The following is a 69,361-nucleotide window of genomic DNA, read 5'->3' as shown; positions in this document are numbered from 1 at the left end:
CACCATCTTAAACGGGTTCAAGTCAATATAGATTAATCAACTAATTTCGATGAAATTGTAAATAAATTTTATTTACTATTTTGTTACATAGGTCATTCATTGTGTTTTTTATGTCTGTTGAAAGAAAGTTGTGCTAGCATTTATTTAATTTAAGAACATTTATAAATAAGTTCATGTAGTGCAATATGTTTTTTTCCTAACAAATAATTTACACAGTTAAGTTAGAAGTTAGAAAATCTGTGTGTAAGATGTTGTCAACTTTATGTATATTTAAGTGTATTATTGTTTTGAAATAAACAGATATATATATATATTTAGAGTAGTTGTAGTTTGTTGAAAAAACAACTCGACTAGTTTCACTTGCACAGATTGTTATATGTTAATGACAAGTAGCTGTTTGTAAAAGATCAAAATTTTCATTCTGCCATATATGTTACTGTGACAGAGGGTCATACATTCTGATTGGTACATTAATTTTGACTGGCACATACATTATGACTGGTACATACATTCTGACTGGCACATACCTTCTGACTGGTACATACATTCCAACTGGTACAAACATTATGACTGGTTAACATGAATTTCTTGCAGAAAATCATATTGTTATTTTCACTTTGAACATAAGTGCTTTAAACAATGAATTAATTTTGATTATTCCACAAAACAACTTGCATTCATAAAATATGTCAGACTTTTATCAAGTTTTATGCAAGAATTTTTTTCTTTTTTGTTATAGTCTTTTATTGTTGGGATTGTTTGAAAACTATATCCTTAGCAGTACATCATCACTGATCAAGATATTCACCTGAAACTTGGTACACATGTTACCAGTGAACCTTCATGTATAATGCATGTGTGTAACAAGGCCAATAACTCTGGCTTTAATATTTGTTGAGTTCCCTTGATTGGCATAAAAACTGATGAGAGTATTGGCGTCCATATTGTTATGCTCGTATTAAAATGAACTACTGAATCCATTACCAATGCCATGGTATATTGAAACACAAAATAGGTGTTAAAGCTCTTGCATCAAGCAGTTCAACAGTTGTCACATATTCTAGAGGACAATTTTTCACCTAATGTGTTTACCAGCTACATGAGAACATTCATATCACTATGTCAAACCATTATACAAGAATACTTATCGCAAACAAATGTTTAACATTTACTCGGGACTTTGATCTCCCAAGCCATTAGAGGTTATTTAACATCACTGACAAACTACCACTGTTTCCTGTTAGCGGACATTGTGCTTTCATCATAACAGCAAGCTTTAATCTACTGACTGACAAAATCAATCTACAATGTGAGTTTCAAGATCACACTTGTACGTTGAGCGTCAAATTCTGGAGCAGGGGCCCCTTCCAGTCAAGGATCTTTGTCCTAACTCCAATATTCTTAAATCGGTATAAACATCACAAATGGCAACAAGTTTGTTGTTGTTTTCCTTCCTAAATTTTTTAGCTCAATTTAATATACCTGTTTCTAAGAAATGGATGTATTATAGTTTTACCTGCAGCGTTTGGACGGATGGTAGGGGATGGTTGCGTCCAGTATGTTGTCTGCTCATAACTTAAGAAGCCTTTGATCAATCATCACCAAATTTCCACCAAATCTGGACAGAATGTGTATTGGCATAATATTAAGGACAAGTTCGATAACCAGCCATATCACTCTATTCACTCGAGAGTTATTGCCCTTTCATTATAGAAAATACCTCAAATCAGTATTGTCTGATCAATAATTTTTGAAGCCTTTGTCCAACCATAAACAAATTTAGTCAGAATGTGTATGGGCATAATATATCGGACAAGTTTGATAACCAGCCATATCGCTTCGGTCACTTAAGAGTTATTCAGGCTTTCAGGTGACCAATAACAAAAAAGAAGGGATAAAAGTAAGAGGGTTTTTTTGAAAAAGTAGGGTAAAATAGGGATATTTAGAGCAAAAAGTAGGGATAGTGGGGCTCTTAACTTTCATTTTTGTATGCAAATAAATGACTACTAAACCTATTCATCAATTGTGATGTACATGTAGTTATCTTTGCTTAAAAACCAATGCTTTAAGAGGAATTCAGCCAAAGGATGAAAAGATGAACCTGGAATGGGTGTCTCTGACTAATGATCATGCACCATTCATCCTCATCATAGCACTGGAGACCTTCTGCATCAAACTAATCTTACAAAAATACTATAAATGGCTTCTTAATATCAAAGCGTGAACGCGCTGAAAGGCTATCTACCGGCAAATATGTGAGAGTTGCAAATTTTATTTGAACAAGGGGAATGGGTGAATGGCACATGGAGAAAAGTAAAAACTGTTTTGAGGACCAAGAGCGCGTGTGTCCACATTGGGCGAGGAAACAAACATCTGTATCCATTTTATGGCGTCTGGTGTAATTTTGTTTATGTAAAAGTCACTTCAATCGTCGTACATTGTAGTACCCCATCCCCATGTATTTGAGGTTACAATGCATGCCCCTTTCAGTCGTTTCTAAAGGTGTTTCGTTGCTTGATTAGATACCATACGAAAGGAAAGTATAATACATCATATATATCATTTCCTTTATTGAAACAATGTGTGCTGTCGTTATATATAAAAAAAAATGATAAGAGCAGGAAATGAAGAAGTTACCGATTGGTTATTTTTAACTCCTTCCAGCAATTAGTTATGGAGCAGATTCAAAAATAACTATCAAGACCTTCGACCACTTAGTGTTGACTTTATCTTGATAGTACATAGCTGGTACATATGCTATGTTGACCATAGCATGGCCTTGGCTTTGAATGTATTTTTACCGGAAGATGCACATCGCAAGTCAATTTTGTGGTGAAAATTAATGTTTAGATATTAACTGTCGGTAGTTTATGTGCAAAGAACTGGCTTAATCTTACCAGAATGAAAAACAGTAGATATCCAAAGCAATGCTTACAAGATGCTTAAAACTGAAGATGAGGCTAATAAATCAACATGGGCAACACATATATGACATTGTTCAAAACTAATACTAAAAGATTTGGCAATACAAAGTCTGCAAAGTCTTATAAATGAGTCTACAAGATTGATTTATTACAGGCATTTTAAAAATTTGTTTTATTTTAAGAAATATTTATCTTTGAAATTGTCTAAGAAAATTTTATCAAACTTCCATTGTTTTTGTCACAAATCCGCAATTGAAGAAGGCAGACATGTATCAAAATATAGATAGAAACTAGATTTTGCCCTGTATGTAATACTTGGACCAATTTTTTTTTCAAGATAATACATCTGAAAAAACTAATTTTATAATTATATAACAGTAAGACACCCAAATTGCGGAAAATTTATAATTTAAGTATAAACAAAAATGGTTTTAGTAGGGATAAAATACTGGTAAAGTCAAGAAAAAAATAAAAAACTGACAACAAAACTGTTTTAAATATTACATGATATCCGACAATAAACAAATATTGACTTGAATACCAGAGGCTTAGCATAAAAGTACTTTAGTTTAAAATCAGGCAAGCTTTTTGAGTTCAAGGTCACTGTGACTATGAACTTTTATCTCATCATCAGTAAGGGTCAACTGCTTGTCATTAACAACCTCCCTACTAAGTTTGAGGACTGTAAGCCCAAACAGTTCTTTAGTTATCAATCAGACAAACTTATTGTATTCATGGTCATCACTGTGACCTTTGACATCAAAATCAACAAGAAGCATCTGCTAGTAAAGGTCAACCCCCCTACCAAGTTTTAGGACCATAGTAATCTAGTTATCAATCAGAAAAGCCTTTTGTGTTCAATCTCTCCACGGACGTGACCTTTGACCTAATGACCTCAAATCAATAAGGACCATGTCCTAATGACCAATATTCCTACCAAGTTTGATGACTGTAGGCCCAAGTGTACTCTATTTATCAACGGAAAAGGCTAAGTACTAAGCCAATGGGGTGATCCAGAATTACGTGGACTTCTTACAAAGTCATATTTTCTATATTTTTTGTCCAAATCATTTTTAAATTCATGAAGATCTTATTCAAAGTATTCTGCATAGACGGTATGAAATTTAGGTCTGTAAAATTAATGAGTGTTGAAAAATTACGGGTTCTAAAATAACAGGAATGCCCGGTTGGCGCACTGTCTAAAATGAACGTTTACAAACTTTTTATGTATCTCTTACAACATGCTTTTCTTCCATGTTTATCTATGAAATTCCGCCAAATTACGTCACATATTACGCCGACTTCATACAAATATACTGTTCAAATTTCTGACGTCATTTCCGTTTAAAAGTCGTTATATTCTGACTTGATTACAAGCACAGTCTGGGATACAACATAGTGTCATCAGACTTTGTTGAAGCACGAGACGATGAAGTTTTGGGTTGAATTGGGGAAAACGCGGACACAGATTATGATAATGATGGCCGAGGTGGAAATGAAGCAACATGTGCCATTCATAAGTATTTAACTGGCATTAACGTTTAAGAGAAGGATCATATTCAACAGACGACGGATCATATTCAATAGAGGACGATAAGGGAAGAGGACAGAAAAAGACAAAGTGCACGACTTTAGTGAGGTCGGTGAAGAACGTCATCAGAGTGGATCGCCATTTGACAATGTTATAGCAAGCATCGTCGGGGCAGGGTACAGAAGTGCAAAGGGTTTTAAGAGACGATTTAGGCGTGCGAAAAGTTTGTGCAAGATGGGTCCCTCGATCATTATGCGAGGACGAGAAAAAAAAGTATGCGTTATTCAAAAACATTCCTGCGAAAATTTGCAAGGAAAGGTGAACAATTAATGAACCGGATTGCTTTGAAAAGGCATTATTATTTTTTTAATTAATTGTTATTAATTTTGTAATTCAGCGAAAATTTTATGTTTTGCTCTGAAAATTGCAGGAATTATATAGGAGGTGTTATATGTATTGAATGTGAAGTTTCTATGTTCTATGTGAAATGATATTTGAATTATTAAAAAAGTACATAAATCTGGATCAACCCTCGTATTTTGAAGGTATATCTTCCGGCAAACCAGAGATGCATTTTACAATTTTCTCTGAATTGGAGAGTAAGTAACCACTTGGTGTATATAGAACTTGTATATCTAGCAGGACAGTAACAAGTAATCAAAAGTATCACTGACAATGTTTACTAGTATCTCAACTTTTCTCAAAAATATACATTTCCAATTATTAGTTTACAGTGAGTTCATTTAAATACCTTAAATGTATAAGAAACATTTCCCCAAAACAAGATTACTTAATGTAAACTATTAATAAAATAAAACAAATAGCAAGTTAGTGCTTCATTTTCTTTTGCTTGGATGTTTTAGGATGAGACACATAACCATCGTCATCATCGTCCATCATCACTGGATCGCTATACATTGTAGGCATAGGTGGTGTCATCATTTTTGGACGTCGGCTAGTTTTGTCTGGTTCATCTTGCATCAGACCAATCTTCTTGTTAAAATGAATGTCAGTATTTTCATTATCCTCCTCTTCATCTTCAAAAAGTCCAAATTTCTTCCCTTTTTTCACTGTTAAACTTGTCTTTGCTGTTTCCAGGTTGTGTTCATCATCATCAACTTCTGGCATGTCATAGCCAACCATGTGTTTGTAAATGTCCTTACTTCGGAATTGTGTCGCATCAATAAAGTATTTCCCACCTTTGATGATATGATTGACAAACAGTCCACCAACGAATGGCAACTTAACATCCTCTGCCCTGAACTCAACCTCTTTTCTTCGAAGAAAGAAGGATTTTCTTGCAAATGTGAATATTTTGGTATCTTCGTTGAAATAAATGTCTGTCACATACTTCTTTGCCACAAGGTGGAGCAAAACTGGCGTACAAAATATAATTGTACTTATTGTACCTAACACGCCAGCTTTCATCATCATGTCTTCTTGAGCTGCAGCAATTACAAACGGCTGGGCAAAAACTGCAACAAGACTTGTTGTAAGAGACACAGCCTTTATTCTTGTGACATTCTGAGTCAAAGGTCCAGTATAAACTAGCATTCCTTTCTTAGAATCGTAGAAAGGCAAACCGCTTTCTGGATCTTTCAAGTTATCGGAATCACTATGTTTCCATCTTCCCTGCTGAGTGATTCCATTGCTGTTGATATGGTTTCCCAGGATACAGGACACTGACTGTGGGTTGAATAGTTTGCTGTAGCGGCCAACGTGTTGGCTCAATTTGCTGACGACAGTCATGATCTGAAATAAACATAGAAGCAATTATTAAGACACTGACTGATGAATCTTGTGTTTGTATGTATGTTAAATCTGTTTAAATGATATTAACAGGATGCTCCTTTTTGGCAGTCCCTCAAGTCACACTTTATGTACCAGTCAGTTGTAACCACGGCCCCCAGGTCCGGGGGTATACCCTGCAGTGCCGGGTGTGTTGGTTTTGTATTCACGGCAAAAGTAGCGGGGAATGGGCCTTACCTAGCGTCCCTGGGGTGAGGGGAGATTTTACCAGCAGTTCAGCCCCCCCCCCCCCCCCCCCCCCGCAGGGCGGAGGTTTAACACGGGCTTGGCTGGACCAAGCAAAGGTAGGTAAGATTCTTAATCATGCCTTAAGGAATCACACTTTTCAGATTTAAGTGAGAACCTTTCAACCATGAATGTATCTGATTATGCATTATGATCAAGAAAATGTCAAGAGCCTTGCAAATACAGCTGTTTGTTGAATAGAAGATGAAAGCTCAAATTAGTTTAGGAAAAAGGATTTTTTACACATGCTACAGATTGTTCTATTCAACAGAACTGTTTTGTGTCCTTTCATGTATGAGTCAACAAATGTCTTTTCCAATCAGGATGGGTGCAAGATGTTTTATTACCATTTTCATGATCGGTCACACCCATTTAGTTTTGCATGTCATCTGGTTCTGCTATTCATGCTCATTGAGAAAGCATCGTTGAATCAACTGATAATATTTTATAATATTATAAGCTTTAATAGCATAGATTTAATAACATAATTTCATAAGCTGTTTAACCAGGTAAATTTTCCCATCCTGGCTACAGGTGTCAGAGGTTTCCACTGTCTATTTATGTATTTCCTTTAATTTGAACATTCAACACCCAGAACAATGCTCTTCTGATATAATATCATAACGTTTCCTCTTTAATACACATGTTCTTCCATTAGAAAAAACAACAACATAAAACTGCTCAGTGGTCGCTGTTGAAGTGGCTAGCGTCAGTCAAGACATATCATTCACCAGTTATTCACAAATATAATATGCTTCCTTTTTTTGCTTCTAAAGCTCAAAGACAATATTATTTGTACTCCTTAAAATATACCACTGACAGAAAATGAACAAAATTTGAAACGGATAACGTCTATATCCGATTACTGTTCAGTTGTGTACACATAATTAAACGTCCTAACAACCGTCAAACAATTGACCATAAATGTAATGCCAAAACGACATAGATGTCTTACACAATTACTAGACAAAAATTGCAAGTAAAAATTTACCTTGAATAGTTTTAAAATGCAAATGGAACAAAAATAGTAGTTGACATTCAGAGGGCCATTTTTCCAGGGAGAGTTTCTGAACTGCACCGCTAGTAATAAGTGCAATCGTCTATTCGTGAGACGGTATTACAACGGGACGTCGGTAAGGCTCTGTCCCTAGTCCAAATTATTGAACGTGCACGGATTTTATTACGATTTTTATATGACAGTCCTTCACAGCTTTCAGTCACACCGGTTTACCTTTGATAAATAACACTAGAAACTAGTACCCACTTAAGTATTTACAAGGTTTTTCAGTGTTCAGCTTTAAAATTTCTATTGTTGTTTTACACGTGCTCCTCATTGTTGATTGTTGCAATAATGTACTTGTAATGTTGTCAGTGTAATGTATATAACAGGCCCAAAACGGGATGGTTTAATATAGCTTTATGACATTCATACTCATACGCATACGATCTTGAATCTAATCAATAACTGAACTATCAACGTGCAACTGTTAGCCAGAGACGGGCTTATCATACCCAAAGGCGGGTTTATCAATACTGAGCTCTGATTGGCCACTACATCCCTCCTTTACATGGATTTGATTTTACCTGGGAGTAAGATTACAGGGAGAGGAAACCAAGCTATACAGCAAGATTATTGGTCCCAGATTTTACTTATATGAAAAAAGATCAATAAATCATATAGACATATTTTCATGAATTATTCATTAAACATTGTATTATTTCTTTTTAACAGAAACTATCATTTTCTTAAATATCATTGCAATAATCAATTCACTTGCAACCATGTATTAAAATAAACAAGATTATTGTCTGTCTATAAATTAACCTCTGACCCTTTTTCCTCACAAATTTAGAAAATGTCAGGTAATAAACTGTCTAATAGCACGCACATTATAGATCATTAAGAACAAGCATTACGTTCGAATGTTAGATAATCCGGCTTGTCCTTATAACATTAAGATGATATCATGTAAATGGTTTGACCGGGAAGAGATTTCCCAGCAAATGTCTGTTTAATTATCATGATGTGGTTGTAAATCAGTTTCGGGTCTCTGCAATGTTCTGGTCCATCGGACGCTCCCAGAATTTTGAAGTTACGCCAAAAAAAATACCTGTGTTTCCGGTGACATGGCGAAAAAAATAGGGTCGATCGGTCGGGATTTTTTTTTACAGTTTCCATATCATGCAATTTTCTGTTGAATCATAACAATTGTTATATCTAAGCGTTTCATAATTTACAAAAAGTCACAGAAAAACACCTTCGACTACCGTATTTTCCCGCCAATTTTGCCCATGAAATCTGGTGGTTTTTGTATACAATACTCGTTTATAAGTCGCGATCGGTTTTTAGAAAACAAATCCAGCACTTCAATTTCTACAGATCTGCGATAATGTTCTACCCAAACAGTCAATTATCAACTAATTTGTTAATTTGCATGAGGAAAATTGCCGATTTTCTTGTCAACGGTGAGCTCCTTAAACTAGGCCTTTAAGTGGAGGTAGGTTAAAAATAGAATAAGTAAACGCGGATATGGATTTATTTTACTTATCTTATTTTCGTACAATCAAAGTTTCATTCATATTTATAGTGAATTCAAACATTTCGGTCATTGTTATAAGATTCCCAGACGACGATTATTGATTATTATTTTTTCGATCGTATGGTATTTTCTTAACAAATGTGTCGTTAACTTTCGAAGGTTTATAATTGGATTTCAGTTGATGGGACTTATTTTTAATAAGGCGAAATAAATAACCATTGATAATTGCGGATAAATTAATGTAACGATTAGTGAAATGTGTATTGGAACCTGGCAAGTAGCCTGCATTAGATGGAGCAAAGCTTAATCGTAAGAAGCCTGCATGATATACGCAATGCCTAATCGTAAAAAGAAAGTTTTATTTTGGACATAAATAAATAACACCGCGAGCTATAATCCTAAATATTTTCATTTTAAAGACTGCAAAATATGTCTCTTGTGATTAACCAGGTGTTTGGACCGTAAACATGCGTTTGCCAATTTGAAGATATCGGACAGGGTTCGCCGCCCTCCGCCATTTTGTATTCCTGTTGACATAGCGTCTCGGTAATACATAATAAGGAATGAAAGTTTATTCTCCGGGTACATAGAAAGACAAAGAACGAAAATAATGACGATATATTTAAAAAAATATTATCATTTTTTACGATAGATATTTTTTTTTACTTTTATGTCTAAAAAAGAGATTAGGGTCGGCGAGGAAAAAATAGGGTCGGTCGGGTCAACGGAAACACAGGTATTTTATTTTTTTGGCCTTAATTTTTATTACTCCACGGAATTAGTTAACACACTTCACGAATTTAGTTTATTAGCATTTTGCATGGGAATTTTTTTTTATTGTTATTAACACTCTATTATTATCTAGAAACTCATTTATACTATGCAGGCATTAAAAACACAACATACAATTAACACTCCTTCAATCACGATAACGTATCGGCATCTGATGACGTCTGTTTGGTCGACGTTGTTTGTTTTCGTTGTTTTGCTGCTCACGCGGCCCTGGACGCTGTTTATGTTGTTGGCTGTGTGTGGGCGGTACAGGTACCAACTTAAAGTGTGCGGCGTCGCGTGTCATCTCACGGCCATCATAGCGTACTGTGACCATAGATCCCTTTCGTCTGACGACGTATCCCCATTTATGACTGAATGACATTGTTAATTTATTTTGTTTGGGTTGTTTAACAAGGACCGGATCGCCTGGCTGTAATGTACACGGTTTTGCCTTCCGTTTCTCATCGGCATACTTTTTGTTATTTTGCTTTGATTTAGTGTCCCTTTTGCGTATATATATATATCATTTCTCGGCACAGTAAATGTTGGAAGCTTTGTCTTTATTTTGCGATTGAACATTATTTCAAATGGCGAAAGTCCTGTGTTTGGATGTGGGGTTGATCTGTAATTCATTAGAAAATAGTAAGCTCAGATTTAAAGTTCTTTCCAGACGCTGTTGCAGTTTTCATTGTTTTTACTAGTGGCTTCATAAATGCATCTACCAATCCGTTGGCTTGTGGGGCTAGTGGGGTTACCTTCCGGTGTTCGAACCCGATACTGTTTGCAAATTGTATAAATTCGTGGCTATTGAACGGCGCCCCGTTGTCGGATTTTAACACACTTGAAATTGAGAACATTCCAAAAATTCTTTCAAGGTGCGATATGACATTTTGTGCAGTCAGCTTGATAACTTCTCAACTAATGGGTATCTACTGTAGTCACAGATAACTACCATAAAATATTCTCGCTTAAACCAATCACAATATATCAGCGAAACCTGCAGTCCTAAGTGTATTGCTTTTACGGGGAATCAAACCATTGACCCTGTTCCGTCTGTATCGCAATGATCCAGGCTTACCAAGAGGCCAAAAAGAAACCCCACGGATGTCCGAACCTAGAAACTAGAAGCTGTAGCGCAATGCTTCACTTTAATTCTCCTAGCGTCCAATAGTTCAGAACCCGCCCTCAACAGTACAAAAAGATACTTTAAAGCTTCCCTATATATTAACGTGATGTTCTCCCATCAGCGTCGAGACACGAACTAACTATTTCGTTTGTTTGTTTATTTGAGTTTATCAAGGTCTGCCCGCGCCCATTTGCTGCATTATGGCTTGACCCCGCCGTGACGCCATCACGACTTAAATTGTGATTAAATGCCATAAGTGACATGAGATAGAAGTGACAGCAATTCGCAGTCAAATCCAGACATTGGAAGACTTGAAGAAACAGAGTGAGATACAAGAGATCCGGGTGCGATACCCTATCTCTTTGCGAAGAGACCTCTTGGTTCTTTAACGTGCTCGGTGTAAAGCACCAATACACGGGAAACAACTTTCCTGAGGTGAACCAGTACTGAGTACACCACTTTTCCAAGACCTACCCTTTAAATGCCAAGCACCAGGCAAGGGAGCTACTTGTACCAGCTTTTAACGTCTTTCGGTATGACGCGGCCAGGGATCGAACCCACGACCTCCCGCTCCGGAGGCGGACGTCTTAATCACAAGGCCACGGAGACGGTCCTACTAACTATATCTATGCATTTCGCTTGTTATATACCCTAACATCATGTGACCAGAATGGAATGGTCCATTTTAACATACTCTATAGGCGAAACCATTATATATAACTAATGTTACAGAGTAGGGGTGTCAAGTTTATCAAACTTACGAAAAAGTAAAAAACTATTAAGAATACAACTCATTCGTATTAATTAATCATTTACTAGCTAAATTTAGACATTCAATACTAAAACCATAACATTAGTATTAAATACACAAAATCATCATAAAAAAGTCATAGCGATAAAGCGAAAAACAAATACTCTATAAAATTCACTAAAACAGAAATTATTATTTTCCGGGCTCCGGAATACATTATTCCATGAACATTGGTGATGGTGAATGAGGTGGAGGTGGTAGTGATAAAGGTTGAAATGATGATGGTGATTAAGGCTAAGTGATGATGGTAATGGTGGTGTAGGTGATGATGGCGATGGTGATGGTGATTGAGGTGGAGGTGGTGGTGATGGAGGTGGAGGTAATGGTTCAGATGGAGGTGACGATGGTGATGGTGATGGTAATTGATATGCAGTTTGAAATGGTTTAGGTGAAGTAGATGAAGGTGATGGTGATGGAGGTTTTTGGTTATGGAGGTGCAGGTGAGGGTGGAGGTGATTATGTTGATGTGATTGAGGTGAAGGTGATGATGCTGATGGTGGTGGAGGTGATGGTGGTTTGATGTGATGATGATGGTGATTGAGGTGGAGGTGGTGGTTATGGTGGTGGAGGTGATAGTGGAGGTTAAGGTGATAATGGTGATGGTGATGGGGATTGATGTGCAATTGAAAATGGTTGAGGTGATGGCGGTGGACGTGATGGTGATGGAGGTGGACTTGGTAGTTATGCTGGTGGAGGTGATGGTGGAGGTGGAAGTGATGATGCTGACGTTGGTGGTGTTGTTGATGTTGATTGAGGTGGAGGTGGTGGTGAACGTTGAGGTGATGATGGTGATGCTGATTGATGTGCAGTTGGAAATGGTGGAGGTGATGGAGTAGGGGATGCTGGTAGTGATGGTGATTCAGGTGGGGTTTATGATGGTGGTGCTGATGGAGGTGATGGTTTAGGCGGAGGAGGTGGAGTTGATGTTGGTGATAGTGAAAAGGTTGAAGTAATGGAGGTGGTGGTGATGGAGATGGAGGTGATGATGTTAGTTGTGGTGATGGGGATGTGATTGAGGTGGTGGTGAATGTGATGGAGGTGGAGGTTATGATGGTGGTGGTGGTGGTGGAAGTGATGGTGATGTAGGTGATGATAGTGGTGCTGATTGAGGTAGAGGTGATGGTTGAGGTCTAGGTGTTGATGGTGATGTTGATGGTAATTGGTGTGCAGCTCGAAATGGTTGAGGTTATGGAGGTGGAGGTAATGGTGATGGAGGTGGTGGTGGAGGTGGAGGTGATGATGGTGATGTGCAGTTGGAAAAAGGTTTAGGTGATGGACGTGATGGTGATGGAGGTAGAGGTGATGATAGTGGTGGTGATGATGATGTTGATTGAGGTGGAGGTGATGGTGATGGAGTTGATGGTGATGGAGGTGGTGGTTATGGATGTGGAGTTTATGGTGGAGGTGGAAGTGATGATGGTGATGGTGATGGTGGTGGAGGTGATGATGGTGGTGGTGTTGGTGATTGAGGTGGTGGTGATTGAGGTGGAGGTGATGGTAGAGGTGGAGGCGATGATTGTGATGGTGATGGTGATTGAGGTGGTGGTGATGGAGGTTGAGGTAATGATTGAGTGAGTTGGAGGTGACGATGGTAATGGTGATGGTGATTGATATGCAGTTGGAAAAGGTTGAGGTGATGGAGGTGATGGTGATGGAAGTGGTTGTGATGGAGGTGGGGGTAGAGATGATGATGGTGGTGATGATGCTGATGGTGATTAAGTAGGAGGTGATGGTGATTGAGGTGGTGATAATTGAGGTGGTGGTGTTGGTGTGAAGGTGATGATGCTGCTGCTGGTGGTGATGGTGATGGTGATTGATGTGCTGTAGGAAATGGTTGAGGTGATGGTGATTTAGTTGGTGGTGATGGAGGTGGAGGTCATTGTGGAAGTGGAAGTGATGATGGTGATGGTGATCGATATACAGTTGGCAATTGTGATTGAGGTGGAGGTGATGTGTTGGTGATGGAGGTTGCGGTGTTAGTGATGGTGGAGCTGATGATGTTGGTTGTGGTGATGGTGGTGGGTATTGAGGTGTAGGTGATGGTGATGGAGGTAGTGATGCTGGTGGTGATTGTATTTAGGTGGAGGTGTTGATAGTGGTGTTGATGGGGGTGGAGGTAATGGTGCTGTCGTTGTTGATGGTGATGGTGATTGAGGTGGAGGTGCTGATGATAGAGGTGGAGATGATGATGGTGATTGAGGATAAGTGATGATTGTAATGGTAGTGTAAGTGATGATGGTGATGGTGATGGTGATTGAGGTGTTGTTGATGGAGTTGGAGGTAATGGTTGAGTAAGGTGGAGGTGACGATGGTGTTGGTGATGGTAATTGATATGCAGTTGGAAATGGTTGAGGTGATGTAGATTGAGGTGATTGTGATGGAGGTGTTGGTGATGGAGTTGAAGGTGATGATGGTTATGATGGTGATTGTGATGAAGGTGGAGGTGATGGTGATGGAGGTGGTGTTGATGGAGATGGAGTTGATGATGGAGGTGAAGGTGATAATGCTGCTGGTGATGATTGTGTTGGCAATTGAGGTGGAGGGGGTGGTGGAGTTGACAGTGATGAAGGTGATGGTAATAGTTATTGATTTGCAGTTGGAAATGGTGATTGAGGTGGAGGTGATGATGGTGATAGTGATGAAGGTGGTGGTGATTGGGATGGAGGTGATGGTGGAGGTGATAATGCTGGTGTTGTTGTTTTGGTGATGGTGATTAAGGTGGAGATGGTGATGGTGTTGATGGTGCTACTGATGATGGTGGTTGTGATCAATGTGGTGGTAGTGATGTTGAAAGTGATTGAGTGTGAGGTGATGGAAGTGATGGTGATGGAGGTAGTGATGGTGGAGGCAGAGGTAATGATGTTGGTGGTGGTGATGGGGATTGTATATAAGGTGGAGGTGATGGAGGTGGAGGTGGTGATGGGGATGGTGATTGAGGTGGAGTTAATGGAGGTGGAAGTGATGGTGGAGGTGATGATGTTGATGTGATTGAAGTGAAGGTGATGATGCTGATGGTGGTGGAGGTGATGGTGGTTTGATGTGATGATGATGGTGATTAAGGTGGAGGTGGTGGTGATGGTGGTGGAGGTGATGGTGGAGGTTGAGGTGATGATGGTGATGGGAATTGATTTGCAATTGGAAATGGTTGAGGTGATGGCGGTGGACGTGATGGTGATGGAGGCGGACTTGGTAGTTATGCTGGTGGAGGTGATGGTGGAGGTGGAGGTGATGATGCTGACGTTGGTGGTGGTGTTGATGTTGATTGAGGTGGAGGTGGTGGCGAACGTTGAGGTGACGATGGTGATGCTGATTGATGTCCAGTTTGAAATGGTGGAGGTGATGGAGGTGGGGATTCTGGTAGTGATGGTGATTTATGAGGGGTTTCTGATGGTGGTGCTGATGGAGGTGATGGTTGAGGTGATGGAGGTGGAGTTGATGCTGGTGATAGTGATTGAGGTGGTGGTGATGGGAGGTGGAGGTGGTGCTGATGGAGGTGAATCATGGTTGAGGCAGAGGTGATGGAGGTGGAGTTGATGTTGGTGATAGTGCAAAGGTTGAGGTGATGGAGGTGGAGGTGGTGGTGATGGAGATGGAGGTGATGATGTTGGTGGTGGTGATGGGGATGTGATTGAGGTGGTGGTGGAGGTGATGGAGGTGGAGTTTATGATGGTGGTGGTGGTGGAAGTGATGGTGATGTAGGTGATGTTAGTGATGCTGATTGAGGTAGAGGTGATGGTTGAGGTGAAGGTGTTGATGGTGATGTTGATGGTAATTGGTTTGCAGTTCGAAATGGTTGAGGTTGTGGAGGTAATGGTGATGGAGGTGGTGGTGGAGGTGGAGGTGATGGTGATAACGCTACTGGTGGTGATGGTGATGGTGATTGAGGTGGATGTGATGATGGTGATGGTAATGGTGTTTGATATGCAGTTGGAAATTGTGATTGAGGTTGAGGTGATGATGGTGATGAATCACGGAGGTGGTGGTTATATGGATGGAGGTGATGATAGAGTTGGAGGTGATGATGCTGGTTGTTTAGATGGTGATGGTGATTGAGGTGGAGATGGTAATGTTGGTGATGATGATGGTGGTGGTGATTAAGGTGGTGGTGGTTATGGTGATAGTGATTGAGGTTGAGGTGTTGGATGCGGAGGTTATGGTAATAGAGGTAGTGGTGATAGAGGTGGACGTGGTTGAGGTGGAGATGATGATGCTGGTGATGTTGAAGGTGATTGAGGTGGAGGTGATGGTGATGGAGGTGGTGGTGATGGAGGTGGTGGTGTAGGTGTAGGTAATGGTGATGGAGGTGGTGGTGGAGCTGGAGGTGATGATGGTGATAGACGTGCAGTTGGAAAAGGTTTAGGTGATAGACGTTGAGGTGATGGTGGTGGAGCTGGAGGTGATGGTGGTGGTGATGATGATGTTGATTAAGGTGGAGGTGATGGTGATTGAGGTGGTGGTGGTGGACGTGATAATGCTGGTGGTGGTGATGGTGGAGGTGGAGGTATTGATGCTGGTGGAGGTGATGGTGAAGGTTTAGGTGATGATGCTGGTGGTGTTGATGGTGATGGTGATTGATGTGGTGTTGATGATGATGGTGTTGATGGAGGTGGAGCAGATGGAGGTGGAGGTCATGATGGTGATGGTGCTGGAGGTGATGATTGAGGATGGTGGTGATGAATTTGGAGGTGTTGATGGTGATGGTGATTTTGATTGTTGTCCAGTTGGAAACGGTGGAGGTGAAGCTGGTGTTGATGGTCATGGTGATGGATGTGATGGTGGAGGTGATGATGCTGGCAATGGTGATGGGGATGGGGATTGAGGTGGAGCTGGAACTGGAGGTGATGATGGTGACGGTGATTGAGGTGGAGGAGATGATGGTGGTGGTGATGGAGGTGATGGTTGAGGTGGAGGTGATCGTGCTTGTGATGATGGGGATAGTGTTTGAGTTTGAGGTGATGGAGGTTCAGGTGTTGATGTTGATGTTGATTGAGGTGAGGGAGATGGTGGTGGAAGTGATGGTGGTGGAGGTGACGATGGTGAAAGTGATTGTCATTGAGGTGGAGGTGACGGTGGAGGTGATGATGGTGATGGTGATTGATGTGCAGTTGGAAAGGGTGATTGAGGTGGAGATGATGATGGTGATGGTGATGGACGTGGACATGGTTGTTATGCTGGTGGAGGTGATGGTGGAGATGGAGGTGATGATTCTGGTGGTGACGATGGTGATTGAGGTGGAGGTGGTGGTGATAGAGGTAATGATGGTGTTGTTGGTGATAGTGATTGAGGTTGAGGTGATGATGATGATGTTGACGGTGCTACTGATGATGGTGGTTTTGATGAATGTGATGGTAGTGATGGTGAAAGTGATTAAGTTAGAGGTGATGGAGTGGAGGTGGATGCGATAGTGATGAAGGTTGTGGTGACGGAGGTGGCAGTGATTGTGGACGTGGAGAAAATGATGCTGGTGGTGTTGATGGTGATGATGATTGAGGTGAAGTAATGGTGATGGAGGTGGTGGTGATGAGTTGAAGGTGGATGTGATGATGCTGGTGGTGGTCATTGAAGTAGAGGTGGAGGTGGTGTTGAACGTTGAGGTGATGATGGTGATGGTGATTGATGTGCAGTTGGAAATGGTTAAGGTGATGGAGGTGGGGATGCTGGTTGTGATGGTGATTAAGGTGGAGTTTATGATGGTGGTGGTGATGGAGGTGATGGTTGAGGTGGAGGTGATGGAGGTGGAGTTGATGTTGATGATAGTGATGGAAGTGGTGGTGATGGAGGTGGAGGTGATGTTGGTGGTGGTGATGGGTATGGTGATTGAGGTGGTGGTGAAGATGATGATGGTGGAGGTGATGATGGTGATGGTGATGGTGATTGAGATTGAGGTGATGGTGGTGGTGTTGCTTGTGGTGTTTATTGAGGTGGAGTTGGTGGGATGGAGGCGGAGGTTATGGTGGAGGTGATGATGCTGGTTGTGGTGATGGGGATGGTGATTGAGGTGTAGGTCATGGGGAAGGAGGTGATGGTGGAGGTGATGATGGTGATGGTGATTGAGGTGGAGGGAGATGGTGATGCAGGTGCTTGTGGTGGTGTAGGTGATGATGGTGATAGTGATTGATGTGCAGTTGGAAATCGTGATTGAGGTGGAGGTGTAGATGGGGATGGTGATGGTGATGGAGGTGGTGGTGATGGTTAAGGTTGCGGTGATAATGCTGGTTGTGATGATGGTGATTGAGATTGAGGTGGTGGTGATGGAGGTGGAGGTAATAGTGAAGGTGGCTGTGATGATGGTGGTGGTGATGGTGATTGTTGTGGAGTTGCAGTTGAAAATGGTGGTGATGGTGGGGGTGGAGGTAATGGAGATGGTGATGGGGGCATTGATGGCGTTGGTGATTGATGTAGAGGTTGAGTTGGAAGTCCTGGTGATGGTGGAGATGGAAGTGATGGAGGTGGAGATGATGGTGGAGGTGGAGATGATGGAACTGGTGGTGGTTATTGAGTGAAGGTGGTGGTGATGGAGGTGGACGTGAAGGTGTAGGTGATGATGGTGATGGTGATGGTAATTGATGTGCAGTTGGAAATGGTGGAGGTCATAATGGTTATGGTGATGGAGATGGTGGTGATGAGGTGTAGCTAATTGTGGAGGTGGAGGTGATGATGGTGGTGGTGGTGATGGTGATGGAGGTTGTGGTAATGGAGGTGGAGGTGATGGCGGATGTGGAGGTGATTATTCTGGTAGTTGTGATGGTGATGGTGAATGAGGTGATGGTGGAGGTGGAGGTGATGATGGTGATGGTGATTGATGTGCAGTTAGAAATGGTGATTGAGGGGTAGGTGATGATGGTGATGGTGATGTATAGGCAGGTGTTCGTGATAAAGGTGGAGGTGATGATGGAGGTGGAGGTGATGATGCTGTTGGTGGTGATGATGATTGAGGTGGAGGTGATGATGATTGAGGTGGGGCTGATGGTGGTGGTGGTGGTGATGGAGGTAGAGGATGATGGTGGAGGTGGAGGTTATGATACTGGTGGTGGTGATGGGGATGGTGATTGAGGTTGAGGTGGAGATGATTGAGGCTGAGGTGATGATGGTTATAGTGGTGTAGGTGATGATGGTGATAGTGATTGAGGTGGAGGTGATGTTGATGAAGGGGGAGATAATGGTGGAGACAGGGGTGATGATGGTAATGGTGATGGTGATTGATATGCAGTTGGAAATGGTTGAGGTGATGGAGATGGAGGTGCTGGTGATGAAGGTGAAGGTGATGGTGAAGGTGATGATGCTGGGGGTGGTGATGTTTATGGTGAATGAGGTTGAAGTGGAGGTGATGGTGATGGTGATTGAGGTGAAGGTGGTGGTGATGGAGGTGGAGATAATGGTGGAGGTTGAGGTGACGATGGTGATGGTGATGGTGATTGATATGCAGTTGGAAATGGTAGTTGTGATGGAAGTGGAGGTGATGGTTACGTTGGTGGTGATGATGAATGTGGACGTGGTGGTGGAGGTGGAGGTGATGATGCTGGTAGTGGTGATGGTGATTGAGGTGGAGTTGGAGGTGATGGTGGAGGTGATAATGCTGGCGGTGGTGATGGTGATTGAGGTGGAGGTGGTGGTGATGGTGAAAGTGATTTGGGTTGAGGTGATGGTGACGGAGGTGGAGGTGATGGTGGAGGTGGAGGTGATGTTGGTGGTTGTGGTGATGGTTGTGGTGATTAAAGTGGAAGTGATGATGCTGATTGTGGTGATTGAGGTGATAGTGGTGGAGGTGATGGTGAAAGTTGAGACGACGATGATGATGATGGTGATTTGTGTGCAGTTGAAAATTGTGGAGGTGATGGATGTGATGATGCTGTTGGTGATAGTGATTAAGGTGGAGGTGGTGATGATGATGTTGCTGAGGATGGAGGTGGTGATGCTGGTGTTGATGGTGATTGAGGTGGAGGTGATGATGGTGATGTGATGGAGGTGGAGGTTATGGTGAAGGTGATGGGTCATGATTGTGGTTGTCATGGTGATGAGTGCGGTGGAGGTGGTGGTAATGATTGTGGTGGTCATGATGATGAGCACGATGGAGGTGGTGGTCATGACTGTTTTGGTTAGATGGGGATGAGCACGGTGGAGATAGGGGTCATGATTGTGGTGGTCATGATGGTGATGAGCAAGGTTGAGGTGGTGGTCATGATTGTGGTGGCCATGATGGTGATAAGCACAGTGATTGTGGTGATGGTCATGTTGTTGATAAGCACGGTGGTGATTGTGATGGTCATGATGGTCGTGGTCATAATGGTTGTGAACACGGTGGATGTGGTATTGGTCATGATGGCGATGCGCACGATGGTGGTGATGGTCATGATGGTGATAAGCACGGTGTTGATGGTGGTGATCATGATGGTGATGACAAAAAAAAGTAAAAAACGGAAATAGGTATCTGAGATACTAGTTACCATTTCCTACCTGCGTTTAAATAGACAAAGTGAGTCTGTGGCCAAACAATTGCTTCATTACCCATGATGCATGTTTGAAGGTGAACTCATTAGAGTTTGCAAGCCTGACTGGTGGTTTAAGTACATGATGTTGATTGCAGACATCCCTTCGATACTGATCGGACTATGCGGCTGATGCACCCAATACTTGCTTCAGTATATCTTTTCGTGTATCTTGATCATTAGTTTGGCGTTATGCCCATAAAATACCAGTGTGGCCCCGTAGAAATGTTCCGAGAGGCCCAGTACTACTCCTCGCTAGGACCTCTACAGTAGATAACCCGCCTGGGAGGGCTCTTAAGGGTGCTGGCAGAGTAATGGTGTGTAACTTCTCCTTTGTCAAGTGTTTAACCTGATCTAAGCCAGTCACAAGTGTGGTTGAAAAAACAGGGAGTGACCACTTTCATGGCAAAACAGTTCTTTATAAAACAAGAGCTGTATTAATTAATTATTAAGTCTAATGAGTGGAGGGTATAGAAGTTATTAATAAATATCCCAATCTGCCCTAAAACATTAGCCTAAATTCCAGAGTCAATCAGGGGCAATATTTTGTATAAAGGATAATATGGAGTTATCTAACCCCATAACGTCACGGCCCTGAACAAGTGTGTGAAGTACTAAGTAAATTGAATGAAGGGTAATGAAGTTATAAGTGAAAATCTCAACTTGCCCTAAAACTTGAACCGGACGCCGACGCTGTGGCGGGTAGTAAAGACCTTATTCCTCGAATAGTCTAGCTGAAAACTATTCTCATATTTATTTACTTTGAAATTTGGCATTTAAGCTCTTGTATTTTTTTGCTTCTTATTGTGTTTCATGGATCAAATTTGTTTCATGAATCAAATTTCTTATACAAATGTATGTTGTTATGTTTCTATTGATTATGCATGTTTGTACTTTGTTATATCTTGCCTTCTTTTAAATAAATCTGAAACTGGAATTAGTTGTACATATATATGAGAAATGACCAATGTTATCCAACAACCGAGTGAAAAAGTTTTTTAACACCATAAAAACTTATGTCTTTTTAAATTGGAGTGATCACTTCACTTAAGCGAGAAAAGCAAAACATAAACGAAAGATATCGGTGTTCCTATTGCATTATAATTTTAAATTCTCAGTGCTTGTGTCTGATTTATTCATAAATTCAGTTGTCATATGTATTTTACAACAAATTAACTAGTTGTGGCCTCTATTTACTAAGTTATGGCCATTATAAAAATAAAGTATACGGATGTCACCTCCGTTCCACCGTAGGAAACACATTTTGGATTATTATAAAAGTTTGAGCGTACAGGGAACAAAAATATTATATAAGATAACACGAAAAGAAAACACCAGTAGAAATGAATCGAAAACGAAATGATACATTCACTTTTTTGGATGCTGCTTATGCAAAAACACACTTTGTGACTCTATGGCGAAAAATTAAAAGAATGATTTACAAAGTGACAAAAGTATACTTTCTAGAAAAAATTGAATGTGCACAAGAGAATAGAATCAGAGGTCATGCAGTAGTATTTGACCAGTTATGCAGTTGGTATAAATATTTATATGAATAACTACAGAAACAAATCCAGCTTAAAAGGTACGGAAAATAAGGGTTTTTCATTAATTTAGGAACTTCCTTTTACAATTTTCTATATAGCATGATGTTGATGTATTTTCACAGCTATGAAAGAATTACCGAAAAGGAGGAAAAAATAGGAGACCTTTCAAGTGGGAAGGAAGTGGGAAAAAAGAAGGAAATGTAGGATCGCTGGAAAGCACAATATTTAGTCTAATTCCATTAACTCGGTATTTATTTCAAACTCATTCACAACTATGCACCATATCAGTTTTATTCCAAAAAGTGATTTTATCAACTACAAACAGTTTCCAGGCATGTAGTGAAAGTTCAAAAGGCACACATCAACAATGTTGCAGAATGCGAGTAGCAAACACGTAAAAAAATGTAACAGAATCTGTCGTTCACATTTCATAGGTCATTCCAAAAACATTTTTCATTTGAAAGGCAAACATAATGCTTGTAACAATGATGAAATATCATCAAAAGTAAAATTAGAGCTCTTTTGTGTCAGCTACCTATTAATAATATAAATAAAATATTACAGAGGACATTTTGCTGTAAAGTATGAGTTACGCTAAAATGAACACAATTCTTTTTACATGAGTATCTGCATGTTGATGGCAAGTGATCGATAAAAAGTATGAATATGTGTAAATTAAAATAAATGACAAATTCTTACAACCTTTGTGTCCCTTAAAAATGAACAGTTGTAATCATTATCAATAAGAACATTTTTTTGTGAACTAAAAATGTTTGAATTCCGTTCAGTTGTAGGCCTACATGAAAACAAAATTAACTAGAGCTATCACTGAAGGTGATTAATTCTCCCGAACGCCGCCTTTCATTATGATTTATCATTGTATGAAGTTTTATGAAATTCCATTTAGTAGTTTTCAAGTTATTGTCCGCACAAAAGTTTGACAAAAAAAACAACAGAAAAAGGCAATAACTCGGTAATTTTCTAAAATAGTGTAATGATTCATGTATACTGAACTGTTTCTCATTGTGTTGTACCATTGTATAAAGTATTATTACTTTCCATCCAGTAGTTTTCAAGTTATGCTCCGGACAAGATAAAAGTAACAAAGGAAAATTATTCTGTAATTGGCTGAAATAGAATTGCGGTTCCTGTACTCTGCACTTCCTCTCATTATGATCTATCACTGTATGAAGCTTTATTAAATTCCATCCAATAGTTTTTAAGTTATGCTCGGGACAAGAAAAAGTATTAAAGGTCATATAACTCTGTAATTAGCTAAAATAGAGTTATGGTTCTTGTGCACTGCACTTCCTCTCATTGTTCTTTACCGTTGTATGAAGTTTCAATAAATTCTATCTAGTGGTTTGCAAGCTAATGTCTGAAAAAAATGACAGCAAAAAACATAAAGGGCAATAACTCAGTAATTAGCTAAAGTAGAGTTATGGTTCTTGAACACTGCACTTCCTCTTATTGTGCTTTACCATTGCATGAAATTCCAGTGGAATCCATCCAGTACTTTTCAAGTTATACTCCGGACAAAAAAGTAACAAAGGGCAATAACTCTGTAATAAGCAAGAACAGAATTATGGTTCTTATGCACTGCACTTCCTCTCATTGTGCTTTACCATTGTATGAAGTTTCAACAAATTCCATCTAGAAGTTTGCCAGGTAATGCCTGGAAAAAATGACAGCAAAAAACACAAATAAAGGGAAATAACTCAGTATTTAGCTTAAGTAGAGAAATGGTTCTCGAATACTGCGCTTCCTCTCATTATGCTTTACCATTTTATGAAGTTCCAATGAATTCCATGCAGTATTTTTCAAGTTATACTCCGGACAAAAACGTAACAAAGGGCAATAACTCAGTAATAAGCAAGAATATAGTTATGATTATTTTACACTGCACTTCCTCTCGTTATGCTCTACCATTGTTTGGAGTTTAATCCGATTCCATCCAGTAGTTTTTAAGTTATGCTCCGAACAAGGTAAGTTGCAACGGACCGACTGACGAACCGACAAAACGACCGACCGACCACAGGATGACTCCAATATATCCCATTCAAATTTCGTTTGTCGGGGGTATAATAAAAGCCAAAATAAGCAGCCAGTTTATTAATATTTTAAAGGGCAAAAATAACATTTGCGTTTCTACTTTGTCAATGACCCTATATACACTTGTGTTTCTAGTATGTCCCTGTCCCTTTTCAAAGATTCATGCTTTCAAAAATAACTCATTCTACCCACATCCATAAACAAACATTTGGCGGTCAAATTTTCCATATGTGACCTTTAAAATCGTATATATAGACATAATCTGAATCCCCAACTACTGACTGTTTAGTAGTTGAATATTCGCGAATAATCGACTGGAAATGGTCGAATATCCGACTGGCGACTATACGAATGAAAGTGATTTAAAACAGTGTTTGTCTCAAAGATAGACATGTGTACATGCATAAATAAACATTTGCCGGTCGAATTTTCCATAGGTGACCTTTAAAACCATATATATAGACATACTCTGAATCCCCAACTACCAACTGGTTGGTAGTTAGATTTTCGCGAATAACCGACTGGAAATAGTCCAGTAGCTCAATATCCACATCTAACTCTGATTTTTTGAATCCCCAACTGGCAACTAGCAGGTAGTTGACTATTCGAATCCCCAACTGGCAACGGGTAGGTAGTTGAATATTCGAATCCCCAACTACCAACTACCTTCCAACTTTACCGTCATCACGGACCTATAAAGTTTATAGGTCCATGCCGTCATGTTGTATTCTTAAGAACGGTAACTGTGGGTCAAACACATGATCACTTCTTTAACACCAAGTACACACTCTTAATACACCTTAATAAAATATAATACATGTACCAGGTCAATTATAGATACATAATAATCGTCTTATTAAGCGAAATTTAATTTCGCGATATAATTCAATGAGAATTTGCTCAAATTTATGTGGATACCATATTTTCGTTTTTCATAAAACATGTTTGGGATGTTTGGCTCTTAAATCTAGGTCCAGTTTTAGAAACTACGTCATATGGTTTAGTATAAAGAGGACATTCACACTCTACCAAGTTCGAAAATGTGTCACGTAGCCTCCAAATCATTGCTAAAATTTTAAGTTGGGTCTTATTTGAAAATCACGTGAAACCCATCAAGCCGAACGTCATTTAAAAAAATCAATTGAATAGGAACAGTTAAAATATAAAAACCGACAATTCCTTAAATAAATTAAGTGAAAATAACTTGATTTATTACTAAAAATAATAAACGAATATCCAGGGACACATTTACTGTAACTGATTTCCAAGTCTTTGTTGTCAGAATATTTATTATTTAAAAATACATGTGTCAATTTCAAAAAAGGGTATTATCTTTAGTTTACTTGCATTCGTCAACACTGAGTTTTAGTCTACCAAGCTAGCCTTCTAAATCGAATGTGGTTCGTGTTGGATTATATGGAAAAGAAAAACGACGTCAGTGAAACAAATTTGCATATTACCAACCAAGTTTACATCCGGTATGAAAGTACTTCCGTTTTTTACGGATTATTATTATGAATGTACCTCAGCCGCTGTAGACCTCTGCCGCCTACAGGGGAGCGTTACACCTCGACCATCAGGAAAGCAGAGCTTTAAAGATTGTTGAAGTTCCAACTTACTATGCCTCACAGGACAGCTGAGCTTTCTAGCAAGTGCATAGAAGTGGAGACTGAACGCACATCCGCCGCATACAGCGGACCGTTACACTTCCATAAAATTACACACTAGATCGCATGGTGAAATACAATAACAAACCTTTCGGGCAAACTAAAGGGCACATTTGCTGAAGAAATGTGTATCCAGTTGTTCCAAAACAAAGACGGGAGGCATTTGTTTTCTTTTAACAGAAATTTATTTATTCTATTTTAATGACAAATATATTATGAGAGAAAAAAAGACATCATCAACAAAAGTCGATATATAAACACTGATAGAAATATCACATTTAAACACTGTTATACTGTGTTTATTGGACGGACATGTTTTTAATACTCTGATTTTGTAACACTAATAATGTACAAACTAAAGAATACAGAAATACATTAACTTCACAAAAGCACAAAATTTGATTCGACCGTAATACTTAATATTGAAATACCATAAATAGTTAATAGTAAAAGAGAACATCAAAATACAAATAAGAAAAAAAACACTGCACTTGACCGAGCAATTTAAATCTGCATGGCTTATCAGTGGTTTTATGACAATTTATCATTAGACTGAAGCAATAAAAATCCATGTGAAAAAAATAAAATCCGCGTAGCTCGCCAACTCTGATCCTAGTGACGTAAACAACAATAAATATACAAAACCTGAATAAAATAAATGCAAATATAACATAAAAAGGTGGCCGTAACTGAAGAAGTTGTAAATTATGCAATGACATTATCATGGTTTTAACAACAAAGATACATGAATGAATTAAGACATTATGACAGTTGTTAGGAATTCTGCTACGATTAACTGTGCCGGAAACTGACAACCAGTTAACTATTTAAGAGTCTTCAAACCCGGCATAATACTGCGATTTGAGTTATGTTTTATTACTTGACGTAGTTAGAATAAGTCTTTCTTTCGTTAAGATCTTCAAGTATTTTTACTGTTTCTTTGCATTTTAATAAAATAATGGACTTTGTCACCTAATATTGACGTGAATGCAACATCGGAACTGATGAACCATTAAATGTTCTTAACTTCATTTTGCATTCATCTTCATAAAGGAAGAAAATCTACTCCAAACTACATCCTCAAGACACCTATGTATCAATTAAAGTAATTCTGAATATATATGTTTATAAATTCAGAACTTTAGAATCACAGTCGATCATCTCCAAAGTAACAGTTTAATTTTCCTCTTGTCTCATTAATTCGGGACACTCCGGACATTTTCTTTCAAAAGTTCGATAGCGGAAATGAACGAAATCTGTTCCCGAGAAGTAACGAATTAAGAACATGGTCACTATGAGAGGTAGGGCAACTGGGAAGGATCCACTTGGCAGTGTTTCCCGGCTTCATTGAGGGGAACCAATTTGAAAAAGCACGTGTCATTATCCGCAACCAATCGTTGTAGCTTGTGACGTAATGGCTGATAGTCCGCTGAAATATAAAGAGTTCATGTACTGTTATGCCATGTCAAATTCATACAAAATTCTATGTCAGAAATGTCTTTAATGACTGTTTTAACTTATTTGCTAACAAGCGGTTTTAAACAGACAATTTGAAACAAAAAGTCCAACAAGAGCAATATTAGAGAGATTACGAACTACTTCTCATACGGGTACGTGTCTATCACGTGGCTCAGTGTGGGCTAATTTATGTGCACTACGTCATCTAGGTATGTGCACATTGAATACGTTTATCATGACATGAACGGTAGCACGCGAAAAGTGATTTATACGAGTATCAGCGAGTATTTAACTTACCTGATTCATAGAAGTCTTTCATAAGTTTCTGTTCCGATTCTGCGCTGTTAACAAGCACGTACGTATCCGGTCGAAGCATACAGTTGCGTACACGTGTAATCGAGTGAGTGGCGGCCACGCCATGGTATATCCGGTGGGCGTTCATGAGCTTGGCGACCGGATCTACGTATTCTTGTTTGAACACCGCGGGATCCACCATTAACCCGTGCAGCTCGGTCAACTGGAACGCCCGCAGATCTGAAAACCGGATGTCCATGGTCATACAAAGTTGGAAAACATTAAGTTTTAAGGTAAATAGTAATTTGAAAGCATGACAGTAGGGCTGATTTGTGCACATCTTTTAAAGATGGAAGACGCACACGTTATTGTATCAGAAACACCGGCAACGCTGGAGGTGTGCGTCTACCAGGTATATTTATCACCAAAATATTGTCGCAACCATATGACAAAATGTAATTTTAAACCATGGAAAAATGAATTCTGACTACAGAACAAAATATATGTTTTTAAAAGCCCGAAAATATGTCCAGAACGTTCGTCCACGGAAGCCTCGACCGCAAGACATACCTTCATCGGGTAAATAGTTGAGTGGCAGTATGAAAATCTCGCTGTCATCCAGATCTTTCTGCTTGAAAACACCAGTAGAGCGTGTCCATCGTTCTGCGCTTGCCTGGTCATCGAACCGGATCACGATGAAAACCTGCTCCGGTAACCCCCGGTAATAATCGCCCTCGCATCGTATAATCTGAAGGAAATGGACATTCGATTTGGACTTCGTATTACGTAAATATAGTAAATATAAGGGGTCATTTGATATGCAAGAATAAAGGATAGAAACTCTTCTTTTGCTGTTCAGAAACATTCGAACGTAAACGGGCAATGGATGTTGATGAAATTAAAAAAAAGAAAATAACGCTTGCCCTTCTTAATATACTTATAAAAACCGGATGGTTTCAGAGGTTGTATTTTGGGGTAATTTCACCTAATCGTATCATAATTCAACAAGAAGCTACCGTAGCCAGTATATCTGTTCAGCAAAGCTGCCATCTTGTTTACCTGTTCGGCAATGCCAAGAAGCTCTCCTTTGTAGTTTTCCCGGATTTTCTTTTCCTTTACGAAGGCGTTTATGAGTCGCTGGGTGTACTCTTTTTTCGCTCGAATAAAAAGATACACTTGTTTACTCGCGGGTTGGAACTGAAAATGTAGATAATATTATCTATAAACGTATATGAACATGTGTGTGCTTAAGTAATAGGCTTTGAACTCACATGTTCAAACATATAAACATTATTTTTTTCTGTATTTATTAGTTCAAGCAAATATACCTATTGCTATGCTCAGGCGAACAGCTTTGCGCACAATCGGAACACCTCGGCCATTTTTTATCGAAAGCAACTTCGGATGTGTTTTTACATCCGTAGAAAAAGTTCGTAAAATTTTGATGAATAGTATTAATCATTTGTAGTGTATTAACGTGTATTTTGTATCACTTAGTTCAAACTGATTTCCAGTGAAGTGTATTATTGCATAAATAATTAAGATTTTCAAGAGTAAAGTTTTAAGTTTGAACTGCTAGATTCAAATTACTACGTGATCTTTATTTAGAAATAGGATAAGGAAAATAATAACTTACCCGAGGAAACATGTTCTGTTTCTGTTTAGCAAACGTCACGGATGCTTTTTCTGTGGTGTTTGGGAATGGATGCGCGGGAAAAATGTTCACTTGAACCCCCTTTTCACGTGCGGAGAGAGGTGGCCGCGCACTTGCCGTCTGTGTGGCGAAAGATCTGCTCTTTCTGCCGCTGTTTTCGCCTGGCATTACTTGAACACTGTTTGCACTGAAATGGGCAAAATATTGTCAGCTTATGGCAACGGTCCCCAAAACGTAAGGCTATTCGGAACACCTCGAACATTTTCCATCGAAAACAACCCCGGAATTATGCCGGTGCATCAGTAGACGAAGTTTGTAAACAATATATAATGGAATTAATTCATTGTAATGTTTTAATGTATATTTTGTATATCTAAGTTTAAATTGATTTCCGATAACGTGTATTATTACATAAATAATTCAGATTCCCAAGAATGTAGTCATTAAATTTAACGGCTTTGAAATTACTACGCGATATACTTGCAGCGTAGTTAAATGTAAAGATTTCTGACATTGTGAACCGTCCATATACAGACGAGGTTTTTTTCGGTGGAACATGGCCGAGGAGTTCCGTACTCATTTTTAATGTAACTGTGGACTACATGTACTTTAAAGCTATGCATGCAAGGTAGTCGAAGTTATATAAGAATTGTTTTGGGGTTTTAACAGACAGACAGACAGACATACAGACCGACAGTTTATTTTGACCTTTACAGTGTACATCGACAACAACACATACATTTATAATGATCAATGTCAACATGTATGCATAGTGACAAACAATGTAGTACAAAAACACACATGAAGTTAATACTTGTTAACAATATAATTACTTACTGATATAAGCAAAATCAAATGAAACATTATTATATAAGTAAATAGGGTACATATTTGTTGCCATTTTCCATTGCTGTTAAAGAAACTAACAAAATCACAGTCTAGCGTAAAACAATCAAAGTGCAAATACATAAACATTACTCCTGGCAATGAAACACTTGCTTCAAAATACCTGTCTTCAAAATAACTATCGCATAATCTTCTTTATTTTAGTGTTTAGTGTTGACGCTCATGTCTCCGTCAATCGGATCGCCGGGAGTTTTCTGATTTAATCATTTAGGACGCCTACGCAAAAATTCAATTATGTCATTGATCCGTTTGGTTAATTGAGATTTTGGCGGTTCGCACATGCGTGCTGACTTGTAAAGCTCTTTAGGGATTTGCGCCAACACTAATTAAGTTATAAATTAGCTTTGCTCTACCCTAACAATTAGTAGTAAACCCGGATTATGCGGAATTATTGGATATTAGTTAAGCAAAAATAAATAATAACTTTTACATAGTAACAGATGAATGGGTTTTATTTACAATACAGAGAGATATTCACAAAATAAGCCCACGCCATAATCCTCATTTATTTATGATACACAATACGAAACAAATTACATTCAGAATATTAATAATGACAGACAATATATATTCAATTTCATTTACAGTTCGAACATACCCGCCCTTGGGAACATAATTATCAAATTATAAACGATGTTGTAATGTTACCCAGTACATTTAGATTTACAGATTAAATATTGTATCAAACATTGATCAACTCCGTATTAAAATGTGGTTTATGAGCCAAAGCGGGGACTCAAAACCAACGTTTAATATCATCATTTATTAAAATCTTGAAAGATATCTTAAATTTGATATGAAAATTCAGCCATGCTTTAGAAAATGATAAAGTTTGGCTTTTTGACATTCTGTTCGTCAGTTATTCAAAAGTAATGTATCTAAATCTATCCAATGAATAATTATCATCATTAAATCATTATATTGATATAGGTGGCATAATCTATCAAGCTTCTTATGCATTTTGCATGTCAATTGAATTTTCATAGTTAACATCCATTGTTCAAAATGTATGGTGGCGACAAATTGTGAAGGCAGGTTTGAATTACTTTCCGCCGCTTTTGAGAAATTGAAATAAACCTATGAATAAACAAAATATAACAAAAACACCTGATGGTTGTTTATTTTTCTGTTCCATAAAAGGAAGAAATTATATTATATTTTTTGTATCAATTTATTGAATTTAAAAAAAAAATGCATTTTGATTTAAAAACCAGTCCATGCAAGTTGGTATTTCATTGAATACATTGTAAGAAGATTCCGTATTGAGGTGTATGGTATCTGAATTTAGTTCCTATAATAGGAATATTAGCAAAAATCTTCTATAGATATATTACCATAATTTTAATCTCGTTGCACGTAATCTGGTGTTAGTCTGGCTTTTTTTTTCAAGAGGTTCTTTCTTTAATAAGATTGTCTTAAAGTCACCACATAGACATGGTCTTAAGTCGGGTCACCTTAAATATCACTATTGGGATCACAATGTCGGGATTAATTTTAACAGTCAACAGCTAAACGTCTTTCGAAATGGTCGAATAGCATTCAGATCGTCTACCATATATCCCCTACCCGACCCTCCCCCCCACACACACACACCACCATGAACCACCCCTCCTCCCCGGCGATGGGTCAACGGGTCCTGTTATGATTGTACTATAACTAGAAGCTATTGATTAGAAATAGATACTATCACAGTGGAGACTTTCATAATGCTATGGGTAATATAAGATGGTACATTGTCGAAACGTCTTGAATAATTCATTAATTTTACGGTGCCATTGCGCTTGAATTGTACATATAACTTCAACGGTTTAATTAAGGAATCCGCCCAACATGTATAATTAAGATCTCTGATAGCTCCATTATTGCATTAACTAATTAATTAAAAGTTGATACCGGGTGACCTTTTGGTAAAATTCGATAGGTATTTGATGACCGATTACTTATATTAATTATGTAAAATTTGTAGCAAAAAAGTAACATTATACATTAAGTTATATCAGTTTGTATATTTGCTTTTTATATCAACTTTAATCGGACTTAAAATTACCTATTTTTCAATCGTTGAAGACCAAAAATGCTTGTTTCATAGTTTATTTTCGGTAAAAAAAATCATTTCTATTTGTGCACAACGTACAAAACTTTTTCATGAAATACTTGGTTACCGGGCAGCCGCACTTCAAACATTTACAAGTCACAATTTAAGCAACACGGCACCGTGTTTTCTTTTTTGTTTATAAAGCAATGTTCCAATCGTAACTCCTCGGCCATTATCGAACAGAACTGACGAAGTTTGCCGGAGAGGGCCGAGTTGTTAAGATTGGCAATGTTCGGCTCGTTGAGATTGACATTGAAGCTGGTGTTACTTTAAATGAATTCAGAACCGAAAATTTACGATAAAGGTGACATTACACAAACATGTTATTACTGAACAATTCAAGATCGCGATATATAAATTCATAACTCATGCTTAACTTTTAAGAGTATTTTTTTTCAGATCCATTGAGTACTTGCAGCCATCGATCTTAGAATAAATCATTGTTTTAATAATGGCAATAACTCAGTTCAAGTGATATAATAACATGAGAAAGTTAAAACCAAATCACTTTTTTTATTATACAACCTACGGAATCCTATAAGGGCCATAGCGACCACACGACTCGCCTTATTAATTGCCCAACGAAAAACGCGACATTTCTTTGTAACATTTTCGCATCAATTTGTAGTACTTTGTAAAGGAATATTATTGTGTTTTCATTTGAAGTTCGGTAAAATAAATGCGAGATTTGAGATTGACTTAGGCGAGGTACGGGATTGCTATGGCCATAATAGGATTCCGTATCTACCTGGGCAGACGTGCGGTTTATTAGTTAATGCACGTAGGATTCGCCTTTTATTCTGAACGTTTCAAAGCACTTCACAAACAGTTAAATTTGAATTTTCTCCTCGTGAAACGCAAACAAATCAATCCTCTTGTAAGATATAGGAGACGATTGCGTGACAGAAGAGATATTACCTGCCGCAAGGATTTCATTCTGCTTAAGTGCCATCGATTACAAGGTTGATGTACGGCAACAGTGTAAAATATCTGCCACTTGTTTCCTTGTGAATTGTTACTATGTTTTTTGAATTCCATCGTAAGAAATTTACGAGTATGGTAATCCTATGTTTATTTGTAACTTGAGGTAATAATTTAAACAGTTCAATGGTCTACTTCTAGGTTGCAAATTTAGAAGTGTGTGTGTGTTGAATTTAATTCAGTTGAATTTGCCTGTTACTGATAAAGAAGCAACAATTCGCCAAGTCTTGTATTCGATACGAAGAAATAAAACGTGCATTTTTAAACGGCAGATCTCTTAAAGCACGATTCACCGCAACTATTTGTTTAAAACAACATGTAATCAAATAAATAGAAATTCCATTGCTGATTCCTGATATTATACGCTGAGATTTAGAAAACGTTGCCTGAACCCTTTATATTACAGCAAATCGCATTTTAGAAACATAGGACGATTTACTATTTGTTCCAAAACCCTTGTAATCAAAGAAAGTGAAAACTACTGATAAGCCGCTATTCAATATGTATGTATTGACACTTTGTCTGCACCTGACTCATATCGTTAGAAACTTTTGTTGTGGATTAAAAAGAAAAACAACATCCAGTGACCCAAAATGTGCCCCAAACCGTGAAAAAATCATGGTTCCCTGTTCGGTTGAACATTTTAAGTGATAATGGTGATACTAGTAAACTAACTTCCAATCCAAAATCACACAAAAATGCAAAATAAAAGACACAGAACACAACAAAATATGCAACATACCTTATCAAACGAAAATAAAACTGTCAAAGAGCGTATAGATTAAACATTAGTATTAATTCCAAAACGTTTGCACCATTTATCAACCTAGCAAATATGGGGATATTTAACAAGCCATCAAGCCATAACATGTTATTTAATCTTCTCTATTGATACTCGATACAGCTAAATGACGGATAGAGAATCAACAAATCATGAAATATTTATACTCATGTTTCCAAACATTGTTAACTCGTTTTGTCTTCTACTAAAATGAGGAATGGATACAATTCATGTAAAATAAATAGACATTGTAATATTTCTCATGTACAATTAAAGCTAATTCGTGGTCGCTAGGGGTGTAAATATTTTGTAAATACTACATTTATACTCGAATCTCTTATCTTAAACAATTATTTGTTTGATTTTATACACGATAAACGAACAAAAACAAAAATAAAATACATTCAAATTTTAGCTCACCAGTGTTCTTTTATGTGCTGTTTAACTCCTGTTTTTTTCTGACAAATAAATATCAGAATGTTTTAACACGGTATTGGGTATTTATTTGCACAGAGAAACCGCGTATATAAGACACCATCGACTATTCGGTATTGTGCGTTATTTCACATTGATTTAACGCTTAAAGATAGGTCTGCTTAAGATCGCGATTTCGGATCCTCCATAGGCCGTATTTATAATACAAAGCTTTGAAGACCTTGATTTTAATAATCTATATCGATTGACATGAATACTTTGACGGCTTCAAGACTAGATCGTATTCCTAAAGTCAATGTTTGCTAATCCCAAATTGGCTTTCTAATTCTTTTGTGTTTCCGATTTAAGAAATAGAAATAGACATGCATTTTTAGATGTTTAAAGATAATACTATTTGTGTGTGTCAAAGGTATACCTTTTCATAGTTATAAACATGCGAGTTCTCATGAAATGCTAAATAACTTAACTTTTTTGTTAAAATTGTCAATTTGTAACTTAATAATTGCATCCACTCTGTAAGAAATCATACTGTTTATGAATGGTGTAAGGGCTCATGGGGATGGCCCCGGCCCCATTGTCACTATGACGGGGCAAATAAAAGGGGTACTCCTGCCCTCAAAATGAAAAAGAGGTAAAAAGTTTTTGTTAATTGTGTATATAAAAAGTTTACCTTTAAGCAGTCGTGCTTTTCGTTTCTATGCAGTAAATATATACAAGTTAGTCTTTCATCTGTTTCATTGAAAGCCCATTTGCTACGAACTAAACTGCATGCAATTTAAATCATATATACGTAATTCGTTGCAATTAATTGTTGAAAACCATGGAAGAGTCCATTCTTTGTATAAGCCTATATGCCTTCATAGGAATGCCTGATAATTTTGGTCAAAAACTATTATACATGCATCAACAGTGTCATACATGCATCAACAGTGTCATACATGCATAAACAGTGTCATACATGCATCAACAGTGTCATAAATGCATCAACAGTGTCATACTAAAATCGACAGTGTCATACACGCATCAACAGTGTCATACATGCATCAACATAGTCATCTATGCATAAACAGTGTCATACGTGCATCAACAGTGTCATACATGCATCAACAGTGTAATACGTGCATCAACAGTGCTAAACATGCATCCACAGTGTCATACATACATCAACAGTGCTATACATGCATCAACCGTGCTATACATGCATCAACAGTGTAATACATGCATCAACAGTGTCATTCATACATCAACAGTGTCATCCATGCAACAACAGTGCTATACATGCATCAACAGTGTCATTCATGCATCAACAGTGTCATACATGCATCAGCAGTGTCATACATGCATCAACAGTGCTATACATGCATCAACAGTGCTAAACATGCATCAACAGTGTCATACATACATCAACAGTGTCATCCATGCAACAACAGTGCTATACATGCATCAACAGTGCTATACATGCATCAACATAGTCATACATGCATCAACAGTGCCATGCATGCATCAACAGTGTCATCCATGCAACAACAGTGCTATACATGCATCAACAGTGCTATACATGCATCAACATAGTCATACATGCATCAACAGTGCCATGCATGCATCAACAGTGGCGTACATGCATAAACAGTGTCATACATGCATCAACAGTGTCATACATGCATCAACAGTGTCATACATGCATCAACAGTGTCATGCATGCATCAACAGTGTCATACATGCATCAACAGTGTCATACACGCATCAACAATGTCATACACGCATCAACAGTGTCATACATGCATCAACAGTGTCATGCATGCATCAACAGTGTCATACATGCATCAACAGTGTCATACATGCATCAACAGTGTCATACATGCACCAACAGTGTCATACAAGCATCAACAGAGTCATACATGCATCAACATAGTCATACATGCATCAACAATGTCATGCATGCATCAACAGTGTCATACATGCATCAACAGAGTTATACACGCATCGACAGTGTCATACAAGCATCAACAGAGTAATACACGCATCGGCAGTGTCATACACACATCAACAGTGTCATATACGTATCGACAGTGTCATACACGCATCAACAGTGCCATACATGCATCAACAGTGCTAAACATGCATCAACAGTGCTAAACATGCATCATACATGCATCAACAGTGTCATACATGCATCAACAGTGTCATACATGCATCAACCGTGTTATACATGCATCAACACAGCTATACATGCATCAACCGTGCTATACATGCATCAACCGTGCCATACATGCATCAACCGTGCTATACATGCATCAACAGTGCCATACATGAATCAACAGTGTCATACATGCATCAACAGTGTCACACATGCAACACTGTAATACATGCACCAATTGTGTAATATATGCATCAGCAGTGTTATACATGCATCAACAGTATTATACATGCATCAATTGTGTAATACATGCATCATTTGTGTCATACGTGCAAACAATTTCCTTAATCAACAATGTTATGCATTCATCGACAATGGCATACGTACAAACGATGTCATACATCAACAATACCATACGTACATTAACAATATCATACATCAACAATACCATACGTGCATCAACAATGTCATACATCAGCAGTGCTGCGCATTCATCATAAATGTCATGCGTGCATCAATGATGTCATATACGTGCACCAGCAGTGTCTTATACGTACATCAAAAATGTCATACATGTATCAACGGTGCTAAGTGTGCATCAGCATATTTATCTTCAGGGGACGTTCCCACACTTCAACTTTTAAAGTTTGATAAGGTCTCGCCAGAACAAAAATAGTGCGTGTATTTGTTGCACCGACCCCTCCCCGACCCCCTCTGTTCTTGTCCCTCTCTTCCAATGCAATATATTATTGCATTTACTCGTATTGCTAAGTGTTACAAATAAATCGATGCCAAAGCTTTGTAATAATTAACACTTAAGCCGGGTCAGGTGGCGATTTGACTAAATGCACAGCAAATGAGACACTATAAAGTATGTTATCCTAATGAGTTAACGATTGTTTGAAAATGATTTCTCTCAACTTTCGTTCTGGTTGTTTTCAATACCCTATTAAACTTATTTGTTTACGCGCCGGAGTGTCATTGGTCTACGATAAATATGTTTGCTAATGAACTTCAGCCTTGTCCTGTATTGACAACTTTCTCATGGAACGCTCTTATTTCTTGGACATTAATCAATTATGGTAAACGGCCAAACAAGCAAGCATCCATTTGACCTAATTCGGTTTACGGTTTTATTCATGAGGATTAGAGGATATGTCAAGAAGTTTAGGTTCTGATCTCTTTGGTTTTGTACATGGAAGTATTCTACCAACAAAGTTAATTAACTTGTCAATCCTGCTGACACTTTTATCATTCCCGGGCTTATTATGTTCTGGTCCGAGATTAACTTCTTCCGTTTGACTGTCACGAAGTGACTCCATGTCAATATCTGAGAATTCGGATTCAGAAATTCGCCTCGATCTTTTAATTTTTGACTTGTCCCTGGTTTTCGAGTGATATCTTGGTCCCTCATCGTCGTCTGAATTGTGGTCATCTTCTGCTAGTGCAGGCATGGATTTTAATGTGTACGCGCCAATATCACGTTGGCTAGTTACGCTTGGCACGTGCACTGTCTCCATGTTGTTTGTCGAAGTTTGCCGAATAATGCCGAGTGGTGTTTCCAAAGATGGCGTCCTTGCAAGCGACCCCGAACTTCTTATCCCTATTGCCATCGTGCTGGAAGATTTTTCGGATGGTACTCTTTCGGTCAAAGCTCGACCAATTCCGCGAGAGGACAAAGGTTTTGCGAGATTTCTGGCGTTTGCGTTCATGTCCACTCCTATTCAAGAAAACAAACACACACTAAGTCAACACTGATTTTCGATAGCGTTTTACTAAAGATAAATTATTGTTGAACTGTAAAGGTAATATTTAGAAAACAAAACAGTTCTGAAAATGGTAACATTAATCGAAACAGTATTTAACTAAACAACTCAAACCAAGCTCCACCACGTCTCACGGCAGTTAACTACATTATAGTGAGAAAACGGTACTGCTTTAATCACTAAGAACTAATAAGAGCTACTAGGAGCTACTAAGAGTTACTAAAAACTAATAAGATCAACGAAGATATACTAAGAGATACTTAAAACTTTTAAGAACTACTATATAAGAACTACTAAGAGCTACTATGAGCTACTAAGAGATACTAGTAATTTTTAAGAGCTACTTAGAGATAGTCAGAACTACTAAGAGCTACTAAGAGATAGTTAGAACTACTAAGAGCTACTTAGAGATAGTCAGAACTACTAAGAGCTACTTAGAGATAATTAGAACTACTAAGAGCTACTAAGAGATAGTTAGAACTACTAAGAGCTACTTAGAGATAGTCAGAACTACTAAGAGCTACTTAGAGATAGTTAGAACTACTAAGAGCTACTAAGAGATAGTGAGAACTACTAAGAGCTACTTAGAGATAGTCAGAACTACTAAGAGCTACTTAGAGATAGTCAGAACTACTAAGAGCTACTTAGAGATAGTCAGAACTACTAAGAGCTACTAAGAGATAGTTAGAACTACTAAGAGCTACTTAGAGATAGTTAGAACTACTAAGAGCTACTTAGAGATAGTTAGAACTACTAAGAGCTACTAAGAGATAGTTAGAACTACTAAAAGCTACAAAGAGATAGTTAGAACTACTAAGAGCTACTTAGAGATAGTCAGAACTACTAAGAGCTACTAAGAGATAGTCAGAACTACTAAGAGCTACTTAGAGATAGTTAGAACTACTAAGAGCTACTAAGAGATAGTTAGAACTACTAAGAGCTACTTAGAGATAGTCAGAACTACTAAGAGCTACTTAGAGATAGTTAGAACTACTAAGAGCTACTTAGAGATAGCCAGAACTACTAAGAGCTACTTAGAGATAGTTAGAACTACTAAGAGCTACTTAGAGATAGTTAGAACTACTAAGAGCTACTTAGAGATAGTTAGAACTACTAAGAGCTACTTAGAACTATTTAGGGCTACTAAGAGATAGTCAGAACTACTAAGAGCTACTTAGAGATAGTTAGAACTACTAAGAGCTACTAAGAGATAGTTAGAACTACTAAGAGCTACTTAGAGATAGTCAGAACTACTAAGAGCTACTTAGAGATAGTTAGAACTACTTAGAGCTACTAAGAGATAGTTAGAACTACTAAGAGCTACTTAGAGATAGTTAGAACTACTAAGAGCTACTTAGAGATAGTTAGAACTACTAAGAGCTACTAAGAGATAGTTAGAACAGCTAAGAGCTACTAAGAGATAGTCAGAGCTACTAAGAGATACTTAGAGATAGTCAGAACTGCTAAGAGCTACTTAGAGATAGTTAGAACTACTAAGAGCTACTAAGAGATAGTTAGAACTACTAAGAGCTACTTAGAGATAGTCAGAACTACTAAGAGCTACTAAGAGATAGTCAGAACTACTAAGAGCTACTTAGAGATAGTTAGAACTACTAAGAGCTACTAAGAGATAGTTAGAACTACTAAGAGCTACTTAGAGATAGTCAGAATTACTAAGAGCTACTAAGAGATAGTCAGAACTACTAAGAGCTACTTAGAGATAGTAAGAACTACTAAGAGCTACTAAGAGATAGTCAGAACTTCTAAGAGCTACTTAGAGATAGTCAGAACTACTAAGAACTACTAAGAGCTACTTAGAGATAGTTAGAACTACTAAGAGCTACTAAGAGATAGTTAGAACTACTAAGAGCTACTTAGAGATAGTTAGAACTACTAAGAGCTACTTAGAGATAGTTAGAACTACTAAGAGCTACTTAGAGATAGTTAGAACTACTAAGAGCTACTAAGAGATAGTTAGAACTACTAAAAGCTACAAAGAGATAGTTAGAACTACTAAGAGCTACTTAGAGATAGTCAGAACTACTAAGAGCTACTTAGAGATAGTTAGAACTACTAAGAGCTACTAAGAGATAGTTAGAACTACTAAAAGCTACAAAGAGATAGTTAGAACTACTAAGAGCTACTTAGAGATAGTCAGAACTACTAAGAGCTACTTAGAGATAGTTAGAACTACTAAGAGCTACTTAGAACTATTTAGGGCTACTGAGAGATACTAGGAACGACTAAAAAGCTACTAAGAGCCTTAAAGACTTATTAAGAGATACTAAGAACTGTTAAGAACTACTAAGCGACACTTAAACCTCACTTTTCAATGTTATAAAGTAATTCCGAAGGGAAGATTATTCATAAATTGTTCCATTTATTTGCGTATTTTTAGAAAGAGTTGGTAATGAGAATTTTCAGTGATAGATTGCCGTTTCCATTTTCTCACTCCTCTCCTATCATCTTACCCCACAACTTCCCCATTCTATCTTCCCTTCTCCACCCCTCCTCTCCTATGCCTCGTATATCATATCACCCCTAGACTTTCCCTATCCCCTTCGTTCGATGAGGACGATGTTGATAACATTTACATAAACTATTACAGATTTCAAAATCATTAAAAATATAGAGAAAAATATCGAATATTGATGTTGAGCAAATAATAGTGCTAGTAAATTCTAAGTACCTTTTATAGTAGTTCTTACAATAGCTCCTAATAGCTCTTAGTATTTCTTGTAATATAGTTTTTAGCAGTTCTGAGCAGCTCTTGTAATATTGTTCCAAGTAATTATTAATATATTTTGTAATAGCGTTTTTTATATTTCTAAGTGCTTTAAAGTAGTATCTTGTAATAGTTCTTAGTAGCTCTTAGTAACTCTTGTGATATCGTTTTAGTAGTTCTTAGTAGCTCTTGTGAAATCGTTTTAGAAGTTCTTAGTAGCTCTTGTGATATCGTTTTAGTAGTTCTTTGTAGCTCTTGTGAAATCGTTTTAGTAGTTCTTAGTAGTTCTTGTGATATCGTTTTAGTAGTTCTTAGTAGCTCTTGTGAAATCGTTTTAGAAGTTCTTATTAGCTCTTGTGATATCGTTTTAGTAGTTCTTTGTAGCTCTTATGAAATCGTTTTAGTAGTTCTTAGTAGCGCTTGCGATATCGTTTAAGTAGTTCTTAGTAGCTCTTGTGAAATCGTTTTAGTAGTTCTTAGTAGCTCTTGTGATATCGTTTTAGTAGCTCTTTGTAGCTCTTGTGAACTCGTTTTAGTAGTTCTTAGTAGCGCTTTTGATATCGTTTTAGTAGTTCTTAGTAGCTCTTGTGAAATCGTTTTAGTAGTTCTTAGTAGCTCTTGTGAAATCGTTTTAGTAGTTCTTAGTAGCTCTTGTGATATCGTTTTAGTAGCTCTTTGTAGCTCTTGTGAACTCGTTTTAGTAGTTCTTAGTAGCGCTTTTGATATCGTTTTAGTAGTTCTTAGTAGCTCTTGTGAAATCTTTTTAGTAGTTCTTAGTAGCTCTTGTGAAATCGTTTTAGTAGTTCTTAGTAGCTCTTGTGATATCGTTTTAGCAGTTCTTAGTAGCTCTTGTGAAATCGTTTAGTAGTTCTTAGTAGCTCTTGTGATATCGTTTTAGTAGTTCTTAGTAGCTCTTGTGATATCGTTTTAGTAGTTCTTAGTAGCTCTTGTGATATCGTTTTAGAAGTTCTTAGTAGCTCTTGTGATATCGTTTAATAGTTCTTAGTTGTTCTTGTGATATCGTTTTAGTAGTTCTTAGTAGCTCTTGTGATATCGTTTTAGTAGTTCTTAGTAGCTCTTGTGATATCGTTTTAGTAGTTCTTAGTAGCTCTTGTGATATCGTTTTAGTAGTTCTTAGTAGCACTTGTAATATCGTTTAAGTAGTTCTTAGTAGCGCTTGCGATATCATTTTAGTTGTTCTGAATAGCTCTTATAATAGATTTCTTTGTAATTCTTTATGCTTATTGACTTTTAACTCTGGTATTATCATCACTCTATTTCCATGCAACAAAACTCTTGATTCCTGTTGATTGAATAAAAAATAGCCTTTTTACCTTAACAGCTATAAGTCACAAAGTTTCCAGTTAAAAAGGCGCCAAAATATCGCTTATACTTTTTATCTGTACACAAACCATGTGCTTTTACATTAAAGTCAAATAAGTTAAATATAACAATGCATTAAAAATGTGTTTCATCAACCGATATTGTGCGCCTTTAAAATAAATCATTTTGAACGCAATATATAGGTCTTTTATGGTGATATTTTCACTACACGACGATACACAACTCAACCCAGTGTTCATCATGAGATTAACGCGTTTTCATAACTTACTTAAGCCCGTTTTCATTGCAACTGCCGATGTCATTACTGCATCCGACGATGACGGCAAATGCCGGTACCCCCTGAGGGGGAACTGTAGGGCGAGACTCATCAGACCGTACTCCATATTTGTTGGCCGGCTGTATTCACTACATTTTCTTGGTGATTTCTGTTACTCTCGGTTTATGTTTCCTGAACATAACAATAAATAATTTTGAAAAAAACAACAACACACACACCAAAAAAACAATATCATCATTAAATAAGGGTAACTTACAATCTGCGTTTATGTCACTGTCTGGGGGAGAGAATACGTTAATTTCAATGTATAAATAGTTTTAGTAATATAAATTTGTAGAATGAATTTAGTTCAGATTAGTTTTATATATCGTGTCATGTTAAGTTAAATAAGAGTATTGCAATGTAGCACACATAAGCAAATAAAGAAACTCATTTTGCAATATATCAGATTTAGTTTCTTGGCTTAATTATTTATTGAACATAGACAAACATGTAAATAATAAAAACATATAAAAAAGTTAACCGTTTTTGAAGACGTTCAAATAGTTCAGCTTTATTTACGTTGTTCACAAAACAAAAATACCTATGGCATAATACGTCTCAGAAAAAGACTGACTTTGTTGCGACTAGAGACGACGTTATGACGCTATTACTATTGTTGTGGTATGACGTAATTCTGAAGCAGGGAAATAATTGTGACGTCATCAGCACAACATACATGCTCATTTTGCACGACTGGAGGCCGTTTCAGACTTCAATAATATTTAGAAACTTCATTAATGGAAACAATTGTATTTTCCTTACTTTTGAGCTCATTTTAAAAACCATACCGTACATACACTGTACCGTTATAGATACATGTAAGTATTTGGCGTAATCAAAACTCCTTATAGAAGGTTTGTTCGTAAAATAGGGTGTTGAATATTTTTAAATGTATGTAGGCTTTTAAAAATCATTCGTCATTGTTCCACGCATATTCTTTTAATCTTGGTGTGTGTGATTTTAGCAGCTTCACCCGTGACTGCCAGAAGAAACAGCAACAACTTTCGCTACAGCAACAAGATCATCATTCTGCTAGATTGTTCTACATTCAACAAATAATATGATGTGCAGGTAATATATTATCTAAACCATCGCATAATAATAAACAATGTAGGCAAAAAGTGCGCACAGATGTGGGTAAAATCGGCCCCCAAATCGATTTTTTTTATTGCTGTATGAGGCCATAAGAAAAATTGTAGAGTATACCACCAGTCTTACACTGTCCTGTGCGGCCAAAAATAGAACCCCAAAATCAATACGGTACAATGATTGTGGTGGTACTGTGGGTGGTGGTGCCACGTTAGAACGTTGTTGTTTTCGGTCCGGTGATGTTGTGGCCTCTTACGTCAAACCTTGTGCTTGTCCTGCCGCTTTTACCTCACAATAACGTTGGAGGCAAAGTAGACGGAATTTTATTTAATTTTATCAATGTATTCACAGGAGTCTCCCTCTACACGGGTCATGACCAAATATTGGAGGGTACGAAATGATAAGGGTACGAAACCGTCGGAGATACCACAAGGGGAAGTAGCCGCTACGTTGCGCTCTGACTATTGCCGTTTTTACTAGAAACATTTTTTTTAATCGTTTGGCTGAATCGATTAAAATCTTATGCTTAATGAATAATCTAAATTGATTTAGGTTAAGATCAACAGTAATTGTTTGTAAGAATATTTTATACCTCTTTTATTCAAACGATAGTATTTTACTATAATCCTTGTATATATTTACCTTTATCTCTAACTGACATTAATCAAGCGCACCAGCATTGTCCTTCGGCAAGATTGATTCTTAAGCAAGTGAGTTCTCGAAACGAAAAGTTCTCATTTTAGCTATTTTTTAGCCTTTTCAATACTGTTTTATGTCAGTCATAACGTTCGTTTGCATAATGACAATATGTTATTGATGAAATTGGCTGTATGCTTTACTTTTTTATTAGGAGTACTGTAGTTCACGACGGGTGGAGTAAAGAAGTTTCGTTACCGTAGTCACGTACCGAGACCACAGGCGTTTCTCTCGAAAAAAAAAATTCTTATATATATTATATAGACAAGGGGTTGAACTCAAATTTTGCAATCCTCCAAGTAAACAATGTATTACAGTTAAATTAATGTTTTTGTTATAAATAAAGTGACTAATGTCAATATACAAATGACTTTTAAAAGTCCGAAATCAACAGAGTATTAAATTATCCATAAAAATCCATATATCATCGCATTTGGACACACGTTCGCAAAAGTCCAATATATGAAATTACCTCAGTAAATATAACAATGGGTGTAATGTTGTACGATTACATGTATCCAGTTCGATGAAGTATCATAAATTTGAACACCAACCACTTTGTTTGTTGTAATTGAATGATTTACACCACTATAATTGGCGAAAAACAAACATCAAGTTTATTTTTGGCTTTCCTCGGCCATTTTGATTTCCAACACTCCAGTTGTATCCAGCGATTTCATTGGCTGATGACTGGCTCCGTCACGGCGGTGGTTTTTATAATAGCCAATAAATTAATTCGTAACAAAGTTTAACACACGCGCAGAAAATGGCGAGTTTGACAGATTAACTATGCTGAGGGAATTTTCGGTGTTTTGTGCCCTTCTTCGGAATGCATCGGTAAAAATTGCGCATTTAATATGATTATTTTTTGTTATTTTAATGAATTGTAGCGTTTAATATTTGTCATTTCGTAGAAAAAGGTACATTTACCTACGTTGTTTCCGTTTGCGAACCTGTGTCACGATTGCAAAATTTAAGTTCAACCCCTTGTCTATATAATATATATAAGAATTTTTTTCGAGAGAGAAATCCCTGTGACCAAGACTAGATCTTCATGGACTCACTTACACTTGCGTTTTACATGACTATTTGATTTCTATGCACAACATGAATTTGAAGAGGGTTTTTCTGTTTGACTTGAATGTGGAGTTTTATCAAAATAAATGCATCTTTGATATACTTTTGACGAAGACAAGCAATTGAAACATGATCATAATGGTCAGTCATTGCAAAAGACAATTGGACATGGGACAACTCCGATAAAATATCACGAAGTTCAGTAAACTTCAGATAATTTTGGCCTTGTGTATTTGAATAATCCTTCCTAGTTGTATTGCTAAAGTTCTATTGTTTTTTTTATGGTATCAGTAGATGTCTGTCAGTGCTCCAGCTTGCCCATTTAATTAGGGCGGTCTGCCACTGCCCTTTTTCTTACCACCCTGCCCCCTTTTTGGGTAGTGCCCTTAACACAATTGCTCTTTTAACGCCCTCTATCCTGTCAGTGCCCTTTTTACTAGTGGAATCATCTCAAAAGATTGACGGCACTTAATCCACTGTCATAATTGAGACATATGCTCATCGCTGCAATACTGATAGTAGTGTTTCCCCAAGGTGTCTTAAAGCTAGATGCTTTTTTGGAGAAAAATGTGACATTGCACAAAAGGAGACTCCAGACAAGTACAATTATACTACCCTAAAAAAGACACATTTTAATTTTGATATTTAGACACACACCTTTCAAAATTAAATAAAAATCACTGCCCTTGCTTAAAAAAATCACTTGTGAAACAATGAACATTGATAAAATAACTCTGAAATTCGTTCTGATAAAATGGAGGTTTCGGCGAATTTTGACATGACTGTAGACATGATAGGTAAACACTACATAAACAAAAAGCACGAAAATATTTTAGTGGGTTACAAAGAAATTTTCATCATGAATATTTTACAAATAAACTTCAAAACATTTACTGAAAAAGTGATGTATTTGATTATGTTGGCGTCATCTTCCGTATGTTTACAAATCGGCAGTGACCGCCTGCTTCAAATCAACAATGTTTAAAATGGCGAGTCTCGTCTAGACAATACAATAAACAATTATTTTAAAAGGTTTAATAGTGCTTGACAACATTTTTCAACATCCCTTCTCATTTTCTAGCACATTTTACAAACTTTCATCATTGAATGAATGAATGAATCATTGGTTTCAATGTATATTCTGATTGGCTAACATTCAATAGCTCCGCCTCCTGGCAATGTTTGACTATTTGGCTCTTCCTAATTATCGGATTAGAAGATGACCGAATATGAATACACAGGTTGTCTGCTCATTACACAATAAGCTGTCATATGACACGGACAAGGCACATGGGAAGATGATAGGGCAGTACAGCGGATTAAGGGCTGCCGATCTTTCATGATGATTTCAATAGTAAAAAGGGCACTAACGGGATAGATGGCGCTAATAGTGCATATAATGAATATTACTTGACTTGTCAAAAAAGGCACTACCATAAAAGGGGGCAGGGCGGTAAGATAAGGGGCACGGGCGGACCACCCTCAAAAAATGGGCTTCCTGGAGCATTGGAATATCAACTTGTTTTGATGCTTTCCTAATTTAATTCACCAAAACAACCATAAAAACACAAAATGGACATGTCCTATAGTAAAAATAAAAACGATATATATAATATGACATTAACATGATTAATTTCTCAAAATTGAGAAGTTTAATCTTGATAGTCAAGAAAAATTCAACATCGTCGCCATTTTGACATCGAACCCAAATCATATTGAGTGCTGACGATTTTGATTGTGCCTTGTTGCAAACCAAGAACCAATCAAAACAGTTGTAATAAAATGCCATTATGGATACTGACTTTTGTCAATGTTTTGTGACATCAAAAATCAATGTGGGATCAACTAATTTCCTCTAAGGCAAATAATCAGCTAAAATTGCATGCATTTCACTTTTATATACCTTTTCGCTAAGTAGTCGTCTCTAAATATGCCAGTCATCCGAACCGTCATTGACGAAAGAGCTGCCGGACTTGTACAAAATTTGCCGGACCTGTCCAGCGGACCTGCACATTTCGGGAAGACTGCCTTTGACATTGGTCCTGTTTGTCCTGTAGCAATGGTCCTATGACATTGGTCCATTAACATTGTTGTTATAATATGAGTTTTTTTATACTTTTAGGATGTGGGCTCGATTACCATCACAGTCGTTGAGTCATGTAAACAAGAGGGCTCTGTCCCTCTCCGTTGCAAAGGCAACCACAGCTGTACATGATGTTGCTCCAAAATCACGCCTTGAAGTGATGCAAGAACTGTCCAAAAATAACTTTCAACCAGACCCCACGAAGATTCCCCAGAGTTTAAAAGATTTACGATACCCAGCTATAGGTACATATTTTCCTTTTAACAAAACTTATAGGGTTGCAGTCATTGAAAATAAACCTATAGATGAACAAGCCCAAATTCTTTCACTTGCGCTTGGCATCAAAATATTTCAGCAAGCATTGATATTTAAAAAAAAAGATATTGAGCAAGCTTGGAAAGGATCTTACCAGTGCAATTAGTACTACCAATGTCATGAACATTTAAGAATTTAATGAGCAAGTCTGAATGCTTTAACTTAAGGTGGTCAAAATTAACCCTAGCCCGAATCCCTGCACTGCTAAAGTGCGCTACAATTGTTTTCTTACCTCTCCTTTGCAGGTAATCGAGATGTAGTTGGTCCAAGTCTTTGGATAAACCACGACTATCATGATGTAGTTGACCAGCCATATCCAGCTGTCAGGTTCGCTGAAAACACGCCGGCAGTGTTGGCACTCAGGGAAAAAGAAACTGGTGACTGGACAAAACTTACACTTGAGGAAAAGAAACAGAGTAAGTTGGTGTTCTACCTCTTTTTTATGCCCCCATATAGATTTGCAAATCGTTTCGGTCGGTCTGTAGACCTTGTCTTGTCTGTACAATTATTCAAGAACGGTTTGACTCAGACCATTTAACTTCAGTGATACTAAGGCTGCTCTTGACCTGCAAATGACCCTAATTATTTAACGTCAGTAGGTCCAAGCTCACTGTCAACAGTCTTATTGAAACTTTTTCCACATAATAACAGGAGAACATTTCAATCTTGAACCATAGCTCTTCAGTGGTAAGTTGCTCTTGACCATTTAGAGGCCCAATTGATTTAAAGGTCAGGGTCACTGTCTACTGGTTTATAAAACCTTTGTCTGCACCCTTACTTTAAAACAGTTTTAAATAATTATACTAACCAGATGGAAAAAATGATCATTCCAAGAGTGTTTACAAGCCTTGTTTGTTATGTGCAATAGTTTGTTACACACACTCTGGATAGAAGGAATAAGTTCGTTTTATGGATATAAGGAGTTTGTATGATCCAAATGTTACTGTATTTAGTAGATCAGTAATGTTATGATATTTCTTTAGTGAAGAATAACATGATTGGATATTTTATGCTCCTTATGACTCAGACCTATTAACCACAAGTTTTTTGGGGGAGAAAGCTCTTAAGGGCACTAACAGTTCTTTTCTAGTGATATACAGGACAGCTTATTTAAGAAATATTAACATACAGGTTTGTTTTAAAGTTTTGGGTAAATAAGCCAATTGATATCTTTGTGCTAGATTTTTCTAAAATGTTTTGTTGTCTTTTCCAGTTTACAGAAATTCTTTCCGGATGACGTTTGCTGAGATGGAGGCGCCTACAGGGGATTATAAGCGCATTGCGTTTCACTGTTTGTATCTGTTTGCGGCGGTCACATTGTATCAGTACTACGTAAACACCCAGTGTAAGTCTTCGCTGCCGTGCTCTAAATTTTAGCTGATTTTCATACTCCACTAAGATGTTAGAAGAGGTGTAATTTTGAGTAATATGGTTGCTTGGTCTATTAGTTTAAGTTTGGATGGACTACTTTCATACACAGATTGTTCTGAGGCTTGTTACGTATGATAACAATGTAAACACTAGTGCATTACATATTTTTCAGTGAGTTTTTAAGGGTTTCTTGGTTTGTAAAATGCACTTTTTTATGCCCCTAAGGGAGGCAAAATGGACTGTCTGTCCCCACAGAATCTGCTCAATATCTGAAGAAGGCTTAGGCAAAGGTATCTTAAACTTGGCAGGAAGGTTGGTCATGACCAGCAGATAAACCTCTTTGGATGTTAATCAAGGTCGTGGTGACCTTAAGCTGAAAATCCCTTTCTTATTAATAACTGAAGAAAGCTCAGCTTAGGGACCTCAAACTTAGTGGGTGGATTTCTCATGACCAGAGATGAACCTAATTGATATGAGGTCAGTGAGTCAAAGGTCAAGGTGGTGGTCACCTTTATCTGGAAATCTGTGGTTTCAGATTATTTTCTCATTAGTTTTGGGTTGTGTTACTTGCATGAAGTAAAACGAGGAAACAAAGCAAAAACACATTAAGATACAAAATTTAAAGAGTTGTAAGAGATGAGGAATGCATTTAAAGATAACTGTACTAGTTAACTTGTATGGAGTTGAGATTATTTTATTTTTTTGGATTGTTATTCTTTTTAGTCCATTTAAAAAAAATAAATATATTTTTTGGATTGTGAAGTGGGGCTCAGGTAGGAGGGGAAGTAAAACTAGAACTGTTTTGCAAATGCTTTGCTGTTGAACCTTACCGTAAAGTTTAAAGCTGTTGAAATATATTCACATGAATAACACTATCATACATGTATCCACTCACTATTGAGTATATCTTTATATACATGTATGCCACTTCTTTTACCATGTAATTGATAATTAGATATTAGCTTTACAAACGTTAACAAATGTAGCAGATTTTTGGCTGGTTGTAGTTTTAACTACTTGTATAATATGATATTCAAGCCTTTTTAAACATTACATTTCAGTGTTTGATCAGGAGAATGCCCCAAAATTGGAGAGGCAGCAGGTGTTCCTCAAGGAGATGGTAATGATTGGAGCAAATCCCATCAGTGGAGTCTCCTCCAAGTACGATTACGAAAATAACCAATGGAGAAAGTAGGCAGAAAAATTGGATGTTCCTATGTAAGGCATCATGGGAATTTTTAGTGCTGTGTGATAGGACTGAATACTAGCTCATAACAACGTCATATCTTTTTCAAGTATCTTGTTTTGGTGACACCTATCTTTTGAGTGAAAAAAAAGGAAAAAGACAAAACTACATTTTTAAAAGTATTATAAAATTCTTACCTATGTTAATGAAAAAGAAAATATATGGATTTGTTGTTTTCAATGTGCTCTGTTTCATATGATCAATAAATTATTCAAAATGTATTATTTCATTTATATCATGGTGTTTTATTTTTATGCTTCCATATGGTATATGCCCATCCGTTGACCCATTCAGCTATAACCCTTTCAAATGCCGGTATTGAATCATACCGCGTAACCGCTTATGTTAAAATTTGCATACCACCTCAAATATTTTCCATTGACATCTGGCTTTGAAACTTTGCATTTGACAAAATTATGCCCCTTTTTCGACTTAGAATTTAGGTTAAAGTTTGCGTACCACCATCATGCCCCCAGCCGGTACACAGGAGGAGGTTACTGTATCCAGCATTTTGACAAAATTATGCCCCTTTTTATGCCCTCGAAGGTGGGCATATTAAAATCGCACCGTCCGTCCGTCCGTCCGTCCGGCTCTGTAACTTTCCCTTGTATGGACAGATTTTGAAATAACTTGCCACATGTGTTCCACATACCAAGACGACGTGTGGCGTGCAAGACTCGTGTCCCTACCTCAAAGGTCAAGGTCACACTTAGTGTTTATTCACAATGGAGTGCTGCATATAAGGACATAGAGTATAGGTTGTCGTGTCCGGGCTGTAACTTTCTCTTGTATGGACAGATTTTAAAATAACTTGCCACATGTGTACCACATACCAAGACGACGTGTCGCGTGCAAGACCCGTGTCCCTACCTCAAAGGTCAAGGTCACACTTAGTGTTTATTCACAATGGAGTGCTGCATATAAGGACATAGAGTATAGGTTGTCGTGTCCGGGCTGTAACTTTCCCTTGTATGGACAGATTTTAAAATAACTTGCCACATGTGTTCCACATACCAAGAAGACGTGTCGCGTGCAAGACCCGTGTCCCTACCTCAAAGGTCAAGGTCACACTTAGTGTTTATTCACAATGGAGTGCTGCATATAAGGACATAGAGTATAGGTTGTCGTGTCCGGGCTGTAACTTACTCTTGTATGGACAGATTTTAAAATAACTTGCCACATGTGTTCCACATACCAAGACGACGTGTCGCGTGCAAGACCCGTGTCCCTACCTTAAAGGTCAAGGTCACACTTAGTGTTTATTCACAATGGAGTGCTGCATATAAGGACATAGAGTATAGGTTGTCGTGTCCGGGCTGTAACTTTCTCTTGTATGGACAGATTTTAAAACAACTTGCCAAATGTGTTCAACATACCAAGACGACGTGTTGCGTGCAAAACCCGTGTCCGTACCTCAAAGGTCAAGGTCACACTTAGTGTTTATTCACAATGGAGTGCTGCATATAAGGACATAAGAGTATAGATTGTCGTGTCCGGGCTGTAACTTTCTCTTGTATGGACAGATTTTAAAATAACTTGCTACATGTGTTCCACATACGAAGACGACGTGTCGTGTGCAAGACCCATGTCCCTACCTCACGTAATTGACACGTAAAGGCAAGATCAACTTTTCATGTACTGACCTTGTTCGTAGGTCAATGTCACATTCGGGGGCATTCGTCACATACTGTGACAGCTCTTGTTCTACTTAGAATTTAGGTTAAAGTTTGCATACCACCTCAAATATTTTCCATTCAATTTATGTAAAAATCTCAGCACATCATGTATTGCATTGAAATCTAATCTAACAGTGATCCATGCAAGTTTTGCCAAAACTTTTCAATCCATACACCGAAAAGTGGCGGAATAGTCGAGCGCGCTGTCTCTGACAGCTCTTGTTGTCTAGCCTGATTGAGTAGAGTGAGACATAGCTATCACAATGGTTGTTCTATGTATGTGCACTTGTCCAGATTCAACCTTGTCGCAGCTGTTCATTGACTATGCATTGAAGGATTTTCAAAAAAACTTGCCATAATAGGCTCACCATGATGAAGTGGTGTGTTGTAAACAAGACCCAGGTCACACTTAGAGGTCAAAGGTTTAAATATGTCTTGTGTCAAAGGCTCTTTTTCTAGTTAGTTGTTTGCATAATCAAAACATTTAAACATATAGCAAATAGATGTCATGTTCTCAAATATTATTCCAATCAAATCTTGTTATTCAATTGCATTACATAATGAATGGCATTGTTTTATATAAAGCATGACAAGTAAATGTTCTGAAGAAGGTATAAGGTATGCTCATTTTAGATCAGTGCTTTAGCCAGGATTTGAAAAGGGTAGGGTGCTAGGTCAGAAAAGGCACTTGATGCGCATTGAATGAGGTTTAATGGGGTACTTGCTAGGGCTAATGAAGAAATGATGATGATGATGATGATGATGATGATGATGATGATGATGATGATGAAGATGATTGAGGAGGATCTTAGCATGTAGTTGCTGATGATATAATTTTTAGCTCTACTGGCCAAAGGCCAGAAGAGCTTATGCGATGGTAATGTGTATGTAGTATGTGCGTCCGTGCGTCTGTAAACAATTCATGTTAACAGGATACAGCCTTCAGTTTTGATTGTATCTCAATGAAACTTGTACTGTATCTACATATCCATTAGAGCTCAGTTCCTTTCGAAAACCAGCCAGATCCGCCCATGCATGCCTAGATAATGGCCCTTGATAGTATAAAAATCATGTAAACAATTGCTCATTAACACGATACAGCCTAGCTGCCTTCAGTTTTGATTGTATCTTGATGAAACTTGTACAGTATCTACATACCCATAAGAGCTCGATTCCTTTCCAAAACCAGCAAGATCCCCCCATGCATGCCTAGATTATGGGCCTTGATAGTAAAAAAAATCAGTATGCCAGTAAACAATTCCTCGTTAACACGATACAGCCTTCAGTTTTGATTGTTTCTTGATGAAACCTGTACAGTATCTACATATCCTTAAGAGCTCGGTTCCTTTTGAAAACCAGCCAGATCCGCCCATGCATGCCTAGATTATGGGCCTTGATAGTGTAAAAAAATCAGTGTCAGTAAACTATTGCTCGTTAACAAGATACAGCCTTTAGTTTTGATTGTATCTTGATGAAACTTGTGCAGTATCTACATATCCATAAGAGCTCGGTTCCTTTCGAAAACCAGCCAGACCCGCCCATGCATGCCTAGATTATGGGCCATGATAGTAAAAAAAATCAGTATGTCAGTAAACAATTGCTCCTTAACATGATAGTCTTCAGTTTTGATTGTATCTTGATGAAACTTGTACAGTATTTGGATATCCATTAGAGCTGGGTTCCTTTTAAAAACCAGCTAGATCTGCCCATGCATGCCTAGATTATGGGCCTTGAAATTATTAGAATATGGGCCTTGATAGTATAAAAAAATGCTATTGTGTATTAAATGCTTGCGAACATGATACAGTCTTCAGTTTTGAGTATTCAGATACCCATAAGGGGTTGGTTCTTTTCGAAAACAGTGATGTAGACCACACAAACCCAGCCAGTAGAGCATAGGCCCTTTTGGGCCTCTTGTTTCTACAGTTTCTATGGTGTACACCTGATTGTATTTTGAAGCATATTCCAAGTGCATGCATTCATATATATGCCTATATCAAAAAACATATCTTAAAATTTATCACCATGACCTTTGACTCACTGACCTCAAAAGAGTAAGGATGCTAGTCATGACCAACCTGCCTACAAGGGACAGACTGACGAACAGACTGATGATCCTTTAACTGTACGATGCCTTACCGGGCACACAAATCAGAACTTTTTTCATCTAAGTGATGTTTTATTTATGACTTTGATCAATTGTAGGTAATATGTTGTTTAATAGAACAGTTGCTTTTCATTTATTTTGGATATTAACACCTTGCAAATTTAATAATGGGTCGCATGATTCTATATCATCATATAGTGCAATAGATTGATCCATCGTCCCAGTTGTTCTGCATTTTCAGTGCTTTAATTTGACACAAGGACCAAATGCCAATCTTGACAAATATTCTGACCAAGTTTCATTGACTTTGAACCAAAGCTAGGACCTCTACAGGGTTAATACACTAAATGTGGACAGCAGTTGGACATCCAATGATCCCAAAAGCGACAGCTTAGTTAAAAAATAAACACCTCAAAAATCAAGGAATTAGTATATCTCAATATTTATTATCAGTCATTTATAATATTGTGGCTAACACATGTCTGAAAACAATAAAAAAGTATGCATAAAAACAAAGGAAAAACAATATTTTCTTTGACAAATGCTGATCAACTCTTACAATAACATCTATCACAGACCATTATAATCAGCAGTTTAACATCAATGAAGTTAGCACAAAAAGTTAAAGAATTGGGTATGTTACTAAAAATATATACACAGTTTAAGACTATAACAAAAACTGATCAACTTGTTACAACCTTCAGTGTTCAGTTACTTATTTATGACACAAATGTCCGAAGTAAATGCACCTGCTATGTTTTAATGCATAAAAAATAACATACACATGTATATATATATATATATATATATTAAACTTGTGAACTTCACACTGAATAACAGAAATATGTCAGTTTTTTACTGTAGAACTACTTTCCATGGTAACTACAAATCACTTATATTAGGTCAAGTTTCTGTAAAAGTCACATGACAGTTTCCATAAGAACTACTATCCAGTTTAATTTGGATTTAGGAGAACAGTTATCTATGGAGACAACAGAACACAAGTAGCTCGGCAACTCAGTCTAGATAGGAAGCCACTGTTGTCTTGGAATGTCCAGAACTACCTCCATATCCGGGGTACATCTGAAATATACAAAATCAAACAGATGTAACACTGTGTTCCGTTTCAAATTACAAACTGTTCATATACAAATATTGCAACATTGGGCAGTTCAGAACTTTGTTAAAGTTGTGTAAGAAAATGTTGTTAATTTTCAACTCTTTACTGCTTCATGAATACACTTGTGATCGGAAGTATTTGTAACAAGATTTGAAACTATATTTCAACTGCTTTATTGAAATATGTGAGCACATCATCTTATATTTAATATTTAAAAGTAAACAATGATGTCAGAAAACACATTGTTAACTTTAACAACGTTCTGAACAATTGGCCAATTGTCTATTAAATTTTCTGACTGTTTCAATGTTAAACAACATTTCATTCTCTTGGACGTTATGCAGATGCTAGCTGGTGTGGATGCAATCTATTTGTACATTCGTCCAAGGTCAGGATTATTGAACAATTTTACACTTGCAGTTTGTGAAAATTGCGACTGTTTACTTTCATATCACGCCCCCAACATGAATGATGCAACACCATTGGTCCAGGACTGGTAATGCAGTGACCCGATAGTTTTCCATATTGGGTCTCTAATCTTTATATCATACCAAAATGGCATCTATTTTATGAACTCTGATGAATAAATAAAACCCACAAATTCCCACAAATCAATCAAAGTAAACAAGGTGTCAATGAACGATATATGTTACAGGGTTAGAAGATGACCCGAAATGGGATATACAGACGCAGGAATACCCTTAACTTGACCAGACATGGTTTCCTTTGCCCCATATATCCCATATCAGGTCACCTACTAGCCCAATAATTTGTAATATATTCAACCACTGTCATGTTATCCAGTTGCCAAGATTATACATTTTAAGAAAAACAATAAGATAAAACACCACCCACTTTTCCTGATATAGAAAGAATTCTGGGAACATCTGTTGACGAAGGTTAGTTTTAGGATCCCGTAGTAAATCATGCACGTATTTCTCGAGCTCGGCATTTTGTTTCTGTATTTCTTCCTGCTGCTTTTTATGTAGTTCAATTTCCTGAAGAAACGAAAACAAAGTTTCAGACTACTTTTAGAATATTATAAAGTAATATATTTTATATAATATAGAGGCCCAAAATCTTGAAAGTTCGTAAAAGTAACAAACTTAAGTAGCTTATCTCAATAAGACAAGTTTCTGACTTAAATCTTGATTTTAGTAAATGAATTAGTTAATGTTGATAAACATAAAGATTATTTCTTTTTAACGTCAAAACAATTTTGGGAATGTAAATAATACACAAATAATACCAAATCAAACAAACTGAGCTATGTTTAATCCTGTTATAAGGGACTTAAGATGTTTTGAAAATTGGGGCCAGGGGCTCAGTATTCATAAAACATCTCGAAAATATTGTAATTTTTGTAAGCTATTATTTTAAATGCCCTCTACTTTTCATCAGATTTATTCATATGCATATATTGATTAGACCATTTTCTTGCTTATTTTCAGTTTCTTAAATTCAACTTAAATAGAAAAAAGGCATGGTACATGTGTATTATGCTCATTAACATTGTAACCAAGTTTGATAAAGACTGGATGAGAAATGGTCTAGTAGGAAAGCGGACAGGATCAATATGGACCAATTTTGACAATTAAAGAGATATAATTCAAAAGATACCCAAGTAATAAGGCCGGTTATCAAAGTCTTCAGAGAAATAATATAAAAAAAATATTGGATCAAAAACTGATCAAGTTAAAGACACATCCGAGATGGAACCAGCCTCCCATATGTGATCCAATAATATGTTGTTTTACAAGTGGGTACACACAAAATGTTTCATTAATTTTATATGAAAGTTTACCTTCTTCATGACCATATTTTGTAATGCCATATCTTTCAAACTTGGATGCATCATTTGTATTGCTCCCTGAAAAACAAAACAACATTTTTACAAAAAGAAAACAACTTGATTTTTTTTTTTATATATCATTGAATAAAAGCACCAAAGCTCTTTGATATAAGCTCTTTGAAGTTTTGGCACCTGCTGTAAACTAGATTCTGGCACATGTTATATACAAGCGTCTGGAGCCTGCCATATACAAGAGTGAAGAGTCCAATGCCAGCTGTATAAAGAGTTTGGTGCCAACTGTATATTAAAGTCAGCACTCATGAAATTGGTATTGAATGTCCACAAATGTGAGATTCTATTTATGTTATAAATACTTATATATTATGCCAATTTACAGAGTAAATACATAAAAAGTCGCTATATAGTGCAGTCATTTTCAATGCTATTTATTAACGTAACACCACACATTTTGGATAGTAATTAAACAGTTTATGTATCTAAAATATATCATGATGTTATTTCAAGATGGAAACATTATTAATGGTATAATAATGGGTATTATATTGAATACAGAGTCAGTGATTGAGAGTTACAGAATGGATACCTCGGTGACTTGTTTAGTGATTGTGTTCTGCACAGATTGCCGTTCTCGCTCATACTTGGACAACTCTGTCCTTGTTATGTGCTCCAACTCTTCCTGGTCCTCCTGTAGTAAAATAATATTGAATTTTATAAAGAGCTTATATTCACAAAGTACAAATTTCCAAGAAACATTTCAGTTACATAACATTTTTATTTTCTTCACATTTCTCTTCAATGTGCACATTGATAAATGTAAAAAATAAAACAAAGTAAGCTCATGTTCATAGTATATCCTTTATGACATGTACATGTATGTGTGTGTGATCTTTGGAAAGTATACATTTTAGTTTTAATTTCGTTAAAATACTTTCAAAGTAAGATGATGTTACCTCATGGCATTGTGACGATGTTACCTCATGGCATTGTGATGATGTTACCTCATGGCATTGTGATGATGTTACCTCATGGCATTGTGATGATGTTACCTCATGGCATTGTGACGATGTTACCTCATGGCATTGTGACGATGTTACCTCATGGCATTGTGACGATGTTACCTCATGGCATTGTGATGATGTTACCTCATGGCATTGTGATGATGTTACCTCATGGCATTGTGATGATGTTACCTCATGGCATTGTGACGATGTTACCTCATGGCATTGTGATGATGTTACCTCATGGCATTGTGACGATAATGTTTCATTTACTTGGTAATGTTAGGAAGCAATATTTTTTATATCATTTTGGGAATGGGGCCGGGGTCTTTTAGACTGGGAAACATCAATTTGACTGAAGTTTGGAATGTGCATGTCCAATCTTGTATTAATTTTTTATTCTTTTTCAAAACATATTAATGGGAAGAAAATTTAGCTTTTTAGGTTCGACAGATCATAAGTGTAACATTACAATCCAAATTTCCAGAAAACCTTAAGCCCTTTCCTCTATTATGAATAAAGTTTACAGGATTACCATTTTTTTAAGTCTATTTAAACACATTTTGGTAATGGTACAGATAGAGACCACACACAAATGTATTCTAATAAATTAACCAAAAAAAATCTAAAAATAAGAATCCAGACCTCGTTAGATATCTTCAGTGTCTGTATTTCCTTCTGTAGGTTGGAAATCTTCATTGCCTTTACAGGGTACTCCTTGTCCTGTTGAATAAACACAAACAACTAAATGAATATATTGTAATTTAATACATCTTTTTCAGTGATTTTTAAAGAGATTTTAAAGAGAAATTATATTTCACTGTTTCAAAAAATTTGATATTTTTCACTGATTTGAAATTTTAGCTCGCGCTCATTTGCAAACCAAACTTATCACAATCAGGGTTTGAACATAGTTTTAACAATGTCATTTTTGAAATAAAGTTTTGTTCACATACATTTTGGTGTGCTTTTCTAAAAAGCTTTTCAGGCAAGTAATAAACATAATTATATTTATATATTTCACCTTCTGAACACAAAAAGAAAGTATTTCACTCATGGCTACGCCTTTCATAATATACAGATTTTGGTGCTCATTTGGTGAAATATATTATGATCATACACTGAAACAAACAATAATCCTGTGTTTATATCTTTACCAAATACCAATCATTATCATTAATGGTGTTCTGCAAAAGGCACTTAAACTGACTTACTGGAACTCATTGATAATTTACATAACTGAATAGCCGTAAGATTCATACCTTATAGTTCAGGAGAACGTGAAGCTCTTCTTGTTTCACCTTGAGTCTCCCGTCCAAATCTGCAACTTCTCGTTCTATAACTGTACATGAGAAGGAAAGATATAAAAATAGTAAAAAATTGTATAATCTTAACAATATTGATATACATTGTTTAGTTAATATTACGTTGTCTTAAAATTAATTCATCATGCATCTATATATGTTTTGCCCAGTCCTTTGGTATAAGAGATATGTGCTTTGGAATTAAGTTTCCACTATCCATGATTATAATTATAATCCATAGGAAAAATTCTATATACATATTCAGGAAATGGATTCATACATAAAACATAGTTTTTGAATAAAATTTTAGAGAAAAGAAGAAAAATTCACATTTCGAGAAATGGAGTTGTTAGTTTTTTCCGGTTAAATAGTTTGTTCCTTTGAGTGGAAAGAAGTATAAATATGGGTAATAACATATGTACCACAGCCTTTTGTAATTAACAGATTGAGAAGAGAACAGTTTCAGTGTAATCTTAGCTCTAAATCAGTCATATTAACAGTATGTGGAATAGAAGGCAGATAAATGAAGTTACCCAGAGGGTTAGAAATCACTTATCACCGACTGAAAAAAGTGACTGTTACACACAAAATATGCTGAAATTGCGGATGGAAAATACAAAAGTCTAAGCAGTTTTTGTCTGCTTTTTAAATGAAATTTGTGCTCTAATTAGGTCCTATTGAAAGACTTTTACAGCCATTTTGCTAGGATTACCCTGTTACTTTTTGGCTGTTTTAAAAAAAAAAAATTCTTCTTCTATATCCGGAATGCAAAACTGCAGTTCTAACTTATACAAGATGTCCACAGGCTATCTTTGGCAAGTTTGCATATTTAAGTGATTTGATGATTTTTATTTATAAATATTGTCCAATCAGTTAACGTTTTAACTTACTCTAACCTTGCAAAAGAGTAAACCAATTTTACACAATTGGTTGCAGCAGTAATCTCTCTAAATTTGAAGGTTCGAGTCCAAAAGGAACCATGTAAAATGAACAAATTTTGTTAAACATATTACTAAAAATAAGGTTTTTACTCATTTTGTGTGTAACCTAAAATATGGAACATTATAAAAGATCATCTTTCCTAAATCTACTTAATAATCAATAATATAATAGCTTTACCTCTCATATCTAAATTTAATCATGTAAAATATTGAATCACAAACAAAACAAGGGGAAAAATAATACATGTTTTTAAATATATATGTTATAAAAGGTACATAATTATGCTGATTACATGTATGTTTGCTCCATGAAAGAAGTATAAGAACCCATAGTATGTGTATAATGATTCATTTAAGCATTGATATACATAAAGAGACCATCTTATCAATAAGTGAATGACAAAATGTCATACGATCATGATTTTCAACTAAATACTCACCGAATGTAAGCAACAAAATTAAAGATTTAACTTGTTAATCTAAATTAGTATAGCATAATACTTCCAGCCAAACTTTCTGTTTCAAAATATATCTCGTTACAATCAATAATAATTGATTCAAAAATTGACCTAACGATATGGTTGATGATTAGTCTAAGAAAATAGACATTCAAAACAGGATTCTTTTAATCCCTAATTCTGAAGGATTTGGCATATAAAAAATCATAAAAAAATCCATCCACATACAAATATTTGGACTAGATCGATGATAAGATGGCCACAAAGAATATAAAAATAATATGATATACATAATGAATTTGAAATAATGGTTCTTTAGATAATTATTCTGATTTCATTTATTACAGTTACAGTAAATGATTATTAGAAAATTAGAAAACAAAATTATAACATAAATTGTAAAAGTTTACCATCTTTATGTGAAATAAAAAAACACAACATTCTTATCTTTTATAATGTAAACAATTGTATGATAAAAGTCTATGGCGATGTACTTTGCATTGCAAGCTTAAATACCTTTCATTCTTTCTTGGAGCTTAGCCTCTGTGTCAGCTAACGCCTGCTTTGCCCGAGCATATTCTCGGTTAAAATGTGAGTTCAGTGTAGAAATTCCACCCTAAAAATACAATCAGATGATGACATGTTTGTTCATTATTTTATCAGCATGAAAACTTCATTTGAATATTTAGATAAAAGCTAACAAGGCTTATCAGAAGTGTGATTAAATAGAAACAAATTAAATATATATTTTTTAAGATATGAGATCGATTCTGTTACTGACCCTGTACTTTTCATATCTTCTTAGTAATCCTTTCACATGATCGAGGGTACCTTTTTCTTTTGACTCAATTTGATCTTGCAGAATTATATTTTGTTCAATTCTGTTTGAATGTCAAGGATAATATTTGGTTTTGATTAAAATGAAAAGACATACAGAAAAAAAAAGATATTTTGAATTTCTCGACTTACCGGTAAATGTTTTTAAAAGATTCGGTAGTAGTAAGTTATAAGTTTATAGATATCATTTTGATACTACAAAGTAATCTCCAGTTAATTGTAAATGCTTTTCTCCATATTTAATGTTAAAAGTATTTAGGTGGACCATTTCTTTTTTGAAACTTCTCAATGGTGGAACGGAGGTTTGAATAAATATAATTTTCTATTGACTGACATAAGAATATAATGACTCTTTATCTTATTAAAACTCCAAGGATACAGCTCTGCATATCTTTTTTCATATTCTTCATGTGTTTTTCTTCTTGTTTTAATCCGCAGCTAAAATATAACAAGTTACACTTTTTATTTATAGAAAATATTAATCATCTGACAGGGTTAGAAAGATCATGATATTCCAATTTAAGCTTTCAACCAATGATATGCAAGTTCTTTTGTGCCAAGATTTCTCTTCAGAATTTGAATATTATCAAATTTTAACCAGCATCTATTTAAGTTAAGAACGTGACAAGAAAAGAAGAAAACAGAAGAGGAAAGCTCAAACATCCATCAATTTCTGTGTATTTGGAGGGATTTAAATTGCCCAGGTCGATTTTAAGGTTAGATTTTTCTTCAAGGTTTGATATGTTATTAAAGCAATATAATTCTAAGCATTACATGTATCTATATAAATTAGAACATAAAGAGAAACGATGAAAACAGAAAAAGGAAAGCCATCGATTTCTGTGTACCTGGAGTATTTTAATCCTCTCTGATCGTTCCTTTTCCTCCTCCTGATTTTTGGCCTGTTCTTTCTTCTCTCTGTATGTCAGCTGGCCGTGTCGACAGGATTCTGCTGACGCTGCTCGTTTAGCCCTCTCTTTTTCAGCTGAAATGTGTTATTGACAAACATTTTACTGCAAAAGCTTGGCAAAAAGTGATGATGATAACTCACAGCTGAAACAATGTCTTCGAATCAATTCCCAGCTGAAATGTTACATTGTTTGAGTTGATACATAAGCTGTGCCTCGAGTCACAGACAATGTCTCAGCTGAGGAGTCATTATCAGCATCGCTAACTTTAATTATTGTCCAGTAGTATACTCTTAATCTTCATTTGAACTGGAAAAAATCCTTATAATCTTGTAATATAGCATATCGATACACATTTTCAAAGAGTGACCAAAACTTCCAATCTACCTTCTTTCACTGATGGTCGTAGTTTGGTTTTTCTTGTCCATTTGTCATAGTCTGTAAATTTCACATCAAACTGCGTTCCCAGCTGTTGTAATAGTTCATCATTTTCAAATTGTGATCGATCTATTCGACTGGTGGCAGCTTTCCCCCAACTGGCCGCCATCTTGAAGTAAAAGAGTCATACATGTTAAATTATAAACACATGAAAGTCAGTGTGAATGCAACATTTCTTGTACTAATATGGCTATTATTTGGTATCACTTATGTATCTTAAAAGAACAGTAACTACATTTTTCTTCATTTTATTACTGTTTAAAGTAAAAATGTCCTCTAGTTTCTACATCAATGTTTATAAAATGGGTTAACTTTTAACATGGTTTTGTTTGCATAATCAATTAAATGTTTAAACAAAATCGGTGACTATTGATTATAAGTGAATTTGTCCTAATTGATTATCAAAAATAAGTTCTAAGAGCTGTTACTGTTCCTTCATTTTTTTACAATTTCAGGCCTATTTCTCTTTTCTTTAAACAAATATGTACTTTTCCCCAACTATAAACTCTCTCTTTCTGCTATTTTATTCAGCGCACACTGGGAAGCAATTATTCAAATATCTGCATGTAAAGGTAGCACATATCCTGTTGGTTCCAAGTATGTGCTGAACAAAATAGCAATGGGTTGGTCCAACAGGTAACGCAATGTAAACAAGTTGAAAAGAAGTGTGGAAGTCATTTCAGTGCAATTTTCGATCGAGAATATGGAATAAACATTTATTCGCAAAATGATGGATTATATGAACATATTTTAATTGCTTCTATCTAGATTAGTAGATCAGTGCAATTTTCGAGAGCATGGAGTAAACATTTATTCGCAAAATGATGGATTATATGAACATATTTTAATAATTGTTGTGCCATTGCTACTGTTGTGATCTGGATGCTGTTTTGTATACATTGTATGAGTTTTTTTTTTTTACCAAATTGAGTGTTCAAACAATATGATATCTACAGGTCTTGGATTAGCTTGTTTCTTCACTTCTATCGTTTTATAGCTACCAGTATCAAGTATGTATTATTCTATTGCATAATTAATGATTTATTTTGTGGATGGAATTATGAACAATGAATTTGTGCATGGTCAAAACACATTTATTGTCAATAATAACATTTAATTTCCAAACATCAAGCCATAGTGTTTACAAACATGTTTATTTTTAATTATTTTCGAAATTATCTGATTGTAGTGAAGATATATCCTGTACCTTGAAAGAAAGACAACACTATTCTATATACGTGTTATCACATTCTTTTTATAAGCAAGAAAGCACAACAAATGCGTTATATTTTAATCAAATAGGAAGTAAAATGTGTTCATGGCCGCCATATTAGTTTCATGTAACCTTGGAGACCTCCATATTAAAGAGTTTGTAAGTCATATCGGTTAATTGCGAAACGTTCAAACGAAAAAGTTACCTACTAGCTAGGTATGATAACCCGCCCCGCCCCTATTACTGTATAGTACATGTGGTTTAAGTCAGTAAAAAATCGTTTCAATGAATTTACGTGACAAAGTCTTGTAAACTGATAAAAACATATTTGAATTTGTTATTTATTTACAAATACATGATGTAGCACTTCTTATTAAAAAAGGCTCTGTTTACTGAAAAGTGAAATGCACGGATTTTTTAACGAATTCAGGTGCAGAGTGATAATCTGATCGCATAATACTTATACCTTATGTAACTTATAGAATTATAATTAAATAAATAATTTATACGTAGTATCTAAATGCACGCGTGTAATGCGAAACAAGGTGGTTGCTACTTTGTATGTAAATATAATTCTTAAATTCTACAGCCTATCTATATGAACATTGCTTTTGCAGAAATTATTCTCATTTGCTTTTCATTTTTAAACTGTCAATAATATGTAGGGTTTCTACCTCTCTAAAAATGCCCGACTCTCTAACGCTCACACACTTCAATCATTAAAAGAACAAAGCTGCTAAATAATCTATTAAAATAGTGTCATTCATATTCGAAGAAAAATAAACAAATGTGCGTTTACAGTATTTCATTACATATGACTACATTACATTGTAGGTTTAACCCGCCAAGATAGCGCGCATATTGACCTTATTCAAACATTTATGTTGAATATATTGTTACGGAATAAAAGTTATTTTTCTCCTAGGACCGCAAGAGTTCATTGCCTGTTTCAGCCCTCGCCATGTCATGCTAAAGACGTTTATTTACAGATGGTACATGGGCCATGTCACAAAACCAAGAGGATGAAAGGGTCGAACTCCCTATATTGTACCTCACTCTTCTAGAAGCACTTCTTCGCCGTGACTTCTGTTGGCACGCGGTATTCAGGTGCTTTTCATGGAATACTCTGGTCTTAAGAAGATAATACACGATACGCAGAAAATCAAAATGTTGCAATATTCAGTATGCAGACTCTCAAAATAGTTAAATACTATTTGTAACGCAGGATTCGGGTAAAATTGAAGGAGTTTTCATTACGCAATGGTCCGCGGAGGGGAGGGAGGCGGTACACTATTCTGAAACAACAAGGACTTAGTTAGAAATTAAAGAAGACGTGAATAGTATACATACTATACTGTCATAAACTGTGTGACTTTGATGTTTTATTTGAAAATCCATGAATTCAAGTTAAGTACCCACGGAATTGTTCTTTTTTGAAATATGCCGAATTTCATGTCCATAAATATCACAGTACTCTCGACAAAGTAATCCATGACATGTTGTAAATACAGAGACAATAAATTTAAGTCATACACACTCCTAATAAAACAATTCATAAAACGTTCATTTCAAAGACAAGTTAGCCTTGTATCAAATCACGCAGAATTTGTAATCTAAAGTTGATTTTTTTTCAATCGTTTGTTGAGTATAACACGAACATATAAACCGTGATTATAACTATTGTTTTGACGACCTTCAAATTGATCTCAATCATAAGTTTTATGAAGCAGACCATGATTAACACTAACAGACGACTTGCTTCTGCATTTGTTGGTGTGATTATTGTGGCTTGTAGAATACTGGACGCGGAAGCTGACTGTAATCACATCGCAATCACTGTTACAAAAGGATGTTCACATCTTGATAACTGTACATCCGGCGAAAAACTGCTCGTGCGACCGGAAAACCTCAAGGTGGCATTGGCGGAGGTGTCCCCATCTGTGGCGGCGGAATATGAGCGGCGCTGTCAGGCGTGCGCGGCACACCGGAACATGAGCTCTACTCCACGTGACTGCCAATACGTGTATAACCAAGGCGAGATAAACACAGGGGTTTATACAATTTACCCCAAACCAGGCCTTGTATTTCAGGTACGTTAGTTTTTTAAACGACAATGCCCATATAACGCTTAAATAGCAAAATTAGCTGTATCAAAGCACATAATTCTGGCATGTACTGTATTATAAGTTTACCTATCAGCCATCTGTGAAAACTTCTTATACAACTTAATGCTCGTACATGTAGGTTCGTTGTGACATGGATACGGCCCCAGGTGGCTGGACGGTGTTTCAGAGGCGAGTGTCGGACACCGACTTCTATCGGACTTGGAACGAGTACAAGAACGGATTTGGCGACCTTGAAAACTTCTGGCTCGGAAACGAGTATATATGGGCGCTAACAAACTCCGGAAATTACAGTCTTCGCGTTGATCTTACAGCGCCCGACGGACAAACAGCATACGCTCATTACAGTAACTTCAAAATCGGCCCTGAGAGTGACAACTATCGGCTGCATGTGAGTGGGTACAGTGGGACTGCTGGGGACAGTTTATCTGGATCGTCCAGCGGTCTCAATGGGCACGGCGGTCATGTATTCTCCACCAAAGACAGGGACGCCACCACTTCGGCGTGTACATCCCGGTATCACGGCGCATGGTGGTACAACGCCTGCCATGTTTCGAATCTCAATGGTGACTATGGAAATACACTGTACGGACAGGGGTTAAACTGGGACAGTTGGAAGGGCTACTATGTGTCTTTGGTGAAAACAGAAATGAAAATTCGCCGATTGAGTTAACTGTTTACCATTGATTTATGACATAAATGCTAAGGACTTGTACATGATTTATGCTATTATATTATCTTTGTACCAGCTTACGACCCGTCAATAACTTGATAAATCAAATGAAGTAAATCCTATTCAAATAAAACGTACACGACCTAAGACATTTTTTAAACTGACAACGACACGCAGCGTAAACATTTATTTTTTTGGCTCAATTGTATTATGAATTTATGATAAAGCAAGTTTGTGTTGCTGTATCGCTTGTGGTGAGCTCTACTTACATTTTAGTTGCCACAACGACCCTCGGTTAAGTTTATGTTTATGCGTCCGTCCGTTCGTCCGATGATGGCCAGTCTGGGTTGTAACTTTGCCATGAATTGAGGATTTTGAAAAATCATGGCAATACATATTCACCATCAGAACCCAGGTTAATACGTCAAAGGTCAAGGTCACACTCATATGGTAATTGCTGAACAAATATTGTATTTTGAGTCCTTTTATTTTGGAGTGTTCGTGCTGTACAATGGCCATGCATTGTAGGATTATGAAATAACTCGTCGCAAATATTCACCATGAGAAGTCAGTTTGTCGCTTGCATCTCGGCTATGCATTGTTGAATTTTAAAACAACCTAGCAGAACTGTTCGCCATGAAAAGTCAGCAGGTCGCGTGCAACTCAGCCATGCGTTGGTGGATCTTAAAATAACTTGGCACAATTGTATGTACACCATGAAAAGCAAGCGGGTCGAATGCATCTCGGCTTTGCATTGGTGGATGGATTATAAAATAACCCAGTAAAACTGTTCACCATGGAGAGCCAGCAGGTTGCGTGCAACTCGGCCATGCATTGAGGGATTATAAAATAACCCCGGTACAACTGTTCTCATTGAGAACCAGCGGATCGCATGCAAATCAGCCAGGCATTTGGAGATTTCAACAAGAGATGTTAGTGAAACATTTATGCCCCCTTGGGAGCCAAATTGTTAGTAGGATTTGGACACTTAAATAAAATATGGACAATCAGAAAACCTTTTTTCAGCTTACAGTCACACTGACCTTGACCTTTGACCCACTGACCTCAAAATCAATAGGGTTCATCTGCTGGTCATGACCAATAAGCCTACCTAGTATGAGGTCCCTGGGTCAAAGCGTTCTCAAGTTATTGATCGGAAACCGTTTTTCATGTTAAGGTCACACTGACCTTGACCTTTGACCCACTGACCTCAAAATCAATAGGGTTCATCTGCTGGTCATGACCAATACACCTACCAAGTATGAGGTTCCTGGGTCAAAGCGTTCTCAAGTTATTGATCGGAAACCGTTTTTCATGTAAAGGTCACACTGACCTTGACCTTTGACCCACTGACCTCAAAATCAATAGGGTTCATCTGCTGGTGATGACCAATACACATACCAAGTATGAGGTCCCTCGGTCAAAGCGTTCTCAAGTTATTGATCGGAAACCATTTGGTATTCCGACCGACCGACAGACAGACAGACCGACCGACCGACCGACATGTGCAAAACAATATACCCCACTTTTTTCAAAAGGGGGCATAAAAATAACAAATTGGCATAACTGTCCACAATGATAACCCAGCGTGTTGCGTACAACTTGGCCATGCATTTGGGGATTGAAAAAAACTTGGCAAATATGTAGGCAGGCAACATTCTGGAATAATCATACGTAATTGAGATGTCACTTGAAATTACAGTTAATTAAAAAACAACAGTCAAGTGTTGTCTGTGTTTTGTCAAAAACAAAAAGTGGCCATTTATGTGCAAACACACTTACGAAAAAACTTCTGTGTGGAAGCCCTTTTAGTGCCAGTTGGTTAGTCTGGTGATAGTGCCCGTTAATCAGCCTGCTGTAAGTTCCAGTTTGTCAGTCCTTTTTAAGTGCCAGTTTAGTGATAGTGCCCGTTAATCAGTCTGATGTTAGTTCCAGTTGGTCATTCTGGTGATAGTGCCAGCTGGTTAGTTTGGTGTTAGTTCCAGTTGGTCATTCTGGTGATAGTGCCAGCTGGTTAGTTTGGTGTTAGTTCCAGTTGGTCATTCTGGTGATAGTGCCAGCTGGTTAGTCTGGTGTTTGTGCCAGTTGGTCAGTCTGGTTTTTGTGCCAGTTGGTCATCTGGTGATAGTGCCAGCTGGTTAGTTTGGTGTTTGTGTCAGTTGGTCAGTCTGGTTTTTGTGCCAGTTGGTCATCTGGTGATAGTGCCAGCTGGTTAGTCTGGTGATAGTGCCAGCTGGTTAGTCTGGTGTTTGTGCCAGTTGGTCAGTCTGGTTTTTGTGCCAGTTGGCCAGTCTGATGTTAGTTCCAGTTGGTCAGTCTGGTGATAGTGCCAGTTGGTTAGTCTGGTGTTTGTGCCAGTTGGTCAGTCTGGTGATAGTGCCAGTTGGTTAGTCTGGTGTTTGTGCCAGTTGGTCAGTCTGGTGATAGTGCCATCTGGTTAGTCTGGTGTTTGTGCCTGTTGGTCAGTCTGGGTTGAAGGCCAACTGGT

At 37.0% G+C, this 69,361-nt stretch overlaps 5 protein-coding genes across 6 annotated transcripts; 2 read left to right on the top strand and 3 right to left on the bottom strand.

Annotated features, from left to right (window-relative positions):
- Window positions 1-5,119: 5,119 nt before the first annotated feature.
- Window positions 5,120-7,578, bottom strand: LOC128242215 (uncharacterized). Its single transcript, XM_052959299.1, has 2 exons — window positions 7,481-7,578; window positions 5,120-6,207 (listed from the first exon to the last, which is right to left on the bottom strand). The coding sequence occupies exon 2, from the start codon at window positions 6,202-6,204 to the stop codon at window positions 5,284-5,286; it is 921 nt and encodes a 306-aa protein (XP_052815259.1). The 5' UTR covers window positions 6,205-6,207; window positions 7,481-7,578; the 3' UTR covers window positions 5,120-5,283.
- An 18,085-nt stretch (window positions 7,579-25,663) lies between these two features.
- LOC128242216 (uncharacterized) lies at window positions 25,664-34,297 on the bottom strand. Of its 2 annotated transcripts, XM_052959301.1 has the most exons (7): window positions 34,082-34,297; window positions 33,623-33,642; window positions 28,881-29,085; window positions 28,304-28,441; window positions 27,815-27,992; window positions 27,248-27,484; window positions 25,664-26,921 (listed from the first exon to the last, which is right to left on the bottom strand). In XM_052959301.1, the coding sequence occupies exons 3-7, from the start codon at window positions 29,064-29,066 to the stop codon at window positions 26,785-26,787; spliced, it is 876 nt and encodes a 291-aa protein (XP_052815261.1). In that variant the 5' UTR covers window positions 29,067-29,085; window positions 33,623-33,642; window positions 34,082-34,297; the 3' UTR covers window positions 25,664-26,784. The 2 variants fall into 2 exon arrangements, with proteins under 2 accessions (XP_052815261.1, XP_052815260.1); XM_052959300.1 differs by lacking the exon at window positions 33,623-33,642 and having other exon boundaries at window positions 34,082-34,295.
- A 9,732-nt stretch (window positions 34,298-44,029) lies between these two features.
- Window positions 44,030-50,485, top strand: LOC128242218 (cytochrome c oxidase subunit 4 isoform 1, mitochondrial-like). Its single transcript, XM_052959304.1, has 5 exons — window positions 44,030-44,186; window positions 47,372-47,577; window positions 47,893-48,063; window positions 48,861-48,992; window positions 50,080-50,485. Exons 2-5 carry the CDS (start codon window positions 47,373-47,375, stop codon window positions 50,211-50,213), a joined length of 642 nt encoding a protein of 213 aa, XP_052815264.1. The 5' UTR covers window positions 44,030-44,186; window position 47,372; the 3' UTR covers window positions 50,214-50,485.
- A 3,998-nt stretch (window positions 50,486-54,483) lies between these two features.
- On the bottom strand, window positions 54,484-64,209 carry LOC128242213 (uncharacterized protein C20orf96-like). Its single transcript, XM_052959297.1, has 12 exons — window positions 64,072-64,209; window positions 62,814-62,973; window positions 62,367-62,503; window positions 61,898-61,956; window positions 61,463-61,562; window positions 61,198-61,297; window positions 59,241-59,320; window positions 58,624-58,701; window positions 57,564-57,665; window positions 56,972-57,037; window positions 56,023-56,165; window positions 54,484-55,130 (listed from the first exon to the last, which is right to left on the bottom strand). Exons 2-12 carry the CDS (start codon window positions 62,971-62,973, stop codon window positions 55,070-55,072), a joined length of 1,086 nt encoding a protein of 361 aa, XP_052815257.1. The 5' UTR covers window positions 64,072-64,209; the 3' UTR covers window positions 54,484-55,069.
- Window positions 64,210-65,810: 1,601 nt separating this feature from the next.
- On the top strand, window positions 65,811-66,873 carry LOC128244145 (ficolin-2-like). The gene is made up of 2 exons (XM_052962161.1): window positions 65,811-66,167; window positions 66,322-66,873. Exons 1-2 carry the CDS (start codon window positions 65,811-65,813, stop codon window positions 66,871-66,873), a joined length of 909 nt encoding a protein of 302 aa, XP_052818121.1.
- The last annotated feature ends 2,488 nt before the right edge of the window (window positions 66,874-69,361 follow it).

The sequence above is a fragment of the Mya arenaria genome, chromosome 8 (genome assembly GCF_026914265.1).
Source record: "Mya arenaria isolate MELC-2E11 chromosome 8, ASM2691426v1".
NCBI classification, from domain to species: Eukaryota; Metazoa; Mollusca; class Bivalvia; order Myida; family Myidae; genus Mya; species Mya arenaria.
The sequence above is the reverse complement of the archived record's forward strand: the minus strand, read 5'-3'. Positions and strand labels throughout refer to the sequence as shown.

Bases quoted from the DNA above. Each gene is read 5' to 3' on its own strand.
- LOC128242215 (XM_052959299.1), bottom strand. From the start codon at position 6,204: ATGACTGTCGTCAGCAAATTGAGCCAACACGTTGGCCGCTACAGCAAA.
- LOC128242216 (XM_052959301.1), bottom strand. From the start codon at position 29,066: ATGCCAGGCGAAAACAGCGGCAGAAAGAGCAGATCTTTCGCCACACAG. The intron at 28,442-28,880 runs GTAAGTTATTAT...CTACATTTTCAG, and splicing joins AACAGAACATGTTTCCTCGG to TTCCAACCCGCGAGTAAACA. The intron at 27,485-27,814 runs GTATGTCTTGCG...TCCGGTTTTCAG, and splicing joins CAACTATTTACCCGATGAAG to ATCTGCGGGCGTTCCAGTTG.
- LOC128242218 (XM_052959304.1), top strand. From the start codon at position 47,373: ATGTGGGCTCGATTACCATCACAGTCGTTGAGTCATGTAAACAAGAGG. The intron at 47,578-47,892 runs GTACATATTTTC...TCTCCTTTGCAG, and splicing joins TTTACGATACCCAGCTATAG to GTAATCGAGATGTAGTTGGT. The intron at 48,064-48,860 runs GTAAGTTGGTGT...TGTCTTTTCCAG, and splicing joins ACTTGAGGAAAAGAAACAGA to TTTACAGAAATTCTTTCCGG.
- LOC128242213 (XM_052959297.1), bottom strand. From the start codon at position 62,973: ATGGCGGCCAGTTGGGGGAAAGCTGCCACCAGTCGAATAGATCGATCA. The intron at 61,957-62,366 runs GTACACAGAAAT...GTTATATTTTAG, and splicing joins AGAGGATTAAAATACTCCAG to CTGCGGATTAAAACAAGAAG. The intron at 57,666-58,623 runs GTCTGGATTCTT...ATTTTACTACAG, and splicing joins CACTGAAGATATCTAACGAG to GAGGACCAGGAAGAGTTGGA.
- LOC128244145 (XM_052962161.1), top strand. From the start codon at position 65,811: ATGATTAACACTAACAGACGACTTGCTTCTGCATTTGTTGGTGTGATT. The intron at 66,168-66,321 runs GTACGTTAGTTT...TCGTACATGTAG, and splicing joins AACCAGGCCTTGTATTTCAG to GTTCGTTGTGACATGGATAC.